Here is a 72089-nt window from a genome sequence, read left to right on the forward strand (position 1 = left end):
TAAATAGTTTAGACAAGAAGAGAATACAAGCTTTCGAAATGTGGTGCTACAGATGAATGCTGAAGATTAGATGGGTAGATCACGTAACTAATGAGGAGGTACTGAACAGAATTGGGGAGAAGAGAAATTTGTGGCACAACTTGACTAAAGAAGGAATCGGTTGGTAGGACCTGTTCTGAGGCATCAAAGGATCACGAATTTAGTATTGGAGGGCAGTGTGGGGGTAAAAAATTGTAGAGGGCGACCAATAGATGAATACACTAAACAGATTCAGAAGGATGTAGGTTGCAGTAGGTAGTGGGAGATGAAGAAGTTTGCACAGGATAGAGTAGCATGAAGAGCTGCATCAAACCTGTCTCTGGATTGAAGACCACAACAAAAACAACGTCAATAACGAAATGGGATGATAATTATTCAGGTCATTTTTGTCACCTTTCTTAAAAAGAAGTTAAACTGCACATTTTAATCTCTCTGGAAAAATTCCTTATGCCAATGATTCATTGTATATATCACTAAGGACATTACTTATTAAATCAGAACAATTATTCAGAACTCTGTTTGAAATTCCTTCAACCTCATAAGAGCTTTTTGTTTCTTAGAATTTTTACAATTCTATTTATTTCAATGAAGGATATTGGTGCTACTGCCAGTTCCTTAATCTGAGATGACATTTTTATATATTCTGTTGCTTCTTCAAGTGAACCATTTACTTCTATTTTTGCTGCTACATTTAGAAAGTGATTGTTAAAAATACTTGCTATTTGTGAATTATCAGTCACAACATTTTCATTTAGTTTCATTGTTGTGGTATCTTGTAATCTGACTGGGTGTCCTATCTCCCACTTCAATATGTCCAATAAAATTTTAATCTTATTATCTGTGTTATTAATTTCCATTAGGCCATGGATATTTCTGGACCTTTGAATAATTTTCTTGAAATATTGCAGTATCTTTTGTAGCATGCAAGTAATGTTGGATCTTAACTTGTTCTGGTCTGTATGTAAGATTCCATTTTTCTCTTATATGAAAACTTAGTCTCTTTAGTCATTTATAGGTTTCTTGTCTTTTTAATGAACTTTTTGGATAATTTTTATGACAGCTACTCTCAAATATTGAGACAGTATTAATACAGAATGTACTGAATTTCACATAAGCATCTCTTTCTATACATATATCGTGCCATAACATCTATTTTAAAGTATTCTTAAAACATTTTACACTGTTCTCGTTATTGATGCCTCAGAACATGTCCTATCAACCGGTCCCTTCTTCATGTCAAGTTGTGCCATAAACTCCTCTTCTCCCCAATTCTATTCAATACCTCCTCATTAGTTATGTGATCTACCCATCTAATTTTCAGCATTCTTCTGTAGCACCACATTTCGAAAGCTTCTATTCTCTTCTTGTCCAAACTATTTATCGTCCATGTTTCACTTCCATACATGGCTACACTCCATACAAATACTGTCAGAAACGACTTCCTGACACTTAAATCTATACTCGATGTTAACAAATTCCTCTTCTTCAGAAACGCTTTCCTTGCCATTGCCAGTCTACATTTTATATCTACTTCGACCATCATCAGTTATTTTGCTCCCCAAATAGAAAAACTCCTTTACTACTTTAAGTGTCTCATTTCCTAATCTAATTCCATCAGCATCACCCGACTTAATTCGATTACATTCCATTATCCTCGTTTTGCTTTTGTTGATGTTCATCTTATATCCTCCTTTCAAGACACTGTCCATTCCGTTCAACTGCTCTTCCATGGCCTTTGCTGTCTCTGACAGAATTACAATGTCATCGGCGAACCTCAAAGTCTTTATTTCTTCTCCGTGGATTTTAATACCTACTCCGAACTTTTCTTTTGTTTCCTTTACTGCTTGCTCAATATACAGATTGAATAACATCGGGGATAGGCTACAACCCTGTCTCACTCCCTTCCCAACCACTGCTTCCCTTTCATGTCCCTCGACTCTTACAATTGCCATCTGGTTTCTGTACAAATTGTAAATAGCCTTTCGCTCCCTGTATTTTACCCCTGCCACCTTTAGAATTTGAAAGAGGGTATTCCAGTCAACATTGTCAAAAGCATTTCTCTAAGTCAACAAATGCTAGAAATGTAGGTTTGCTTAAGATAAGTCGTAAGGTCAGTATTGCCTCACGTGTTCCAATATTTCTACGGAATCCAAGCTTATCTTCCCCAAGGTCGGCTTCTACTAGTTTTTCCATTCATCTGTAAAGTATTCGCGTTAGTATTTTGCAGCTGTGGCTTATTAAACTGATTGTTCGGTAATTTTCACATCTGACAACACCTGCTTTCTTTGGGATTGGAGACCTAGCGAAATTTATCTTCTGATGATTTGCACAGATAACTTACAGAAGAGGGTGGATGGAGTGTAAAAACCACACAGATATACCCTGAATTTAAGTTTTGGTTCACAGAAGACACAAAATGAAGAAAAACTAAAATAGTACGATATTTTTAATAACGGTGCTAAACAGACACTATACGAAAATATTAAAGTTGCTCAGGAAGGTAGAATCAGGCAGTTAGTACCCAACCTTTCAGCCAGATTCTTTTAAATAAACATATTCTCATTTTTTGTGCTCCGATAGGAACACTTTTCTGCTGGTTTCCTTCTTTTCCCTGCTGCAGCAGGGCATGTCACTCATATGAAAAGGACTGTAAAGGACTGTAGAATACTGATAGTTTGCTCATGTGAAATTGAAGCAACGCAAAATTAGTTTTACACCGCAGATCAGATTTTACGTGCAAAAAAATTTTGCGTATGCTTCAGTACTACAGGGGGTTCAAAAATGGTTCAAATGGCTCTGAGCACTATGGGGCTTAACATCTGTGCTCATCAGTCCCCTAGAACTTAAACCACCAATTAAACCTAACTAACCTAAGGACATCACACACATCCATGTCCGAGGCAGGATTCGAACCTGCGACCGTAGCAGTCATGCGGTTCCGGACTGAGCGCCTAGAACCGCTAGACCACCGCGGCCGGCCACAAGGGGTTCGCAGAAACCTTATGATGATGATAACAGAGGCGCTTTACAGCATGTAACTCCGTGCTATGCCACTTTATAAACTCCGTTTTCGCCTCGCAACGGATTTTACTTGCGTATTTTAAGTATACAAGTAGAATAACTTTGAACCTCTGTGTCTCGAAAATGGATGGAGATAGTGTATCAAGAAAATTTTAGAGGTTGTTCGAAATCGGGATCTTAGGAATAAATCGAAAAAATTTCATCCATTTAATGTCCTTAGCCTCCCCCCATGAACAACGGACCTTGGTGTTGGTGGGGAGGCTTGCGTGCCTCAACGATACAGATAGCCGTACCGTAGGTGCAACCACAACGGAGGGGTATCTGTTAAGAGGCCAGACAAACGTGTGGTTCCCGAAGAGGGGCAGCAGCCTTTTCAGTAGTTGCAGGGGCAACAGTCTGGATAATTGACTGATCTGGCTTTGTAACACTAACCAAAATAGCCTTGCTGTTCTGGTACTGCGAACGGCTGAAACCAAGATGAAACTACAGCCGTAATTTTTTCCCGAGGGCATGCAGCTTTACTGTATGATTAAATGATGATGGCGTCCTCTTGGGTAAAATATTCCGGAGGTAAAATAGTCCCCCATTCGGATCTCCGGGCGGGGACTACTCAAGAGGATGTCGTTATCAGGAGAAAGAAAACTGGCATTCTACGGATCGGAGCGTGGAATGTCAGGTCCCTTAATCGGGCAGGTAGGTTAGAAAATTTAAAAAGGGAAATGGATAGGTTGAAGTTAGATATAGTGGGAATTAGTGAAGTTCGATGGCAGGAGGAACAAGACTTTTGGTCAGGTGAATACAGGGTTATAAATACAAAATCAAATAGGGGTAATGCAGGAGTAGGTTTAACAATGAATAAAAAATAGGAGTACGGTTAAGTTACTATAAACAGCATAGTGAACGCATTATTGTGGCCAAGATAGACACGAAGCCCACGCCTACTATAGTAGTTCAAGTTTATATGCCAACTAGCTCTGCAGATGACGAAGAAATTGATGAAATGTATGATGAGATAAAAGAAATTATTCAGATAGTGAAGGGAGACGAAAAATTAATAATCATGGGTGACTGGAATTCAAGCATAGGAAAAGGGAGAGAAGGAAACATAGTAGGTGAATATGGACTGGGGCTAAGAAATGCAAGAGCAAGCCGCCTGGTAGAATTTTGTGCAGCGCATAACTTAATCATAGCTAACACTTGGTTTAAGAATCATGAAAGAAGGTTGTATACATGGAAGAACCCTGGAGATACGAAAAGGTATCAGATAGATTATATAATGGTAAGACAGAGATTTAGGAACCAGGTTTTAAATTTTAAGACATATCCAGGGGCAGATGTGGACTCTGACCACAATCTACTGGTTATGAACTGTAGATTAAAACTGAAGAAACTGCAAAAAGGTGGGAATTTAAGGAGATGGGACCTGGATAAACTGAAAGAACCAGAGGTTGTACAGAGTTTCAGGGAGAGCATAAGGGAACAACTGACAGGAATGGGGGGAAAGAAATAGAGTAGAAGAAGAATGGGTAACTTTGAGGGATGAAATAGTGAAGGCAGCAGAGGATCAAATAGGTAAAAAGACGAGGGCTAGTAGAAACCCTTGGGTAACAGAAGAAATATTGAATTTAATTGATGAAAGGAGAAAATATAAAAATGCAGTAAATGAAGCAGGCAAAAAGGAATACAAACGTCTCAAAAATGATATCGACAGGAATGGCAAAATAGCTAAGCAGGGATGGCTAGAGGGCAAATGTAAGGATGTAGGGGCTTATCCTCACTAGGGGTAAGATAGATACTGCCTACAAGAAAATTAAAGAGACCTTTGGAGAAAGGAGAACCACTTGCATGAATATCAAGAGCTTTGATGGAAACCCAGTTCCAAGCAAAGAAGGGAAAGCAGAGAGGTGGAAGGAGTATATAGTGGGTCTATACAAGGGCGATGTACTTGAGGACAGTATTATGGAAATGGAAGAGGATGTAGATCAAGATGAAATGGGAGATATGATACTGCGTGAAGAGTTTGACAGAGCACTGAAAGACCTGAGTCGAAACAAGACCCCCGGAGTAGACAACACTCCATTAGAACTACTGACAGCCTTGGGAGAGCCAGTCCTGACAAAACTCTACCATCTGGTGAGCAAGATGTATGAGACAGGTGAAATACCCTCAGACTTCAAGAAGAATATAATAATTCCAATCCCAAAGAAAGCAGGTGCTGACAGATGTGAAAATTGCCGAACTATCAGTTTAATAAGTCACAGCTGCAAAATACTAACGCGAATTCATTACAGACGAATGGAAAAACTGATAGAAGCCGACCTTGGGGAAGATCAGTTTGGATTCCGTAGAAATGTTGGAACACGTGAGGCAATACTGACCCTACAACTTATCTTAGAAAATAGATTAAGGAAAGGGAAACCTACGCTTCTAGCTTTTGTAGACTTAGAGAAGGCTTTTGACAATGTTGTTTGGAATACTCCCTTTCAAATTCTGAAAGTGGCAGGGGTAAAATACAGGGAGCGAAAGGCTATTTACAATTTGTACAGAAAGCCGATGGCAGTTATAAGAGTCGAGGGGTATGAAAGGGAAGCAGTGGTTGGGAAGGGAGTGAGACAAGGTTGTAGCCTCTCCCCGATGTTATTTAATCTGTATATTGAGCAAGCAGTAAAGGAAACAAAAGAAAAGTTCGGAGTAGGTATTAAAATCCATGGAGAAGAAATAAAGACTGTGAGGTTCGCTGATGACATTGTAATTCTGTCAGAGACAGCAAAGGCCATGGAAGAGCAGTTGAACGGAATGGATAGGGTCTTGAAAGGAGGATATAAGATGAACATCAACCAAAGCAAAACGAGGATAATGGATTATAGTCGAATTAAGTCGGGTGATGCTGAGGGAATTAGATTAGGAAATGAGACACTTAAAGTAGTAAAGGAGTTTTGCTATTTGGGGAGCAAAATAACTGATGATGGTCGAAGTAGAGAGGATATAAAATGTAGACTGGCAATGGCAAGGAAAGCGTTTCTGAAGAAGAAAAATTTGTTAATATCGAGTGTAGATTTAAGTGTCAGGAAGTGGTTTCTGAAAGTATTTGTATGGAAGTGAAACGTGGACGATAGGTAGTTTAGACAAGAAGACAATAGAAGCTTTCGAAATGTGGTGCTACATAAGAATGCTGAAGATTAGATGGGTAGATCACGTAACTAATGAGGAGGTATTGAATAGAATTGGGGAGAAGAGGAGCTTGTGGCACAACTTGACTAGAAGAAGGGATCGGTTGGTAGGACATGTTCTGAGACATCGAGGGATCACCAATTTAGTATTGGAGGGCAGCGTGGAGGGTAAAAATCGTAGAGGGAGACCAAGAGATGAATACACTAAGCAGACTCAGAAGGATGTAGGTTGCAGTAGATACTGGGAGATGAAGAAGCTTGCACAGGATAGAGTAGCATGGAGAGCTGCATCAAACCAGTCTCAGGACTGAAGACCACAACGACAACAGCCGTCTTGGAACAGCGGCTCGGTTGTAGTACCCAAATACCAAATACCATGTTCTCTATAATGACTGGTAGTAGGCTAACTTTGAATCTCTGTATCTCAGAAACAGATAAAGATATCAAAAAAAAATTTCTAGGTTGTTTGAGATATTGACCTTAGGAATATATAGTCAAAAGCGGAGCCATTTCTGTGCACAGCCGTCTTGGAACTCGCGGCTAGGTTTTGGTACGAAAAACTGTAAAAACATGCTTTTTTCAGGTTCCCCAAGTAATCGCCCATGCACTATTGGCGTCCCCTTAAACCCCCTAATGCATATAGTAGAAAAAGACGATTTGCTTCGTTCGCCTGAGCTGGAGGAAGTGTGTAATATTCATGCATTGACCCTGTACTGCAGGATTCTGACACTAAGACGATCCTTCTATCAGGCACACTTACACTCTCTAGTCCAAAGACTATCCAAAACACTTGACCCAACTACTTCATCACTAGCAGAAGCCTAGGTACGATCCGCGAAATAATCGCAGATATAGGAGCAGCGTTTTGGAACATACTGGTAAGCGTGATATTAAACTACCATTACAGAGCTGGCTAGCGTCGGAAGTGTGAAAAGTGCTCCCAAATACAAAACTCTCCTCATCTCGTTGCACTGCGTACACAAGGATGCGATTTTTCCGCGTTTGCGAGCGCACTTCATTGAACAGTTCACCTTCGCTGTGTGTTTATAAAAAACATCTACATCTACATTTTACATCCATGCTCCGCAAGCCACCTGACGGTGTGTGGCGGAGGGTACTTTGAGTTCCTCTATCGGTTCTCCCTTCTATTCCAGTCTCGTACACTCCTGGAAATTGAAATAAGAACACCGTGAATTCATTGTCCCAGGAAGGGGAAACTTTATTGACACATTCCTGGGGTCAGATACATCACATGATCACACTGACAGAACCACAGGCACATAGACACGGGCAACAGAGCATGCACAATGTCGGCACTAGTACAGTGTATATCCACCTTTCGCAGCAATGCAGGCTGCTATTCTCCCATGGAGACGATCGTAGAGATGCTGGATGTAGTCCTGTGGAACGGCTTGCCATGCCATTTCCACCTGGCGCCTCAGTTGGACCAGCGTTCGTGCTGGACGTGCAGACCGCGTGAGACGACGCTTCATCCAGTCCCAAACATGCTCAATGGGGGACAGATCCGGAGATCTTGCTGGCCAGGGTAGTTGACTTACACCTTCTAGAGCACGTTGGGTGGCACGGGATACATGCGGACGTGCATTATCCTGTTGGAACAGCAAGTTCCCTTGCCGGTCTAGGAATGGTAGAACGATGGGTTCGATGACGGTTTGGATGTACCGTGCACTATTCAGTGTCCCCTCGACGATCACCAGTGGTGTACGGCCAGTGTAGGAGATCGCTCCCCACACCATGATGCCGGGTGTTGGCCCTGTGTGCCTCGGTCGTATGCAGTCCTGATTGTGGCGCTCACCTGCACGGCGCCAAACACGCATACGACCATCATTGGCACCAAGGCAGAAGCGACTCTCATCGCTGAAGACGACACGTCTCCATTCGTCCCTCCATTCACGCCTGTCGCGACACCACTGGAGGCGGGCTGCACGATGTTGGGGCGTGAGCGGAAGACGGCCTAACGGTGTGCGGGACCGTAGCCCAGCTTCATGGAGACGGTTGCGAATGGTCCTCGCCGATACCGCAGGAGCAACAGTGTCCCTAATTTGCTGGGAAGTGGCGGTGCGGTCCCCTACGGCACTGCGTAGGATCCTACGGTCTTGGCGTGCATCCGTGCGTCGCTGCGGTCCGGTCCCAGGTCGACGGGCACGTGCACCTTCCGCCGACCACTAGCGACAACATCGATGTACTGTGGAGACCTCACGCCCCACGTGTTGAGCAATTCGGCGGTACGTCCACCCGGCCTCCCGCATGCCCACTATACGCCCTCGCTCAAAGTCCGTCAACTGCACATACGGTTCACGTCCACGCTGTCGCGGCATGCTACCAGTGTTAAAGACTGCGATGGAGCTCCGTATGCCACGGCAAACTGGCTGACACTGACGGCGGCGGTGCACAAATGCTGCGCAGCTAGCGCCATTCGACGGCCAACACCGCGGTTCCTGGTGTGTCCGCTGTGCCGTGCGTGTGATCATTGCTTGTACAGCCCTCTCGCAGTGTCCGGAGCAAGTATGGTGGGTCTGACACACCGGTGTCAATGTGTTCTTTTTTCCGTTTCCAGGAGTGTATTTTTCGTGGAAAGAAAGAGTGTCGGTATGCCTCTGTGTGGACTCTAATCTCTCTGATTTTATCCTCATGGTCTCTTCGCGAGATATACGTAGGAGGGAGCAATATACTGCTTGGCTCCTCGGTGAAGCTCTGTTCTCGAAACTTCAACCAAAGCCCGTACTGAGCCTCTCTCCTGCAGAGTCTTCCACTGGAGTTTATCTATCATCTCCGTAAAGCTTTCGCGATTACTAAATGATCCTGTAACGAAGCGCGCTGCTCTCCGTTGGATCTTCTCTATCTCTTATATCAACCCTATCTGGTACGGATCCCACACTGGTGAGCAGTATTCAGGCAGTGGGCGAACAAGCGTACTGTAACCTATTTCCTTTGTTTTCGGATTGCATTTCCTTAGGATTCTTCCAAAGAATCTCAGCCCGGAATCTGCTTTACCGACGATCAACTTTATATGATCATTCCACTTTAAATCACTCCTAATGCCTACTCCCAGATAATTTATGGAATTGACTGTTTCTAGTTGCTGACCTGTTATATTGTAGCTAAATGATAAAGGATCTTTCTTTCTATGTATTGGTTCAAATGGCTCTGAGCACTATGCGACTTAACTTCTGAGGCCATCAGTCGCCTAGAACTTAGAACTAATTAAACCTAACCTAAGGACATCACACACATCCATGCCCGAGGCAGGATTCGAACCTGCGACCGTAGCGGTCGCTCGGCTCCAGACTGTAGCGCCTAGAACCGCACGGCCTCTCCGGCCGGCTTCTATGTATTCGCAGCACATTACACTTGTCTACCTTGAGATTCAATTGCCATTCCCTGCACCGTGCGTCTATTCGTTGCAGACCTTCCTGCATTTCAGTACAATTTTCCATTGTTACAACCTCTCGATATACCACAGCTTCATCCGCAAAAAGCCTCAGTGAACTTTCGATGTTATCCACAAGGTCATTTATGTATATTGTGAATAGAAACGGTCCTACGACACTCCCCTGCGGCACACCTTAAATCACTCTTACTTCGGAAGACTTCTCTCCATTGAGACTGACATGCTGCGTTGTGTGATCTAGGAACTCCTCAATCCAATCACACAATTGGTCTGATAGTCCATATGCTCTTACTTTGTTCATTAAACGACTGTGGGGAACTCTATCGAACGCCTTGCGGAAGTCAGGAAACACGGTATCTACCTGGGAACCCGTGTCTATGGCCCTCTGAGTCTCGTGAACGAATAGCGCGAGCTGGGTTTCACACGATCGTCTTTTTCGAAACCCATGCTGATTCCTACAAAGTAGGGAAGTCTTTATACTCGAACATAATACGTGTTCCAAAATTCTACAACTGATCGACGTTAGAGATATAGGTCTATAGTTCTGTACATCTGTTCGACGTCCCTTCTTGAAAACGGGGATGACCTGTGCCCTTTTCCAATCCTTTGGAATGCTACGCTCTTCTAGAGATCTACGTGTATTGGTTGCGAATATTTTTGCTGTTTATGGTGTTATCAACTGTCGATGTGTGTTTTTCGCCGTGTTTTGTTTGCGCTGTGATATCTACAGGGTGTGTCAAAAAAATGTATACACACTTTGAGCTGTCATAGACAATTTATTTCCCGTTCTACAAGGTTAAATATCTGTGAGAAAGTAATGTTATGTTTCTTCAACAGGTGGCAGCAGTGGCAAGGAAGTAACTGCAACATGGCGGACGTGCGTTTGAGCTTTGAAGCGCGGAAGCATATAATTAAGTGGTTCTGGAAGTTTGAGAATGTAGCTGCCGTTCGATGTCAGTGGAGAAGTGAGTATGGTACAGAACCACCTTCAAGGTTAACAATTACACGTCTACGAGACAAATTCGAAATTCATGGAACAGTGTGTGATGTGCATAAAGGTCGATCAGGGCGACCTCGTACAGCTACAAGTGATGATTCCACAACTGCGGTCCTGGAACTGTTTCAGCGTTCGCCTGAAAAATCTTCAAGGCAAGCGGCATGTGAGAGTAATGTAAGTGCTAGTAGTGTGCTACGCATTCTGAAGAAAGGCAAGTTTCGTGTGTACATTCCAAGGCTGGTGCAACAGCTAAGTGACGACGATCCAGATCGAAGGTTAGGATTTTGTGAATGGGTTCAGGAGATGGTGAGACAAGAACCGGGATTTATGGGTAGCATAATTTGGTTGGATGAAGCCCAATTCAAACTCAATGGAACTGTCAATAGGCACAATTGTGTGTACTGGGCTGAAGATAATCCTCACATTACAGTTGAAAAGGCTGTGAATTTGCCTGGTGTAAATGTGTGGTGTGGTTTGTCTGCAAGAGGGCTCATTGGGCCTTTCTGCTTTGAAGGTACTGTTGCTGGAGAAACGTACCTAACAATGCTTGCTGACTCCATATTCCCTGCCATTCGTGCATTATACGGTAATGATGAGTTTTATTTCCAACAAGATGGCACCCCGCCGAACTGAGGCGTAGCGCCTTCGCATCGCTCCTGTCACTTGTTAGGACGATATCGTTATAGGCATGAGTCATCGACAGATGTCACCAGCTGACATGGACCTCAGTTACAGAGCTGCACGTAGTTGTACTAGTAGGCGGCAGAGGTCAGCAGTTGGCGGACAGTGCTAGCAGTCGTAGTCGAAACAATGTTGTAAAGTTATGTTTGACTAATATTAAATGTATTTGCATAATAATAATTGTTTTATATGTGTAGTAATTAGCAGTGTGAGTGTTGTATGAGGGAAGAAAAACAGAAGTAAATGAAAATTGTTTTGTTTATTCACGAACTACCAGTTAAACTATACAGGGGATTTACTATAATTAAAGGCAGTCAGTTTATAGTACCAATAAATCGTGAGTAGAACACAAATTAATCGGTAATTTCAGAAGGAGTAATTTTATATTTGATACTTTTGTAAATTTATTTAGCAATGGCCATAGAAAGAAATGTTTTACTATGATTGGTCATTGAAGTAAAGCGCGGGTTAGCGCGGGGTAATGCTGCAACCTGATTTGCTGTTTGTGATATCAGCCAATCAGAAAAATGCAGGCTCGCGCCAATCTATGCTGGGAACAAGGCCTTTGGTGTGATCCAAGTCAGTAGGGGCTGAGGGTTCGAACTAGTAACGTATCATTGAAAGCAGCTCCGACGAAAGTACTGTAAAATCGCGGAAAAATGCTAATTACGAGCTCGCGAAGTAGTACAAAGCGCATTTAAGTGAACGGTATAGTGGAAGTCGTGTGGAATTTCGGACCGAATATCAAAATTATTGCTTTTGACTGTTAGTTAAAACCGCGTGGCGTGTTGTGCGAGCTAAGACTGGAACAGGTATTACTTGTAGAGCAGAGTGCACAACATTTGAGCGAGCATTTTCATAACTAAACGATCCAGTGAACTCTATTAACTTCGGTAACGGGTGTAAATACCATAAGCTGGCTACGTGTGTGATTGTGGCGTGCGTGGGAACTTTACATTGTGTAGACACTTAGTACGGACTTGGCAGTATTAACTGTGATCTTTATCGTAAAAATACACCTGAAAATTTACATTGCCAAGTTAAAACTTTTATTTCAGTACTAGCCACATCCCATTTATCGGACAATTCTATGTATGTTGCGACCTTCAGTAGACAGTAGTGGCCTAGTATTTTCTACTACAGCTTTTAGCTAGACAAATGAACATTGCTGGACACTGGCAGGGCGGTAAAAAGTAACGTGCCGCGCCGCAGCACTGTCATAGGGACGTATGAGCATACCTGGATCACAATGTGGCAGGCCAGTGGATAGGACGAAGGGGACTAATCGAGTTTCCTGCACGCTCTCCAGACCTCACGCCGCTGGATTTCTTCTTATGGGGCACAGTAAAAGATGAGGTGTACAAACGTAAACCACGTAACCTGGACACACTTTGGAATGAGATTCAGGCAGTGTGCGCAGAAATCTCATTGGACACTTCGTACGACGTATGGAATCAGTGGTGACTCGTACTCAGAAATGTATTGATGCTGAAGGCCACCAGTTTGAACATTAATCACATTTGCAAAGTACATTTATTTTTCCAATTGTACTTTAAGCTTTCCATTTCCAGAAATGTAACATTGTGGAACGGGAAATAAATTTTCTATGACGCTTCAAAGTGTGTATACATTTTTTTGCGCACCCTGTATGTATTCGTTTGTTTGTTGTGTTGGTGAATGTGGATGAGAGACGTGTTTCAGTAAAGCAATTTGCGTTTCCTTTTTGTTTTTGTTTTATTTTTATTTTATTTTATTTTATTTATTTATTTATTTATTTTTTTTTGTTGTATGTTATTCTAGTCAATAGTTCACAAGTTTGAATCAACAGCCTAATAGTCAGATAGTTTCCGCATTTGCACGGCGTGTGCAATGTGTTTTTTGCAGGCGCTGGTGAAGCAGAAGGCGATGCCTGTAACCGCAGTGGGGCCCGCCTGCCGTGTGTAGCTGCCTGGAGGTGGGGGTCTGCAGATATAGGCGGCCGAGCAGCCGGCGCCACGGCAGTCAGCAGTGGGCGAGCCATGGCGCTGGTACGAGTTCTGGCATCTGTGCTGGCGGCCGTCGTGCTGGGGCAGCGCGCCGCACTTGCAGAGGGCGCCTACTCCGTGCCGGAGCCCCACATACAGGCGCTCAGGCCCAAGGGGGTCCGCTTCTCCATACCAGGTACACCACGCTACCTGCCAACATTGCCAGACTCACTGCTATCGTGCTCTAGACCATTTACACTCTGAAATTTCAAGGGTAACAGTGATCAACTGTTTGGAGAAAAAGGTCCTCCAAAACTTGTTCAGAAGAATAGAAGGATGTGAAAGATAGACGTAACTGAGAAGGGACGGAGACAGAATTGTAGGCTATTTGCCACATTGTTCAATTTGTATGCTGACCATGTAGTACAGGAAACTAAAGACAAATGTAGAAAGGAAATTAAAGTTCATGGAAACGGTAGGGCCGTAAGTTTCCGTTAGAAGATCGTACAGTCCAGAATCGGTATACCAATCATGCAAAATCGCCGTGAGCATTGAGGAATTGATCCCACCGATGCACCAGGTTGAAGCTATCCGTTTGGTCCTCTTGCATGAAGAAGTCCGTAACTGCCTGCTGTACATCATCGTCCGATGCCTTTTTTAAGGGCCCGAAGGTATGAGAGATAAGGACTATTGGGCGGATATGGGGACGTGTATTATCAAGTCACGGTTGATTTTCGACAAACATGCTGACCTGTACACATTCTTCGATGGGTGTCTATCGGTGTTTGTCCTTCGGCAGCCAAGAAGAGAACAACAGCACGTTGGTCCTCTTTCGACACATTTGCTAATAACCTCGCCATTGTTCACGTTTCCGCATTTACAGCACCCACTTCGAAAGACACAAATGCCACACTAATCCCTTGAACAGGTGTCAGCGCATTTATACGCGCATCGGAGTCGCGCTACGTTTAGCCAACGTACTCAGATGGAAACTTTTTCATCGCCCCTTATAATTAAAAACTTCGAGTATAATTTCTTAGATTTTCTCGGTGATTCGTTGTTGTCTAGTAGAATGGGGCGTACTCCGGTGGTTCACATCTTCCCAACACGATGTCTCGGCGCCGTAACTCGGCGTCTTCATCAGGTGTTTCCAGAGACTGACGAAGACGCCAGGTCATGACGTCTAAATATCGTTTGGGAAGACGCGGACCACCGGCAGTACACCCGATTCTACGAGATGACAAAAACTTTAAGCTTTGCTGATGACATTATAATCTGTCAGACACGGGGAAGGAGTTGGAACATGGGCTGAACGGAATGGACAGTGTCTTGAAGAGCGTTATAAGATGAGCACCAACAAAAGTTAAATGGAACGAATTAAATGAGGCGATTCCGAGGGAATTGGATGAGAAAATGAGACACTAAAAGTAGTAGATACGTTTTGCTAGTTTGGTAGCTGGGGTTTATGGGCGCTCAACAGCGAGGTCATCAGCGCAGTTTGGTAGCTAAATAACTCACTTTGACAAAAGCAGAGATGATATAAATGCAGACTAGCAACAGCAAGAAAAGTTTTTCTGAAAAAGAGAAATTTGTTAATATCTGAGTTTTTTCTGAAAACACGTGACTTGTGTGTAGCTTTATGTGGGCGTGAAATGACGATGAATAGCACAGACAATAGCTTTCGTAACATAGTGCTAAAGATGAATCCTAAAGATGTGGTGGCTACATCGAAAAGCTAATGAAGAGGTACCGAATCTAATAGGAGAAAGAGAAATTTACGGTAGAACTTGACTATAAGAAGAGGTTAGTGGACAGGAGACATCCTGTGGCAATATCGTAAATGGCAGGATTCCGAGCGTGCGGAACAAGAAGGGTGGGGGAGAGGGGGGTGAGTAAATTTTTGAGGGAGATCAAGGCTTTACGATAGAGTCAACTCAATGTCAGTTGCTATAGTTGTGCAGCGAAGGACACACTTGCACAGCATCGGCTAGCGTGAGCTGTGAGTCAGACCAGTCCTCAGACTGAAGGTCAACTGGTTTATTAGAAAATAAATGCCGGAGAAGAAACTAAAGAGGGAAGAAGGAGGAGTACAGTTTAACGTGCCGCCGACATCGACGTCATTAGAGACGGAGCAGAAGCTCGGAACGTTTCGGGGATGGTTAAGAAAATCGGTCGTGCCCTTTCAGAGGAACCATCCCGGCATTTGCCTGGAGCGATTTAGGGAAATAATTGAAAACGTAAACTCGGATGGCCGGACGCGGATTTGAACCGTCGTCCTCTCGAACGCGAGTCCAGTGTACTGATCACTGGGCCACCCCTCTAGGTGTGGAACTAAAGAGGAGATAAATGTTGACTGGCAATAGCCACAAAAGTTTTTCCTGGAAAAGTGAAATGTGTTATCATCGAATATAAATTTGTTAGGAAGTATTTTCTGAAAGTATTTCTGTTGAGTGTATCATTATAAGAAAGCAGGCAGTGGACGATAACGGAGGCTTTTTAAAGGTGATGCTACAGAAGAATGCTGAGGATTTGATGAATGGATCAGATAACCATTGAAGAGGAACAGAAACGAATCTAGGCGAAAATTGCTTTGTGAAGCAATTTGAAAAAAGCACGAGTAACGTAGTAGAACAGTTACTGAGGAATCAAGAATAGGTAATTTGTAATGGAGGGGAGTAGATAAAGATCAAGAATTGAATGTATATACAGTTTCGAATGGATGAGGAAGCATCAGATAGGGATGATGTTACCTAGCAAAGAGTCTTTGGACGAACACCACAACTACTTTAGTATTGTAAAACTAGTTTGAGGCTTGGTTCCACTATGAGGTATGGTCAGATAAAAACGTAAGTTAATGCTTTCCTGAGCCCAAAAGCAGTTTTAACATTGCAGTGTTTTATTAGGCACGGGGTGCTACGTCTTTTTCTTTCTCCATCCTTTGAAGTCAATTACCAGACCAGTTACAGAGGTACCCAGAGTATAACGTGCACTCAGAACTTGGCATTTCTCACACATGCAAATCAGTGCCAGAGATTGGAGAAGCGGTAAGCAACAGAAAACATCCTAGTGCCAATCCCCACACCACTGGGTATTTAGTCTGACACCCGCGCAGTCACCGTGCCCACATTTAGTAATTTGCGACTTAATACTTCCTTCCACCGAAGGTTTCGCATCTGTAGCAGTGCCGCTTCATTTATTGGTAAACCACAAGATAACAGTTCTTTCATTTAAAGTCTGAGACAAGACAAGTGCCCTGGAAAGAATGCGAAATTCGTTGCGCCATATACTACTTGAAACTGTCCTGTCAGCAGTATCTATTCACACAGCAGAGCACAAATTCAAACTGAAGTCTTACAAGGTAACGATAGTGCTTCATCTGAACAGATAACTTTGTTTGACGTCAGTACTGCAAATGGCTATTGCAGTCTGAGCGCAATGTGAGAGTTGATCTTGAAATGCTCATTTTGTATGAGGTATGGCTGCATTTATCGAGGCGCGTGCAATCACAGGCCAATAGATGTTGCAGTACCGAAAAACTTCAGCAGTTACATCAAGAGCATCTGCATGATCTGGAAACGGGAGTGTGGTGCGCAGTTAGCGCAACACAAACTACTGGACTGATCTTCTTCCACCAAGTCGTAACTTTTGATAGGTTTGTGAAAAATATACTGCAAGCTTTTTTCAGCGAACTAACGGCTAATAAAAAGACTTAAAAGTTATTTCCTGCAGGACAAAGATAGAGGCCACACCTCCAATGTGTCTGTAATAGTATTATGAGGATAGTCCCTATAATCAGAATCAACTTTTAGTATTTTCAAACTCGTATGGCCCCACAAACCTTTCCTTTTTTCTAGTAATGGTCTTCCGTAGAATTCTTTCGTCACCTTTATCTGCCAACTTAAATTTCTATGTTCTTCTCTATACTGTGTTCCAAACGTACACTTTCAGAAACTTCTGAGTTCCGTACCAATATCAGATATCAGCAGAGCTTTCTTTGTCTGCACTTATTTGATTCTGATATATTCCTTACTTCCTCTGTTGTGTATAATCTTTCTTTCTCGTTAGCAGATTGTTTCACTTCTTCCATTACCATGTTGATCCCGCCTTTGATGTTAAGCATGTTACTCTCCTTTCAACGACTCTTCACCATCTTCGTCTTTGTTTAACATTAGCAATATTCTGCGCTAAATATTCTGTCCATGTCTTACAACAGACCATCAAAGTATTCCTTAAATCCAACCAAACTAAAAAGATTCTTTGATAGAGTAATCCAAACTATGTTGAAAATTATGTTTACATATTGATAAGCATTCAGAAAATGTGACACATATTGAAAATAGCTTTTTCGTTGTTAATATATATATGTGTAACATAAAAACGAATGCATGTTTGTATGTATGTTCTACCGCTCCTCCTAAACCACTGGATCGATTTCATCCAAATTAGGAACATATACTACTTATTGTCTGGAAAGAAACGGTAAAAACCACCGAAGTTCCATAGAGGCATGGGTGGGAGTGAAAAGGGATGGTAGCCACTGACATCTAGATTGCTTCGCAGGTAGTAACAGAATGCGTTACAGAGGATATACATGCGGACGGGCACGGCTGAGATGTGAGAATGGGAGGAGGAGATGCACAGAGAAAGAGAGAGAACAAGACGGATTGCTGGAGGGAATAGGGTATGGAATGAGAGGGGGTGTAGAAGATGGACCGACTGATAGGGGAGAGGAGGAGATGGACAGATGGTGGGAGGATGAGATAGAGAGAGGCGAAGGAGGAGATAGAGAGGGGGGAGGGGGGAGGAGGAGGTAGACAGAGAGAGGCGAGGAGAGATGGACAGAGAGAGGGGAAGAAGGTGGACGGAGAGAAAGAAAGAGAAGATGGATAGAGAGAAGGGGGAATGGACAGACGGAGAGGGGCGAACAATGAGAGGATTATTAGAAGATGGAAGAGGAACAGGTTGTGAGGATGCAGATGGAAAAGGGGCAGATGTGAAGAGGCAGATGGAAGACGGACAGATGTGAGGAAGCAGATGGAAGAGGATCATATTGTGAGAAAGCAGAGAGAAGATGTACAAGGTGCGATGAAGCAGGTGGAAGAGGGGAAGAGAAATGGCAGGGGTAAGCTAGGGTAGGCGAGACATTTAAATTTTTCCCGATTATTTTTATGGAACAACAGCTAAGATCTACCATCATGTAGGCAGCCGGCGTGGCTCCTGTCCTCTGTAAGTCTGTGTGTTGAGAGGCAGTTGGGTTACAAAGACAGTGACATATCAGTCAGACCATCTCTGCAATGCCTGAAGCAGTTTTTCCCAAACTTGGTACACATATCACTTGCAACCTGGAAAAAATTACTCTTACAGTTAGATATCATGGCACCCCTGCGACTGAGGTAACGGTGAAAAGAAGTGACGTAAAGGCATAACTCAGGGGCGCCTGAAGCAATTTCAACAAACTTTAGTATATAAATGACTCATTTATTTGTATATAAACAGTGTGGTAAAGATACCCCTATAGCCCCTAGGGGTGGGGATGGGAAGGGAGTGAAAATTGTTCTAAAACAACCGGTTTTGGTATTTCTCTCCTCTATTTAGCTGACATAGAAAACTTTAGAAGTATGAAGTGCAATTTGTCTCTTACTTTTGCTGTTCAGTGTGTCAACCAGGTTGCGAGAATGAGGCGAGCCAATACTTTTGTCAATGTGTTTTTGGACCAAAGATTATGCCACACAGCTGAATACCACAGATAAATTCAACATCCTCTCTGAGGTCGTATGTTGTAAAACAGCAGAGATTGAGACATATATGTGTGAATTATATATATGACACACACTTAGTAGGTGAAGCAGCGGGTAAAAAGATAATTGTCAATATAAACTGCACGATACCGGTACTGTTTGATCTGATGTACTTATGACGTCAATTATTTCATATTCCTTTCACCGCTGATCATTCCATACCATACGCCAAGGAAAGCAAGTTCACGTTTTAACCTTAGCAATACCAACGCAGCACCCCCAGAAAAAATTAAAGAGAAACAAAATTCGTTAATTGTTGTTACCTTTGAACAACATACTTTTTAAAGAGGTACTGATGTCTTAGTAGGAGCCAGTACATGAAAATATCTTTTAGCGCACCCTTAGCAACATCAACGCACTTTCCAAAATCAACGCTCTTTCAGTAACGTGTACTAGCAGGGGGGGGGGGGGGGGCGAGGCGAGTACCTTATCCCCACCCTAAAATCAAGTTTAAAATATGCAGATTTCGTTAACTTGTTGAATTTTGCTCACAACATACTTTTTAGAGAGACATTGATGTGTAAGTAAGATCTGAGCCGAATATATTTCATACGACATTCATTGTGGAAAGTGATCGCTACTACTAGGACTTAAATTTGAGGTTAAGTTTAATTCAAAATTTAAAACATACATGGAATCAAAAGAATTCACCAAAAATAATGATTTTTAAAATACAAACTAACTCGATTACAATATTTCCAAATGGTGGGCGTGAAGAACACTCCCCTCCCCCTTGGCACTGCGAGCGTTAATGCTGTTGCTTTATTCTTAACTCTTGGAAATGAAGTATCGGAGTGCTTATAAACCTTCCGCAGTCTTGCCTTGAGAATGACAGGGTGTGCGCCTGTCGAAATATTGGCGTTTGTCGACGACGTGCCCGGCTTCATTTCCGTAAATTGTATCAACAGATGTAAAGTTTGTTTCTGAAATACCACAGAGGGTGTTATAACGCCGTTAGTGTTTACAACGCAAGGCTTTCATAAATTACTTGTGTAGTAATCATTAATTGTGAAAAGATTAAATAATTCATATCAGTGTAAGGCCAGGAGGCGGCCACACGGGTAGGGGGAGCTGTGTGGCGTGGACTGGGCGGTTTTTTAGGTTAGAGGGTCTCAGAGAAACACAAAAAGGGCTTCAGTCTCAAAGGGTGCAGGTTGACTAAGAACAATCGGGGTAACAGTTGTAAACTGTCGTAGCTGTGTTGGAAAAGTATCATAGCTCCAAGCGCTAATACAAAGTACTGATGCTCAAATCGTTATAGGCACTGAAAATTTGCTTAAGCCGGAGATAAGTTCAACCGAAATTTTTGCGAAGGACCTAACAGTGTTCAGAAAGGATAGGCTACATACAGTTGGCGGTAGGGCGTTTGTTGCTGTTAGAAGTAGTTGATATTGTAGCGAATTTGTAGTAGATAGTTCCTGTGAGTTAGTATGATTAGAAGTTATTCTTGGCAACTGGAATAAAATAATAGCTTGAGCCTTTTACCGACTTTCCAGTTCAGATGATTCAATTGCTGAAAGGCAATTCACACATCTACCGACTTAAAAAAAAAAAAAGGTTCAAATGGCTCTCAGCAGTATGGGACTTAACATCTGAGGTCATCAGTCCCCTAGAACTTAGAACTACTTAAACCTAACTAACCTAAGGACATCATACACATCCATGTCCGAGGCAGGATTCGAACCTGCGACCGTAGCGGTCGCGCGATTCCAGACTGAAGCGCCTAGAACCGCTCGGCCACTCTGACCGGCGCCGACTTCAATTTACCAAATTTTCAAATGTATGTGAATTCCTAAGGGACCAAACTGCTGAGGTCATCGGTCCCTAGACTTATACACTACTTAAACTAACTAATGCTAAGAATAGCACACACACACACACACACATATGCCCGAGGGAGGACTCGAACCTTCGGTGGGAGGGACAGGTTTTGAGCCCGGAGGCAGACTTTCATCCGAAATTGTGCTAAACGCATTCTCTGAAAATTATTTCAAGCAGTTAGTTCATGAGCCCACTCCAATAGTAAACTGTTGTGAAAACGCACGTGACCTCTGAGCAACCAATAATCGTGAGCTAATAACGAGCATCAAAACGAATACACGGATTAGTGAACACAAGGTTTTCATAGCGAGACTGCATATTGTAACTTCCAAATCCTCCAAACATAAATGAAAAATATATCTATTCAAAAAAGCAGATAAAAATTTGCTTAACACCTTCCTGAGAGACAATCTCTCCACTCAGTCCAAACTAACAATGTGAGTGTACACCAGATGCAGCTTGAGTTCAAAGAAATAGTATAGACAGCTATTGAGAGATTACACCAAATAAATTAACAAACGACGAAGCTTATCCCCCACGACAGAGAAAATAGGTCAGAACACTGTTGCAGAAACAAAGAAAAAAGCTTCTCAAATTTAAGCGAATGCAAGAGCCCCAAGATAGGCAATCCTTCATATAAGCTCGAAATTTAGCACGAACTTCAATGCGAGATGCTTATAATAGTTTTCACAATGAAACTTTGTCTCAAAACCTGGCAGAAAATCCAACGAGGTCCTGGTCGTATGTAAAATATGCTAGCTGCAAGGGGCAGTCAATGCCTTCTCTGCGCAACAGCAATGGAAAATCTATCGATCCCAATGCTGCTAAAGCAGAGTTACTAAATACAGCCTTCCGAAGTTCCTTCACCAAAGAAGACGAAGTAAATATTCCAGAATTCTAATCAAGAACAGCTGCCAACATGAGTAACTTAGAAGTAGGTATCCTTGGTGTACTGAGGCAGCTTAAATCACTTAAGGAAGGTAGGTCTCCGGTATGGACTGTATACCAATTTTGTTCTTTTCAGAGTATGCTCATGCACTACCTCCATGCTTTACAATCACATACAATCGCTCGCTCGACGAAAGAAAGGTTCAAATGGCTTTAAACACTATGGGACTTAACATCTGAGATCATCAGTTCCCTAGACTTAGAACTACTTAAACCTAAGTAACCTAAGAACATCACACACATCCATGCCCGAGGCAGGACTCGAACCTGCAACCGTAGCAGCCGCGTGGTTCCTGACTGAAGCGTCTAGAACCGCTCGGTCACAGCGGCCGGCTCGACGAAAGATCCGTACCCAAACACTGGAAAGTTGCACAGGTCACACCGATATTCAAGAAAGGCCATAGGAGAAATCCACTAAATTACAGGACCATATCATTAACGTTGCTATGCAACACGATTCTGGAACATACAGTATACTGTGACCGCACATTACGAATTACCTCGACGAGAACTGTCTATTGACACACACTCAACACGGATTTAAAAAACATCGTTCTTGTGAAACACAACTAGCTCTTTACTCTCACGAAGTGTTGAGTGCTATTGACAAGGGACTTCAAATTGATTCCGTATTTCTCGATTACCAGAAGGCTTTTGACACCGTATTTCCAAGCGGCTTGTAATCAGATTGCGTGCTTATGGAATAGCGTCTCAGTTATACGACCGGATTCGTGATTTCCTGTCAGAGAGTTCATAGAGTTGGCAGAAAGTCATCGAGTAAAACAGAAGTGATATCTGGAGTTCCCCAGGGTAGTGTTATAGGCCTTCTGCTGTTCCTTATCTAGTCGTATACAAACTATTTAGAGAAGCAGTCTTAGGTTGTTTGCAGATGACACTGTCGTTTACCGCGAAGTAAAGCATCAGAAGATTAAAACAAATTGCAAAAGATTTCGAAAATGTATCTACGGTGGCAGTTGACCCTAAATAATGAAAAGCGAGAGGTCATCCATATGAGTGCTTGAAGGAATCCGTTAAACTTCGGTTACACGTTAAATCAGTCATATCCAAACGACATAAATTCAGCTAAATACTTAGGAACTACAACTGCGAACAACTTAAAATTGTAAAGAACACATAGAAAATGTTGTGGGGAGGGTGAACCAAACACTGCCTTTTATTGGCAGAACATTTAGAAGGTGCAACAGATGGTGGTGGTGGTTGTTAGTGTTTAACGTCCCGTCGACAACGAGGTCATTAGAGACGGAGCGCAAGCTCGGGTTAGGCAAGGATTGGGAAGGAAATCGGCCGTGCCCTTTCAAAGGAACCATCCCGGCATTTGCCTGAAACGATTGAGGGAAATCACGGAAAACCTAAATCAGGATGGCTGGAGACGGGATTGAACCGTCGTCCTCCCGAATGCGAGTCCAGTGTGCTAACCACTGCGCCACCTCGCTCGGTCAATGCAACAGATCTACTAAAGATACTGCCTACACTACTTCAACGGCAACACGTTTTTTTACTATCGGGAAATAGGGTTGAGAGTGTCACGGACTTGACATAGGATTGGGGTGGACATCATTAAAACAAAGGCGTTTCTTGCTGCGGCGGGATCTTCTCACGAAATTTCAACCACCAGCTTTCTCCTCCGAATGCGAAAACATTGTTTTAACGCTGATCTGTGTGACTTGTAGAGTATCCATGTCGATCAGATTGTAGATGTAGATACAGCACTGAATGCAATGTTTCTTTACGTTCTATTCCCGCCTAACACTGTTAGTTCCCGATGTTCCCACTAGGTGGCATGCGCGAAAGAGTTGTTCCAACAGACACCATGGAGTCGTGTAACGGTACAGAGCTTGGCGAGTGTTGTTTATGGTTTCATAAAGACAAATCCGCTTCAATTCAGGACAAAATGTCGCAAGCCACCAACTCAAAGGCAAACTGTTATTACTTGGTACAATCGTTTCACAAAAACGGGCTGTGTATCACGTAGGATGCGAGGTCAGGGTCGGCTAGCAGTCTCTGATGAAGCAGTTGATCCAATTCAGCAGTCCTACATTCGTAGTCCGGATAAATCAACGAGACATGCCGGATAATAATTGAATATCTCTAGTGTTGCAGTGGGGAAGATATTACAGAAACGCCTGTCACTCAATCCCTACAAAGTGGAGCTGTTGCAAGCTATAAGTGAAAGTGACAAAAACGAGCTGAGTTTCCGTAGAAATTATTAACAAAACGCAGACTGCAGATAATTTTCTTTGTGAAATTGTGTTCAGTAATGAACTACCTTCCATATCTGTGGTAAAGTGAATCTGCATAATATTTGGATATGGGGTGAGCAGGAACCACATTACGCAATCGAACATGGAGAGGACTCGCCTAAGTAAATTGTTTTTTTTTTCTTTTTTTGTATGTTGTAAGCTGGTATAATAAGATTTACGGTCATTTCTTTTTTGCTGAGTCAACCGTAACTGACATAACGTACCTGGATATGCCAGAACATCACCTAATGTCTCAATTACAACAGGATACGGGCACAGAATTTATTTTTCATCTAGATAGTGTGCCACCACGTTATCATCGTGATGTTGTCGCGTATCTCCGTAGGAATGTCCCGACTTGGATTGGACGTGGCGGAACAATATCCTGGCCTCCACGATCACCTGAGTTACTCCCAATGGACTTCTGTGTATGGGGTCACATTAAAGACAGAATGTTCGTTCCTCCGCTTCCTGGAAACATCGACGACCTGCGACAAGGAATATTACGAGGGTGGTTTGAAAAGTTCTCGGGCTCGCCACGAGAGGTCAGCGCTAGCGCAACGAATTGTTCAAATGATATTCATTGGAGTGTTTCCAGTAAACATGTGCCACGTCAGTGCTCTTGGAAGAGAGCTGTGGCGGTGTGTGGCTCTGTTGTTGTTCCCGCGCAGTGATTTCCGAAGACGAAAAAAATCGAGATTCGAGCAGTGATTAAGTACTTCGTAAAGGAAGGTATGAAAGCAAAGGACATTCAAGCCGATTTCCTGAATACACTGGGGAACTCTGCTCCTTCATATTCAACTATTGGCAAGTGGACAAATGAATTTAAATTTTGTGCGGTAGCATTCTCACTTCCCTCGCCCGGGTTCGATTCCCGGCGGGATCAGGGATTTTCTCTGCCTCGTGATGACTGGGTGTTGTGTGATGTCCTTAGGTTAGTTAGGTTTAAGTAGTTCTAAGTTCTAGGGGACTGATGACCATAGATGTTAAGTCCCATAGTACCCAGAGCCATTTGAACCATTTTTTTTTAATTTAAATTTGGTTGGGAAAGCTTAGGTGATGATCCGAGGAATGGTAGGCCAAGATATGTCACTACTCTAGAAGTCATTGCAAAGGTGCACAAAATGGTCATTGAGGATCGCCGATTGGAAGTGCGTGAATTTGCTCACGCTTGCCAGATGTCATCTGAAAGGGTATATCACATTTTAACTGAAGAATTAGAAATGAAGAAACTATGTGCAAGATGGATGGCGCGACTCTTGATAGTGCATCAAAAGCGCATGAGAATGGAGAATCGGAACAATGTTTGGCCCGTTTTAGGAGAAACGAACAAGACTTTTTGCGCCAGTTTGTAACCACAAATGAAACTTGGATGCACTACTATACCCCAGAGACAAACAACAGTCAAAGCAGTGGAAACATGCTGATTCTCCGCCACCAAAGAAAGCAAAGATAATTCCTTCTGTGGGGAAGGTCATGGCATCAGTGTTCTGAGATGCGAAGGGGATTCTGTTTGTAGATTATCTTTTCATAATGGTTCACATGGCTCTGAGCACTATGGGACTTAACATCTGAGGTCATCAGTCCCCTAGAACTTAGATCTACTTAAACCTAACTAACCTAAGAACATCACACACATCCATGCACGAGGCAGGATTCGAACCTGCCACCGTAGCGGTCGCGCGGTTCCAGACTGAAGCGCCTAGAACCGCTCGGCCACACCGGCCGGCAGATTATCTCCCCACTGGGCAAACAGTTACTGGTGAATGCTATGCTAACCTCCTGAACAAATTGCAACAAAAGACACGTGAAAAAGGCCAAATTTAGCAAACAAGAAAGTCATCTTCCATCAAGACAATGCGCACCCGCACACATGTGCCGTCGCCACGGAAAAATTACACGAACTAAGGTATGAATTGTTGCCACACCCGCCTTATTCATCTGATATGGGAGATGGGATCAAGGCACTGGAACATCGTTGGAGCAAGTGCATTAATCTACAAGGAGACTACGTTGAAAAATAAAAAAAGTTTCAGTGATGTAAGTACTTTTTTTCTATGCCTTTCCGAGAACTTTCCAAACCGCGCTAGTACAAGCAGCTGCCACCATAAATCAAGACCTGCTCCATAGAATTCGGCAGCTGACAACAGTATTTTGGTATTACAAAAAGTAGCTGCATTGAACATTTGTAAATAAAACTTAAAGATATACTGCATTCAATGTTGTGTCAAACATTTCTGACTATTATTTACCTTTTCCACAATTAAAGGTTACTATTGTATAACTACGAGGGTTGGAACTTTAGTAGTGGCAACTATTTATTTACAACTCGTACAAAATAGATACGTGTCTCAAAGTTTTACTAACCTTCAAAGTAGTTACCAGCATTGTGTATAACCCGTTGCCAGCGATGTGGAAGTTATAGGACACTCTTAGCAGTGCCAGTTGTGTTGACAGTTCGAGCGGCGCGGTCTATTGCTCGACGAATTTGTAGCAGTTCTGAAGCGAATGCCGTGAAGTGTTTCCTTTAGTTTAGTAGTCGAGTTGAACTCACGAGGGCTTAAGTCAGGGGAGTGCATAGGTGGTATAGCACTTAGCAGCCCCATCAGTCAAACAAACCAGCGTTGTCCTGCAAAATGATGGTCCGGTCGTGCAGAAAGTGTCATCGCTTCAGCCTCTATGCTGTTCATTTTTGGAATACAGCCTACAACCAGCTTAGAGACAGAAATGATGACACTTTCTGCAAGACCTGACCATCATTTTGCAGGACAATGCTCAAGCACGTACAGTGCAAGCTTTTACTGATTTGTTTGGCTGATGGGGCTGCTAAGTGCTATACTACCTACTGCACTCCCCTGACTTAAGGCCTCGTAAGTTCAACTCGATTTCTAAACTGAAGGAAACACTTCATAGAATTCGCTTCAGAACTGCTACAAATTCGTCGGGCAATAGACCTCGCCGCTCAAACTGTCAACACAACTGGCACTGCTAGAAGTATCCTATGACTTCGACATCACTGGCAACGGGTTATACACAATGCTGGTGACTACTTTGAAGATCAGTAAAAATTTGAATCACGTATCTATTTTGTATGAGCTGTAAATAAATAGTTGCCACAATTAAAGTTCCAACCCTCGTAATTTATAAACACCCTGTATATATATGAAGTTGGTTTGATAAGTCTGGCAAAGAATAGTAAGAAAAAATGTTCGTTTCATAAGCAACTCACCTTACTTCTCAATATTGTCGCCTCTGAGGGATATAAGCTTGGTACAGCGATCGTCCAGCTTTTTCGTTCCGTCGAAAAAATAGGTTCTGCAAAACTCTGTAAAATACTCGTTGACTGCAGCTATCACTTCCTCATTTGATGATAATTTCTTCCCAGCAAGCCAAATTTTCAATTTGGGCAAGAGAAAGAAGTCACTGGGGGCTAAGTTTAATGAATAGGGTAGATAAGCAATTAGTTCAAAGCCCAGTTCATGCTCTTTCGCCATTGTTATCCCTACTGTGTGGGATTGTGCATTATCCTAGTGAAGGAACAATTTTTTGCGTGCCAATTTTGGACTCGTTTCAGCCAACGCAAGTAGGATCCAGTTACAGTTCTGCTTTTTCCAAGTATCTATGAGAATTATTCCATAGGAATCCCAAAAAACAGTGACCATCCCCTTATCAACTGAGGAAATGATCTTCGCCTTCTTTGGTGCTCTTTCACCGCATTTTGTCCATTGTTCTGAACATGGTTTTGTCTCTGGTGTGTAATGATTGATTCAAGTTTCATCAACAGTCACAAATCGGAGCAAAAAGTCTTGCGGACAACGATTAAAGATCGTCAGACATTGATTTGAAATGTGCTGGATGCGCTTTTGGTCGACTGTGAGCAATCACGGCATCCACCTCGCACGCAGCTACTTCATGGACAATTCTCCATGCAAGATATTATGCACTCGCTCAGTTGAAATGTCTACAGTCTCAGCACTCACGAAATTTTATTCGGCGGTCTTGCATTACCATACTATGGATTTTGTCAATGGTTTCCTTTGTGGTCGTCGGCTGGAGCGTGATCGTCTTCGGCACCTGACCAACCGCATTTATATTCATTAATCCAAATGTAAATCACCTTCAAAGATGGTGTAGAGTCCGCATGAACTGCATCCAGTTATTTTTTGATTTGTCTAGTAATCCAACCCTTCGATTGAAAATGTTTAATAACTGCACAAAACTCCATTTTCAATCACAGTCGACACACTGGCAATTCCGACGGCTGCCAATAATGAACTGTGCAGTGTACATTGTTGAAAGTCCTTGGAATAATCAAGCTTACCCAACCATGAAAGTGCAACAATAAAGTTCCATTCTTCTATGGAAATTTACCAGACTTATCAAAACACCTCCGTAAGTGATCTGGCAGATAACGTCGGGAAGTTGCAACTCCAGAAGACAGCAGCGAAAAGACGATTGATGCAGGGACAGGCAGCTGGTTCTCAACGTAAATAAATGTGACGCATTGTGCATAAATAGGCGAAGAGCTCCACTATTGTTCCGTTACACTTTCGTGATAAAACACTGGAATCAGCAACTACCATAAAATAGCTACGAGTAAGCTTCTGGAGCGAGTGAAACGACCACACAAAGCTAGCAGCAAGAAAAGTAGGTGCCAAGCTGAGACTCAGTAGAAGAGTCTTAAGGAACTGTGATTCATCCACGGAAAAAAGTCTTATAAAACTCTTGTTCGACCGACTGTTGAGTATTGCTCGTCTGTATGGGACCCTTACCACGTCGGATTAATGGAATATATGGAGAAGGTCTAGTGAAAAGCAGCGCGGTTGGTCACGAGATCGTTTAGTCGAGGCAGAAGCATTACGGAGATGCTGAACAATCGTCACTAACAGACGCCACAAAAGAGGCGTTGTGCATTAGAAAAGGAAACATACACTCGGCTTCTTAATCTCCTGCCTGTCGGGTTCCGTTATTGAGAAGGCTACCATATCTCCGACAGGAAACACCTGTGTCAGTACGAAAGAGATGTTAGTTAAGCTAATAGGCACCATCCAACTGATAATTAACAACATGTGGCGTCTCACGAGGTTTCATCTAAGGACTTTTACTTTTTATAGTGTACGTGAATGTCCTTTCATCAGTAACATAGCCAGATGCCAAGTTTGTTTTGTTTACAGATGAGACAAACATTTGCAAAAAAATATCAAATCGAGTGTAGCCTTAGAAAGATCGATTAATGCAACTGTCATGGACATTAATAAATGGCTCGCAGCCATTTCTTTGTCACTAAACTTTGAAAAAAAAAAACACTATATGCAGTGCTGACTCGTAACAAGTTTCCCGTCAGTACTTATATATGGCTAACATATGACGCGAGCAGATACAAAAAGATGACAGTGTTAGATTCTTGGGATTACAGCTTGATAATAAATTCAAATGAGAGGAGCATACCACAGAACTTCTGAAACCCGTAAACAGATCACTATTTGCAGTGCGAATGTTGTCAGACAAGGTGATAAAAAAATTAAAAAGGTAGCATGCTTTGGTTAATTTCATTCCATGATGTCATACAGGATTTTTTTGGGGGGCGGGGGGGTAATTCATGAAGCCAAGCCAACGTTTTCCGAGTCCAGGAACGTGGCATGTAAAAAGGATTATTTGCGGTGTGAAAACAAGGACGTCCTACAGAGGCCTGTTTGTGGAACGAGGGATACTAAGGTAGCGTTCTCGCTTCCCACGCCCGGGTTCCCGGGTTCGATTCCCGGCGGGGTCAGGGATTTTCTCTGCCTCGTGATGGCTGGGTGTTGTGTGATGTCCTTAGGTTAGTTAGGTTTAAGTAGTTCTAGGTTCTAGGGGACTGATGACCATGGATGTTGGGTCCCATAGTGGTAAAAAAAAAAAATACTAAGGTAGCGGTCGGGGTTCAGGGATACTAGATATTGAGCGTCAGTGACAGAGGGGAGCAAAGGTCATTATTTTGTCAGGAATGGTGGGAAGGAAGCGACACTTTGTGGGCGGTGCAGTGGACTCGTTCCTCGTCTCAGTAGGGGAGGTGTGAGTGACACATGGTGGTTTCACTAACAGTCATGTACTGAAACATAAGACTCTTTAAACAAACAGATTAATACATTGTGTTTTAACGCGCTCAATTCCTCGCGGCGGCAGACCGGCGGAGTCGCAGCGTGCAGACTCCGGTGACAGCTGATGCAGCGATGGCTCGTGTTGCAGCGGCGCGCTGTTGGCTTATTCTTCCATTCAGTACTGTGCCCGTGACTCACTGCGGCAGCGGCGTGGTCTTTGCTCGTTGCGTTATTAACAAGCGGCTACGGCGTGACGAGGAGTGATCCGTCCCGGAATCGAACCAGCGGCCCTCAGGTTGGGCGTCTTCTGGCGAAGTTCATCAACCTCTGGGGTCACCCATATGGTGAGGCCGCAGCCCCTTCGTCGTCATCAGCCACCTGGGTAAGTACCACTCGAACTTCTTTCTGGTAACATCTGGGATGGCATCTTTTGCGTTGTCCTATTGGCGCGGTATCTGACTTCTGCTTCTGTCGAGCAGCGTAGCGGCTAAGTCGTCGTAGCGAAGTATGACGTCCGCTGACTAACCATCGGTCTGTCCATCCGGACGACGTTTCTTCGTGTCTTCTAGCACCCCTTGAAGGACCTCCTCAAAGGACCACCTTACACCAGTTTGTCGGAGGTATTTATTCGGTGTTTTTGCCAATATCGCAAAGTGTCTAGGGCGGCGACTGACTCTTCTGTCGTTGATCTATGCTTCTCACGTTGGGCGCAAACGTGACTCATGTGTCGGCTTTCCATTGTTTTACCTCTATGCTGGTGTGGTCGGGCATTGCCCTGTCGTCTCCTCCGCATCGCCAGATACGTCACGTACGTGAGTTCAGCATTCTGACAGTTCCTGGAGCATTGACCACTGATGTGCGAACAGCGCTGGTCTTTGTTTTCCTTCGAAGCGTTGCCCGTCTGCTCGGTCGTCGCTCTGTCGAAGTACTGCTGCTGCGCAAACTCCGCTAATCATCGGCCTTCTCACGTTGAGCAGAAACGTGACCAATGTCACACACGTCGCGATTTTCCTTGTTCGACTGCTGCCGCTTCCGAATATTGTGGCTTAAGTCTCTAAAATGTTCACTTAACCTATAATAAGTCTTTCTGATTCGAACAAACATAAACAACACATAATTATTATATATAATTATTATACACTCTATAGTAACTACTGCTTCCCAATGTATTTATTCCTTAATGAAATTGTCATTAAAATATATCTCTTTTTCTAAACCAATATTAGAAATAAGAATAAATTTGACAAAGATTAAAAGTCACATACTTTGTTCCTGAAAGGCGTCCATTATCGACGAACACAAATTTTTAATGATTTGGCAAATCCATAAAAGCTTTAACTACTTACAAAGTTCAGTTTAAGAGAAGTCTAAAGGCTTTTGTTTTGGTCAACGCCTTCTACTCTGTTGATGTATTTCTTAGCAAAAGCGTTTGATGTGTACATGTTACGAATATTTTCAGTTAATGCGAGTAGTGCGTACAATCTGAATTCGGTACAAATTCAGTGCCGTAATGTGATCATCGTAATGTGTAAAAGGTGCTGGGTAGGAATCACTAACTCAGATCTGCATATTTAATAATGGTAATATAAAAAGGATAAAAACTTATAAACGATCAGCACGTAGCCATGTGGACAAATTAATTTGTGATGTGAATACAAAACGACTCTTTCCATGTCATTACGATTTATCGTGCAAATGATCCATGAAACATGAAGCAAACTAACCAACTAAGCGTTGTAGAGTGATTCTTCTATTCGGTGACGCATAGTTGTAACAGCCTAAGATTTTTCATATGAATATATTTTGTGATAAGTTTATTATTACTTCGAAATGAAATATAACATTTATTTGTCTATATCTCGAGTTTAGAAAATATGACCAGTTTAGATCGTGCTAGAAATCATCTTCACATCGTAAGACGTCATTGCAGAATGTGTGTTACATGTTGTGCAATCAAGTACAGTGTCATTAAGACTTTTTAAATGAAAAAAAATGGTTGAAATGGCTCTGAGCACTATGGGACTTAACTGCTGAGGTCATCAGTCCCCTAGAACTTAGAACTACTTAAACCTAACTAACCGAAGGACATCACACACATCCATGCCTGAGGCAGGATTCGAACCTGCGACCGTAGCATAAATGAAAACATGTTGAAAATTTCTTAACATTGCACATACAGGAGGATAATTACACTTAGGATCTGTGGAAGAGACGGCCGCTGTGGTCGAGCGGTTCTAGGCGCTTCAGTCGGGAACCACGCGGCTGCTAAGGTCGCAGGTTCGAATCCTGCCTCGGTCATGGCTGTGTGTGATGTCCTTAGGTTAGTTAGGTTTAAGTAGTTCTAAGTCTAGGGGACTGACGACCTTAGATGTTAAGTCCCATAGTGCTTAGAGCCATCTGTGCAAGGTACATTAGAATATGTTTCTTCTTTGGAAAAATGTACTGTGTATTCTCTGACATATTCTACTGCCTGGTGGATCTCCTCAATATGGATCTTTGGGAACGAAAAGCACATTTGATTTAATCATCACAAAGAAGTTTACTGTTGAAATTCTGAGAGGGTACTTTCAAAGGATAGTTGAGCAACATTCCATTTCTTCCTATATACATCTCACAAAACGAAATGATGAGAAAATTTGAGTAGTTACAAGCCATACGGTGGCTTACCGTCTGTAATTATTCCCAGCTCACAACTGTCAAATGGACTGATAGGTTTACGAAAGTGTTCTCCGCTACACACCGTACGTTGGTTTGTGGAGAATAGATAGCGATGAACTACCTGTCGTAACAGAAGAGGGACGCGTTGTATTTTAAGAGTAAGTCATTTCTCAAAGCCGACTCCCGATGCTACCGGTCATTATCTTGATGGATACTTTGAGAAAGATGCTGAAGTGGGAGAGAAAATGAAGAGTGCCAGGGGGACGCACAGGTACACAGAGTGGGCGCCAGCTGCGGCCCTGACCTTTGGCGCGATGGGCGGAATTCCCCGCGGCTGGCGGGAGACGCGTCCATCTCGCCTAGCCTGCGTCTTCTGCCCCGGGCTGGCTGCAGGGTCGGCGTTAGGTAACGCCGCTAAGAGGCACCCACAACCCGCAGGCTGGGCTCCCTGCGGTTTCGCCGCTTCCTCTCTGTGTGAAACCGTGCCGGAAGCTTGTGCTTACGAAAGGGTCCACTGCTTTTCTGATAGCTCGGATCTGGTGCGATATGGAAGTTGGGAAATACCATGCGGTGTAGAATATCTTCACAACGCTGCCGTGGAAACAAAACAGTTTGTTATCACAACGTAACACCAGAGCAGTTGGAGAGGACAACAACGTTTATCTTACAACTGAGGCACAACGCTACCGATCATTGATGAAATTTCCCTGGATAGCATCGTACCAGTCTCCGACAAAATGGGTATACGGACGTCCCTGAATAGAGAGGAATGCACAACAGGCACGGAGTTACCCCGGTTTCAATACAAGCCATACATACCTAAACTTAAGGCGAGTACGTATAAAATATGGATGGATGATTAGACTTTAGCGTCCTGTCGACGGGGTCGTTAACTCGGACTGTGGAAATTATAGAAGGCAACCCATCGTCCTCTTTCGTCCCAGTATTCGCCTTAAGAGATCTAGGTAAACCACAGGAAAGATGGCTGGACGGGAATTTCATTCGTCATCCTCCCAGATACGAGTCTAGTGTCTCATATCGCTGATTTATGCTTATAGATGGCGGCAGAGGGAGCGAGCGCTCCGCCTCCCAAAAAGAACAAAGCAATTTTGTGGTTTATGGATTGGGCATGGGGTGGACACCACAGAGAGGTGCCACTGTCACGGCAACTTCCTACTCGGCCTCCACGGAATAGGCGTCAGAGGCTCTTCACTTGTTTGCGAGACTCAAGTTCAGGTGTTGTAAGTCACGATTTCAAAAAAATGGTTCAAATGGCTCTGAGCACTATGGGACTTAACTTCTGAGGTCATCAGTCCCCTAGAACTTAGAACTACTTAAACCTAACTAACCTAAGGACATCACACACATCCATGCCCGAGGCAGGATTCGAACATGCGACCGTAGCAGTCGCGTCACGTTTTCCTTGCGGCCAAGTGGCATGCCTGTCAGCAAGTGACTTCTGCAAAAGACTGTGCAAATTGAAACACTAATTTCCCACCTGTATCATCACATTAGGGAAAGAAACAACTTACGTAATCATCCGTGTATTGCTTAATTCTCACGTAATGCAAGCCATCGTATAACCAGAACAAATTACTATATTTGAATGGTTCTTTATCTTTTTTCCCTCAGTAATCTGAAAGATATTTATTGTTTTGTTCGCCTGTTACCATAACAGAAAATGGCAGCTGTGTTGAGAAAGTAAGACGTAGAATATCTATGCGTAAAACAGCTTTCAAAAAGTTGAAAGGTTTGTTGCCGGCAAAGATAATTCCAACAGACTAAGAAACAGAGTCACCAAGTGTTTCGTCTCGACAATAGTAGTATATGGCTGTGGGTCATGGACAGTCAAGAAAGGGAGGAAAAATACTTGGATGATTTTGAAACGCGTTTGTGTGGCCTACAGTTTAACGTATACTCGGAACCACGGGGCGGCTGATGATTATTATTTCTATTATTATGTATGTATACCCTGGCTGATGAAAAATAGCAGAAGATTAATATTGCCTGTTCTGACTATCTTATTCCTCTCAGGAGCCCAGCTGGTAATGGGTTGGTACATGACTGATGATGCCGGGGTTTCTGAGCTGAAAGCTCTTCAGGACCATAAGTCTTCTGTTAACATAAACTCCGGGCAAGCTAGAGCGACAATCCTGGGGCGTGAAGGTGGAACGTTACGTGTCTCAAAGAACAGATGGACTTGACTTCACTGCCCGGATAGCGAGAATGGTAAAGCTCCGCCGTTCTGGCCTCAGAAGGACCAATTAGGACAGACCGACTCCCTTATCAACATCAGCCAATGCGTCATCTGGATGCGGTATGGAGAAGTGTGGGCTCAGCATACCGCTCTCTAAGCCGTTATGGGATTTGCAGACCTTGGAGCCGCATTTTCTCATTGAAGTAGCTCTTCAGTTGGCATCGTGAGGCTCAGTGAACCCCGTTCCAGTCCTTCCATCAAGGAAAAATATCTGGCAATATCGGGAACTGAAACCGGTACCTACACACGGCAAACCACCATGGAGACCACTCAGCTAAGAGGGTGGACGAGAATGGTAAAGATCTCTATAAGAACCTATCAGTCTCCAGGAACGAGACTTCTTGACAGATTGAAACTGATTTCCGGGCAGGGATGCGAACCGGGAACTGCCCTGAAAACTTTACTTCTACTTCAGAAACTTCACATAAGCTCCCCTACATACCTTGCTGGACTAACACTCCTGGAAGAAAGGATGCTATGGAGATATGTCTTAGCAACAATGTAGGGGATTGTTTTCACAATGAGAACTTTCAAAGCAGTGCACACAACTTTGCAGAGTGAATACTTTGATTCTTTGAGGATCCAACACATTGCTCTGTAAAAGATTGCAGAGATTGCCGTTTTTGTACAGTGTTATCGTTGAGTCAATATTGCAATTGTGCCGCTTAAACTGTAGTTGTTATTGTGGTCTTCAGTCCAGAGACTGGTTTGGTGCAGCTCTTCGTACTACTCTATCCTGTGCAAGCTTCTTCATTTCCAAGTAACTACTGCACCTTCTGAATCTGCTTTGTGTACTTATCTCTTGGTCTCTCTCTACGATTTTTACCCTCCACGCTTCCCTCCAATACTAAACTGGTGATCCCTTGATGCCTCAGAACGTGTCCTACAGCTTAAACTAGAGAACGATTTAATTTTGGAGTCAATGTCATGGGAAGTGTCTAAAGTCAAGGAATTTTAAAAAAACTCACATCTTCGCTATGTTCTTCCTATTAAGTATTTTCTCCTGTCATCTGCTTCCCTGTAGTTTTATGTATCCACACAGGGCGATTCTTATTAACGTTTAAAAACACCGAAGCGATGTAGATGACGCTGAGACATGTAATTTAATATAAGACACAAATGGTCACAAATATCGGAAAAAACCCAAAAATGGATGAGAAATGTTGAACATGTGACGTCACCAGATGAGGTACCTCGCCGCACGTGCAGCGGTTGGGCATGGAAGTGAAGGTATGACTGAGCGATGCAGTACTTGCATTCGATCAAACGGTGCAAATTTCGAACACCTTCTGTAAAAGGTGCAATGTGATCCGTTGTAAACGTAGACGTTACAAAATTATTGTCCTCACTATAACCAAGTAAAAGCTTTTCTTACATTGCATTTCTTTGAAAGTAAAGAAAACATTGGTCATTTACTGGTAACGACGCAATGCGGAAGCTTACGCTCATTTATTTGTGACTCAGTGTGGTTGGTTTTTGTTGTACTGTACTTTGCAATAACCCGGAGGAGACCGCGAGACCGGCAAATAAAATAAGATATGTCAATGTAAATATAGAATTGTCTAAGGCAATGAAGAAAATATTGCCTGCTAGACGTAAGACTCGAACCTGAGCTCCACGCTCTAAAATAGCGCACCTGAGCCGAGCGCCACACCGACATGAATACTTCATTGGCATTGGAAAGATCAGGTGCGACAGACGATAGGCTCAACAGCCGCACGTTTGGCGGGGTATGTCATTTGGTGGTGTCACGTTTTCAACATTTATCATCCACTTTTGGGATATTTCCCCACATTTCCAACCCCATGTGCCTTGTATTAAACGACGTGTCTCAGCGTTATTTATATCGGTTCGGAGGTTTTTAAACGTTAATAAGAATCAGCCCCAATAATTGAAAATTTTATGCTTCTCTTATTAAATGCAGTTCTCGGACTCGGTTTTGTAAATCATTTTCCGATTCTGTTTTACTCCGATTGTCATAAAAGTTGAATGACAAATTAAAAAAAATTAAAAAAACAACAGGAAATTGCACCTACCAAGTAATGATACTAGCTCCTATCGAAGTAGTTTCCTTGACTATTTACACACAGTTGCCAACGTTTCTGGAGGTCATGGAAGCAAGGAGGGAAATTTTCAACTGCGATGCTGGGAAACTACCTTGTCTCAGCCCATTGGATTCTCCGATATCTTTATGAAGCTTTCCTTTCAGTAGCCTTTTCACTCGCGGATACAGGAAAAATTCGCAAGGCGAGAGGTCGGGTAAAATGGCGGATGTGGGATGGCAACAACAGAATGTCTAGCCAGATATTCGGTAACAGATAAAGCAGGATGGGGTCTTGCATCGTCGAGCAGTAAGAAGTAGTCCTGAGAATGCCACAAATCAGGGCGGCGACGTCGCGTTGCTTGTCGCAAACGTTTCAGTACTTCGGTGTAAAGATTTTGGTTCGCTGTTTGACCTGGAGGAAAATACTCATGGTGAACTAAGCCTTTACTTTCAAAGAATGCGGTCAACATTCTTTGTTCTCGAAAGTTGTTGTCTGACTTTTTTCAACTCTGGTGAGGGTCATACTACTGACTCCAACTTTCATTCCCAGCAATAATCTTTGGCAGAAATGAGGGATCACGTCTGGATACACAGAGTTGTTCAACAGAAATTCTTCACATTTTCTCATTCGGGGCGGCCGAGCGGTTCTAGGCGCTACAGTCTGGAACCGCGCGACCACTACGGTCGCAGGTTCGAATCCTGCCTCGGGCATGGATGTGTGTGATGTCCTTAGGTTAGTTAGGTTTAAGTAGTTGTAAGTTCTAGGGGACTGGTGACCTCAGAAGTTAAGTCCCATAGTGCTCAGAGTCATTTTCCTCATTCTGTTCGTCTATTACTGCGGGAGGGACGAGTTTTGCATGAAGTTTCCGCTTCCCTAAATCTTCACGTAAAATCTTATGACACACATCACGATTCAAATTGAGTTCTTCTGATATCGCACGCCCAGTTACATGACGGTCTTCTTCCAATAGCTGCCTTACACACTCCACGTTTGGATCAGTATGTGCTGTAGACGAATGATCAGCTCTAGGATCGTCCTGCACTGAATCTCTGCCTTCACGAAACCTTTTGCGCCACTAGAAAACACGAATTCTTGAAAGTTCCTCGCCTGCGTATGCTTGCTTAATCATTTTCCATGTTTCACTAAGGGTTTTCCCGAGGTTAACGCAGAACTCAATGTTCACTCTTTGCTTGCAATCAGACTCTACTGTGTCGCCGCAACTAATGCGCCAAGTACCCAAACAGCCCTGCCACCTGGTGAGTTTGTGCAGAAATGCGGCGAAGGCCATTTCAAGGACGCCCACTTACTAGTTAACATAAAAATAGCATTTGTTCCTTTTTAGTATTGCAAAGTCAGAAATAAAAAACCTGTCTTGGAATTTTTCTGACAACTTGTCCACCTCTGTAACCGAGTGGTAAGTACATCTGACGGCCGTGTGGAGGACCTAGGTTCAGTCTCGGTACTGTTGAAGAGGTGTCCGTGGTAGGAGGACTGTAACGGGGTGAATTCAGCACTGTGATGCCAGGTGAGTAGCTACTTGAAAGAGAAGAAGCTGTTCTCAGGTCTGGAAAGCCGACGGCGACTAGGAGAGCGGTTTGCTAACTCTATGCTCCTCTGTGCCACAGCCGAATTATGCCACTTGGCAGAGGATAACAGCAGGTCGGCATTTCATGGTCCTCTTGGTTTGAGTGTACAGTTCAGTTTCTTTCTCTGGTTGTAATTACTTCGCCATTTTCAAACAGTTGCAAGTTGATGTTTGGTACCACGTTATTAACTTGGGTTGGTGCATAAGTTCGTAGCGTTTTACCATAAGTTTAATAAACAGAACAGACACTCACAACATAACTTTAGTTATCAATAATAGGAAAGGTAAAGGCACGAGAGAGGCAATTCTGATGTTGCGGTTAATAATGCAAGCAAGACTAAAGAAAAATCAAGACATGTTCATAGGATTTGTCGACCTGGAAAAAGCGTTCGACAATGTAAAATGGTGCAAGATGTTCGAAATTCTGAGAAAAGTAGGGGTAAGCTATAGGGAGAGACGGGTCATATACAATATGTACAACAGCCAAGAGGGAATAATAAGAGTGGATGACTAAGTGCTCGTATTAAAAAGGGTGTAAGACAAGGATGTAGCCTTTCGCCCCCGCTGTTCAGTCCGTATATCGAGGAAGCAATGATGGAAATAAAAGAAGGGTTCAGGAGTGGAATTAAAATTCAAAGTGAAAGGATATCAATGAAACGATTTGCTGATGACATTGCTATCCTGAGTGAAAGTCAAGAAGAATTACATGATCTGAACGGAATGAACAGTCTAATGAGTACAGAGTATGGGTTGAGAGTAAATCGAAGAAAGACGAAGGAAATGAGAAGTAGTAGAAATGAGAACAGCGAGGAACTGAACATCAGGATTGATGGTCACGAAGTAGATGAAGTTAAGGAATTCTGCTACCAAGGCAGTAAAATAACCAATGACGGGCGGAGCAAGGAGGACATCACAAGCAGGCTAGCAATGGCAAAAAGGGCGTTCCTGGCCAAGAGAGGTCTACTAATATCAAATATCGGTCTTAATTTGAGGAAGAAATTTCTGAGAGTGTAAGTCTTGAGTAAAGCATTGTATGGTAATGAAACACGGACTGTGGGGAAACCGGAACAGAAGAGAATCGAAGCATTAGCGATATGGTGCTACAGACGAATGTTGAAAATTAGGTGGACTGATAAGGTAAGGAATGAGGAGGTTCTCCGCAGAATCGGAGAGGAAAGGAATATGTGGAAAACACTGACAAGGAGAAGGGATAGGACATCTGCTAAGACATGAGGGAATGATTTTCATGGTACTAGAGGGAGCTGTAAAGGGAAAAAACTGTAGAGGAAGACAGAGATTGGACTACATCCAGCAAATAATTGAGGCGTAGGTTGCAAGTGCTACTTTGAGATGAAGAGGTTGGCACAGGAGAGGAATTCGTGGCGGGCCGCATCAAACCAGTCAGAAGACTGATGCCCAGAAAAAAAAAAAAATCTCACCTTCACTGTTTGTCTGTCAATGCTGGGGTAACTTTTCGACTCTGCGACTGCAGAAGTCACATGGTTTTCAGGCGAAGAACTCGTCGAGCTAGGTTCAGAGAACGTTTTCATCCGACAAGGAAGTTCCTAGTAGAGTGTTCACCACCAGTAACGATAGAGGATAGGAATGGTTGGTGTTGTTCACGAGCCCGTTGATAACGTGCAAGCAGAGACAGACATATGTCCACCCGCTAATTTTTGTGAGTTTGACTTAGAGCACGCGGTACCCACACACCCGATTTTTGAACCTTTCCCATTGCATACACATGTCAGACGATGGTGGAATGATCACAGTTTATCATATTCGCCAGTTCTCGGATAAACTGCCGTGGATTAATGCGTTTTAACGATCTTCATCAAATCTGGAAGGGCTTCCTGAACGTGGAGAGTTACTAATGTCAAAACGATTTTCCTCAAAACCAGAAAACCATTTTCTTGCTGTGCTCTGTACACTGACATTGTCCCCATACATGGCCGCCTATCCTGCCGTCACCCCGCTATTGAACTCAAACAGAAGAATATGTCGGGAATGTTACGATTTCTCCATTTGGCACTCCATTTTCCAGCGTCCACAGCTCCATTCACTATCTCCAAATGACAAAATGACAATGTGTAAACTCAAACAGCAACAGTGAACTACAAATAATAAAATGACGTGACGAAATGACGGAATGTAATATTAGACAGCAACAGTGAACCACAAATAAAAAAAATGACAATCGATAAGTAAACATAGCAGCCGGAATACCAACATGCAAAACTAAAACACTACGAACGTATGCACCAAGCTAATATTTCACAGTAAAGTACGAGTTAGTAGCATCTTTGGAAAGAACGCACACCAGGTTTCAGCCCTACTGGTCTATTTCTTTGTGTTTGGTATTCTTGTGAATCAAGGAAGTCGAGTGATTGTCAAAAAATGGACGAAGAAGAATTTCGTGTGGTGATTAAACAATACTTTATGGAAGGCAAACCGTATCAGGAGACCAAAGAGAAGCTTGATAAACATTACGGTGAGTCTGCATCTTCGATTAGAACAGTTTATAAGTGGTTTCAAAATTTTCGGAGTGGCCATATGGGCACAAGTGATGCTGAACGTTCTGGACGCCCTGTGGAGGTTACGACTGCAGAGATCATTGATCAAATCCATGATATGGTGATGGATGACAGAAGAGTTAAGCTACGTGAGATTGCTAGTGCTGTGGGCATCTCGAATGAACGGGTACATAATATTTTGCATAAACATTTGGACATGAGAATGCTATCCGCAAGATGAGTTCCGCGATTGCTCACACTTGACCAGAAACGGAATCGTTTGAAGTGTTGCAAGGATGGTTTGCAGCTGTTCAGGAAGAATCCGCAGGACTTTAAGCATCGTTTCGTCACTGTGGATGAAACATGGATACATTACTATACTCCTGGGACCAAACAACAACCTAAACATTGGGTTACGAGGGGAGAATCTGCACCAAAAAAGGCGAAGACCAGTCCTTCGGCCGGAAAGGTTATGACGACTGTCTTTTGGGATTCACAAGGGATAATCCTCATCGACTATCTGGAAAAGGGCTGAAAATATTACAAGTGCATATTATTCATCGTTATTGGACCGCTTGAAAACCGAGCTGCAAGAAAAACGCCGGCGATTGGACCGCAGAAAAGTCCTTTTCCATCATGACAGTGCACCACCACACACCTCAGCAGTTGTGGTCGCAAAATGAATGGAAATAGGATTCCAACTCGTTTCACATCCCCCCTGTTCTCCAGAATTGGCTCCCTCGGACTACTATTTGTTCCCCAATTTGAAGAAATGGCTGGCGGGGCAAAGATTTTACTCAAACGAGGAGGTGATTGCAGCAACTAATAGCTATTTTGCAGACAGTTCCTATTATTCCGAAGGGATCAACACATTAGAACAGCGTTGGACGAAGCGTATAAGTTTAAAAGGAGACTATGTCGAAAAATAAAAAAGGTTTACTCCAAACATGTAGTAGTTTTTATTTTTGCACGGACTTTTCAAACGCCCTTGTACATCTTTTAAATCACTAGAAGCGCATTGTTTTTAAATATTCAGTACTAATTGTAAAAATAAATTGTGCGCGATGCAGTTTGTTTGTTTGGCATATTAGAATTCATCAGACGAGAAAGCCACAAGAAGAAGCCATTATCGTCGACGAAAGTGTTTAACCGTCGGTGTATGCTGTCGGCCGTGTAGCTTAGTGCTGACTGACGCGGGGCCCTCTCTCTTGCAGACGAGCCGGGCGTGGAGCTGTTCGCGGTGCACGCCAACATCAACAAGGAGATGCGCGACCTGGAAGCTGGACAGCTCTCCGCCGACGTGTTGCGACCGCGCGACGGCCGCTGGGTCTTCGAGGACCACAAGACGGCGCTCCGACCCGGCGACCGCATCAACTACTGGCTCTACGTTAAGCGCGACGGTCTGGGGTTCCGCAGGGACGGCGGCACCTTCACCGTCACAGGTTGGTACCACTGCTACTTCCACCTGCCCTTCGGGTGGTCGAGTACGTTTCGCACTGCTTTTCACAGGAACTGACGTAATCGTGTCGTAGCGGCGCTGTGAGGGCGACCAGAAACGAAGTTTTAGAATTCTCGATCGCTATAGCACCGAGCTGACGTTCTTGGACGTGTTAGTGACAGGAGAACCCCAGAGTTGTAGCGAGAACTTTTTCAGGAGTGTGTGTGTGGTTGCGCAACATGCGAAAAATTCGTGACAAGGAAGATTATGATTTTTACTGCTCATCGTTTCAATCGCAGCAATTAAAACTGCCTTCTTAGGTTCCTGTCTAACAGTATACACTATACTACAGCTTACTGGCGCGAACCATATGTCATGTTTTTGTTATCATAACATTTCTTCAATTCTATTATCGTTACTGTGAGTTTGTGATACATTTTTATTGCGCCGTTGATTTGAAATGACGCACTGTGGCACACACATTACAGAGGAAATGAGGAATCAAAATGCTCACACAGAAGTCGTCCACACGCGCTCTCAAAATTCGATACTCGAAAACCTATTAGTGACGTCACGACAGCGAAGAGTAGTGTGAATTCTACTCGCCCCCCACCCCTCACCTCTATACCCCCCTCCCGCTCCCCTTCGGAAGGGGCTTGTGTTCTCTTCTGCCTGTGGATCTAATTAGCTAACGTTGATGGTCTCATAAGAAGGCAGGCTAGTCGTTAAGCACAGACCGATTCCTTACAGTTCGCTCACAGTACTGCGGCCTTACGTAGCGGTAATATTCAAAATCTTGAAAGAGTTTAACAAGTTTTCGAACATGTGTCTTGAAAATTAAGTATTATTCACGAAACTTCTCGCTGCGACCACTTGCGGAAGCGTTTAAGCAGTTGTTCTTTTCGCAAAACGAGCTCCCAAAGAAAATAAAAAGCATAGTGTAGTCAGGTGGTTTTCTTTCGAGAAAATGATTTAAAAATCGTTATTACGCAGATTTTCAACAGGGTTGCAACAGTAACTTTTTTGTTGGTGCTTATAAGTCGTCTTCCAAAATATAAGAAATACTCCATATCACCAGGTCTTCCCCCCCCCCCCCCCCCTCTCGTTAACAGTCGTATCGGAGCCGTTGTACGTCATACAATAGGAAGTAGCGTGTGCATACAGTTCACAGTAGTTAAGACACTTTGTCAATAGAACTCCTAGGCGCAACACGCAATTTAGTACCTCTGCACTCTTTGCCACAGTGCAGGTTTGCAGCGGGAATGGTTTGTCGCTCTGAAGCAGTTAATCCATATAGTAAGTATCGAACTTATGTCAGCACAGCTTCTACGCAACTTCCTTGGTTGAACTTTTATTCTTTTTTATTTTTTTTTAATAACACGTGGGAGTGAGACATGTGCTTCACTCAGTTATTACACGTGTCAGATAATCCACTTTCCATCATTGTTACCGCCACTCGCTGTTTTTTATTGCAAATTTAATATTATGATACGTCAGCGTACCTTTACTGATTGTGTAAGTAAGTATGGCGGGGCTGGGAATCTCGGGCTTCACCCACATATTGTAGTTACGTTTGTCACAAACCCATACCTGTGTAGTTACCAGTTAACCAATATGCCGCGCGGATTGAGGCGCCAGGTAACGGACTGCGCGGCCTCTCCTGCCGGAGGTTCGAGTGCTCCCTCGGGCATGGGTGTTTGTGCTGTTTTTAGCTTAAGTTAGTTTAAGTAGTGTGTAAGTCTAGGGACCGATGACCTCAGCAGTTTGGTCCTAGGAACTCACACATAATTGAACAATCTGAGGAAACACATCCTATGGTGGATATCGTCCAGAGGATAGTCTTTTGCGTTTTACAGCAGAATCATTATTCTATCAGCAACTTCAGTGTTTCGGAGCCTTATGGCATTATTGCGAGATTTGTATGATAAGTGCTGGTAGTTTCCCTAATGTGGCAGCTCCCGTACGCAGGTTATTTATGCCATGTAAAAAATAACAAGACCTACTAATTACCGATTATACGTGTCAGTGTAGTGCCAGAGCTGTCAATACAAGCCAGTGATATTGGTTACAAAATCATGTATTACTTTTAATAGGTGTTCACTTTTGTATATTATAAATAAAAATGTTTATATGCATGAAGTGCATTTTTACATTAGTTACTTTAATTTTCTTAAAAATATATGTGTTAAACTTGTCAGAGAATGCTAGGTTTAACTTAGACCTATATTTTTGTACCAGTATGTATGAATATGGCAGAAAAGTGCACGTCGTTACTACAACACAAGATTTTTGATTAAATTTTCAAAATGTTTTGCCACAATTTAATGGTGCCCTGTCAGATTTCGTATCTTAGCGGTTTAAATTTCGGAACTCAAAATCCGTCAAATATTCAAGCGTACATCTTTGAGGACAGTACGTCAAATTACACATTGCTGGGACTCAGATACATGGGCAGTATGTCATATGTTTTTAACATTTGACTAACACTACGTACGATGTGTTAAAGCAGCATGACAATGGCAGCCGGGAACCTTCGGGTGGAATACAACAGTATTGGCATGCGTTAGCAATCTTAGTTACGGAGGCGTGCATAGCAGAGGGCTAAATAAAAGGAAGCAATTTCGCAATCACTCTACAGAAAATGTACGGTGCCAACAAATTGCTTATCCGCACTCTGCCTGGGACGTCAATGGACTGTATGAGGTCGACGCACCTCAAATAACGCTAAAAAACATTTTCTTGTTACTAAATGTCAGGCTAATTTTGGAAAGCCCTCAGCCTACATAGCCTGATGTAAAAGTCTGATCAGTCGACGCACTGACTACGTTTTATTGTCAGGACACTTAGAAAATGTAAACAGACCTACTGAGGAGACTGCCTACACTACTCTTGTCCGTCCTCTTTTAGAATACTGCTGCGCGGTGTGGGATCCTTACCAGATAGGACTGACGGAGTGCATCGAAAAAGTTCAAAGAAAGGCAGCACGTTTTGTATTATCGGAAAGTATGAGAGAGAGTGTCACAGAAATGATAAAGGATTTGGTCTGGACATCATTAAAAGAAAGGCGGTTTCGATGCGACGGAATCTTCTCACAAAATTCCAATCACCAACTTTCTCCTCCGAATGCGAAAATATTTTGTTGACACCGACCTACATAGGGAGGAACGATCACCACGACAAAATAAGGGAAATCAGAGCTCGTACGGAAAGATATAGGTGTTCATTCTTTCCGCGCGTTATACGAGATTGGAATAATAGAGAATTGTGAAGGTGGTTCGATGAACCCTCTGCCACGCACTTAAATGTGATTTGCAAAGTATCCATGTAGATTTAGATGGATTGCAGTTTCTCCTAAGCCGCCATCAGCTTCAAAAGAATAACTCAAAAGACTCCGTTTGCAATAACCAGAGATTTTGACTGACTTGCTTCCGCAAAATGCTCCCCGCTTGAGACTATCAATAACGTTTCAACACAATGTGGTTTGCCCGGTTACCAAATCGCAACGACTCTCTCTAAATAGAGCTTCCATTCTGCAGCGAAGTGTGTGTTCGATGAGGCTTACAGTAATTATAACCCGACTATTTGGCCTTTTACTTTAAAGAAAGTCATACAATAGTGCCAGGATTTTACTGAAAACATTAAACTCTTTTAGGCATTAACATACAGATAAAATTTGGGATTTAAACCTTACCATTTATTGTTTTGTGGCGGACAGGTTGTGAAACGTAGTAACATAATAGAACGAGTAAGTTATTTGTATTTATTGCTTGGATAACTTGCAATGCGCCTGAGTCTGCAACGCCGTAATAGGTACATCTTTTGTACACAGAGCTGGTGGACAAAAACGCGCCAGCACCTCCTCCGTTGGGCTCATCCCAGCACTGCCCCCAGGTATGTACCCTGTCTGCTGAGCAACTACACTACACTATGCTATACACTACACTATATTCTACACACTCTATGAGGTTTGGACAAAAATATGGAAGCTTCTTGAGATATGAATGCTCAAACATGAATGCCAACTAAGTCTGCAGGTTGCAGTGTTGTATCTCACCACGAACGGCACCTCTGCCAGTGACAGTCGTGTTCAGAACAGTATTTTGTGTAGTTGTGAGTGCTCTGGCTCGGAGCTGAGGGAATGCGAACATTGGAAAATTCTTGATGCTCGTGTGGTGGGTGCGTCCGTAACCAAGGGAGCCGCAGTGTTTCGAGTTTCAAGAGGCACCACATCAAACACTTATACCGCATACAGGAAAAGCGGAAAAACGTTATCCGCTAACTCAGAACGCGGAGTGAAGTGTGTGTTGACTAATCGTGACAGACGATCATTGACGAGCACTGTGACGAGAAATAAGAGAACGACAGCTACAAAAGTCTCTCCACAACTGAATGTCACACACGCGAACCCGTCAGCTATAAAACAACACAAGAGGCACTCCATAAGCAGGGAATTTCAGGGCTGGTTGGAATGCCAAAACCGCTCATCAGAGATGCAAAGGCCCATAACAGGAAAACTTAGTGCCAACGCCATAAAACCTGGACTATGGATCAACGGAAGGAAGTCATTTGGCAGGCTGAGTCTTGTTTCACACTGTTTCCAACTTCTGGCCAAGTTTATGTCCAAAAGTGAAGCATGGCAGGGGTTCAGTGATGATTTGGGGAGCCACTTCGAGGGCGTTACATGAGCTTCTTTGCCACTCTACAAGGTCGCATTACTGCCAACAATTATGTGACCATTTTGGCTGATGAGGTCCATCCCGTGGTACTACGTTTCTTTCCAGTGGTGGCGCTGTGCTACAAGAGGACAGGGCCCCTGTTGAAACAGCTGGTATCGCCCGGGACCGCCTTTGCGAGCGCGAGGATGAACTGTTGCACCTGCCCTGACTACCACAGTCACCAGATCTTAACGCTATTGAGCTTTCGGTTCTACTTTTGAGAGAAGGGTGCTTGATCGCTATCCACTTTCGCCGTCGTTAACTTCTATTATTTTGGAGCAACAATGGAATAAGATTCCTTCGAAAACCATTAAGGGCCCGTGTTTATCCATTCCGACATGACTGGAATCTATTTTAAATGTCAACTGCTCTCCTACACCATATTACGCATGGTAATATGTTGGTTTTTGGTGTTTCCATATTGTTGTCTAGCCTCTGTGTATGCAACACACTGAATGCACTGTAGAGCGCTTGCTTGCTCTATAAAGGTCCTTGAGTGGCACCGAGGATGTTAATGAACTGAAAGGTCTTAGAGGGACCCGTTGCTGTTTTATTCATGCATGTGTTAATATCGCAACTCTCCACGATCAAGCCACAAGAGATCGCGGAATAGGTCAGCTGAAAACGTATAAACACCCTTTGCTGCTTCTTATCGCGTGCAAATTTCTTTCTCTACTGCGCGAAGCCTGGGAGTCATCGCCCCAAGGGAAAGGGTGGATTCAATGACTACATTTATGCCACCCCTCCAAGCCTTTCCGTGTCGATACTGAGCGACGGTGGCGGTGGGCAGAATTGTGGTGAATCTTGGTGCGCCCGTGGCACCTTACACCTCACAAGAACTTCTGGCCGATTTTTCGCATTTGTCGAAGCCCAGCAGCCAAACGCATCACGAGCTAGATTTCCGGAAAGCTTTTGACACCGTTCCTCACGAGCGACTTCTAATCAAGTTTTCTTTTCGCGCTTATACGACAATTTTGTTTCAATAAATACATTCACATAAAAACTTAGGTAATATTTTATATACATTCAATAACAAATAGTCGACAGCAGTAGCTAGTTGTTGGTTACATTTTACCAAATGGGTCAATAATTCTCTTCGATGACTGTCGTAGTGCCTGCAAGAGAGAAGCACGTGATTCAAATATCCAAGTGACGTTCCATCGCACGCACAGGATAGGGTCTCAATAATTTTAATTCGATACGACTAACTAGAAATTGCAGGATGTTTATAAATGAATATCGGGTTTTTAACGCTTCATTATATTTATTATATTAAACTTACAGTTATAAATGATATGTCAAATGAAAGAGCAACTCAAACAGTTTTACCAGGAACCTTATAAATGTTCAGTGTGAGCACCTTTGTCACGCGGCACACATCAAGTCTATAGCCGAGTTCCTTCCAAACGTTGATTGTGTGTCTTCAGTGATTGTAGCAACAGCTGCTTCAATCCGGTTTCTTAATTCAGGGAGGTCTGCTGGTAGCGGAGGCACGTACACTCGATCATTGATGAAGCCCCAAAGGAAAAAATCGCATGTGTTAGGTCGGTTGAACGTGGAGGCCATGCAAACAAGCCCTGTCATTGGGCCCCTTGCGGTCTGTCAAGCGATTGGGTACAGTGAAGCTCAACCACCGTGTGACAAATGGTGGTCACATTAAACATTTATAAGGTTCTTGGTAAAACTGAGTTTCTCTTTCATTTGACACATCATTTATAACTGTAAGTTTAATGTAATAACTATTATAAAGCTTTAAAACCCGGATATTCATTTATAAACATCCTGTATATTGATGAGATGTGTTTGACTCTCATGCTTATTGGCGATGTTATTTGTCTTCTGTTTTCTTTGAACGAAAGAAACCAAAGTTTAAGGAGAATATCTGCCTGTACTACTACATAAGTTTTGCCTCTCATAATTGTAGATGGATTCCTCCTGCTTTCCTATCCTTCAAAGCTCGATTTTAACGATATTATTAATTTCAGTCTTGATAATCTGAAATCGTGTGTTCGTAGCATGTTCGGTGAAATGAAATGATCGTATCGCACGGGCTGGAAGATCCCGTCTAAGGGTTGTTTGGCCGACTGGTGCAAGTCTTTCTGTATGATCCCACTTCAACAAATTGTGCCTCATTGTGATAAATATGAGACGAAACGGTGACAACACAAACATTGAGCCTCGAGTGAAGAAAATCGTCGACCCAACCGGGAATCAAACGCGCGACTTCACGATCTAGATGCAGCGACGGTAATCATGAGACCACGAGGCAGATTAAAACTGTGTACCGGACCGAGACTCGAACTCGGGACTTATGCCTTTCGCGGGCAAGTACTCTACCATCTGAGCTACCCAAGCACGACTCACGCCCCGTCCTCACAGCTTTACCTCTGCCAGTATCTCGTCTCCTACCTTCCAAACTTTACAGAAGCTCAGATGCCCGCGAAAGGCAAAGGTCCCGAGTTCGAGTCTCGGTCCGGCACACAGTTTTAATCTGCCAGGAAGTTTCATATAAGCGCAAACTCCCCCGCAGAGTGAAAATCTCATTCTGGATGAGACCATGAGTTGCAGATAGCATGTTCAGCGCCTGTTTTGCTAGTTGATCCACATGCTCATCGAATATTACTTCTCACAAATTGTACCTGCTGGCAAATTAACTTTTTTTCGGTTTTTTCTTGATAGCCAGAATAAGTTTATGTGGGATTTACATCCCACTGCCTCTCGAGTGGTATATGAAGCCACTGATAAGTGTTGTGTACATAGTTCCGCGTAGTCAGCGCGTACACAACGTTCCCACTAGAGCGCGCCCCGCTAAGCGCAACAGCGCAGGTGCAGCGCTCGTCCGTCTCCGCACTACGAGATGGCGCTGTCTTAGAGACGGACCAAATTCTGCTTCCGCCGATCCGCGTATTAACATGTAACGCAGCCAATGAGATTGCTGCTAACGTAGAACCTTTTCTCCTCGCAGATCACACTCGCGCAGTGATACCTGAACGCTCGAGATATTATAACGAGTGTACAGACCTCCGATTAGTCAGTCTGCATTAGTCTGTAGTCACGTTTCAGTCTGCGCCTAATAAGATTATCATATTCCTGTACATAGCCATGAAGAGAAATGTATAGACACTTTGTCAAGTATCAGAGATGTGAGAATAAGATAAATGTACCAAGACCAAAGGAACTTCAGATTGTCAATTGTAAACAGCATCCTGAATCAAGTTACGTAATATCTATGATTTTTATTATTTTAATAAATGTGTGTGAAAATTAATAAAGTTCTGTTTAAAGTTGGTCACCGTCAATCTACTACTCTAAGCGTGCACGTGGCATTTCTATCGTCTGCCACGATAAGACCACGAGACATATTGCTGACACTCGCCTACTTCGTTAGAGCGACGAGTCAAATAATCTGATGGTGTGTGTACCGAAGGTATTACAGTACGCACACCACATTAAGACAGACATTTCTTTGAACTGATGAATTTTCTACATGAGTAAAATTTTCGTAAAAGTCTTGGTCTTTTTGTACGCAATTTGTCGTCAGCACTGCCTTGTGTTGCACAGGGTTGCCCCCATGAAGGAGTCAGCGGCGGCGCGGTCGACCCGCTGACGGAACAGCGGCTGCGCCACGCAGAGGAGCTGCACCAGCAGCGCATGCGGCACGCTGAGGAGCTGCACAGAGAGCGGCTGCACCAGCTGCAGATACAGCAGCAGCGCGCCGGGCACGGCCCTGACGGTGTCGACCCGGGCGCAGACGCGCAGGACGTGTCGGCCTTCAAGCGCATCGGCAGCAGGCGCTGATCCCTGCCCGCTGTCCGCCAACTGTCCCAACACAGCCGATTCACATTACTGATCCAAAATGGGCAAGGACTGGTGGTTTTTATTTCTCTCAAAAAGAGCTTGAAATACCTTACAATAACATTTTAATAAAACATGAGGATAAAACTTGAACTTCGATACAGTAATTGATTTTTACACTATATACGGCACAGAAATGAGCTCCTGGGGTAACCAGTCCTACTACTCTTCTGTCAGGGAGGCTCTGATTTAATTTTATTATTTTAATAACTGATATTCAGAAAGCAGGGTATGAGTTTGATGTAGTTCACAGAAGCAGTCATTTCAGTTACTTGTACACTATTTAGTTTACCTTATTTTAAACTGCAGAACATACATAACAAAATATTTACTGAAACTTCCTGGCAGATTAAAAATGTGTGCCGGACTGAGATCCGAACTCGGGACCTTTGCCTTTCGCGGGCAAGTGCTCTACCAACCCTCTTTTTTTTTCGATATAGTTCGTTGCGTATGGTCTAGGCGGACGTCACAAGACATCCGTTCAAGTTGATCGTTGATTCCTTGATTTTGTATTATTACAGAGAGCAAGCAGCCCTCTGACCGAACACGCTGAGCTACCGTGGCGGCATAATTCTAATTTATTTGTCACGGAGGGTGACATCCAACGACACCTCAATCGATCCGCCACCCCACCTTCTGCGTGGATGGAGGGGGGTGGGGAGGAGAACTTTCAACTGAATTACCCAAGCACGACTCACGTCTCCTACCTTCCAAACTTCACAGAAGCTTTCCTGCATACCTTGCAGAACTAGCACTCCTGGAAGAAAGGTAAGCAGGAGAGCTTCTGTGAAGTTTGGAAGGTAGGAGACGAGGTACTGGCGGAATTAAAGCTGTGAAGACGGATCGTGAGTCGTGTTTGGGTAGCTCAGTCGGTAGAGCACTTGCCCGCGAAAGGCATAGGTCCCGAGTTCGAGTCTCGGTCCGGCACACAGTTTTAATCTGCCAGGAAGTTTCACATCAGCGCACACTCCGCTGCAGAGTGAAAATCTCTTTCTAGAAAATATCCACTCGTACATACCGTGTGTCACCACACTTCATTAACAACTGTACTCATAAAATACATGGGTCACACTGATTTTATGTATACACAAGTAACTAAATTTTAACATTTTCAGTACAAGATTCTATATAACTGCAATATGCAGGACCACAGGATGATGAAACCTCTGTTAATAGTCAACTGATATTAGATTACCAGTATTTGCTGTTCATATCGTTGACATTCTGCACTGCCAGTTCAAGTTGTTTGGGGCTGCAACCCACCCTCTCCCCTCTAATTTCCCTCCCCACCTCAGATATAACTGCTCTAACTTGAAATATTGTATTGTTTAACTGGAAAATACAGGAATTCTCACCATATCCTGCCAGATGTTAGTTTAGTACAATTTTTTGGGGTTAGAAAAGTAAGAGAAAAGTGATTCCTAATTAAGAATAGCAAAGTTCCTCATTTTGGCCCTGATGAGCCATCAAGACCAACCGAATGCCATATCATCCTCTGCCAGTGGCATCAGTGAATGTTGAAAGAGTTTCTTACGGCAGGAGTCAGATACTTAGGGGCAACATGAAAGGCACACTGCTACAGTATTAGAGGAAAGGCCATAGGACCTTGTAAGTGTGCCACATCCACTATGATCAAGTTCTTCGGTAACCTGGCAGACAGCCGTTGGACACTGTGATGTTGACCCCACGGTAGGGCCAGCACATTGCTTTGGGCCTTCTTCATCTTGGAGCCGTTACCTCTCACTCAAGGACTCACAGATTCTCAGTTATCATCAGGAAGCTGAGTGTGCCCTGTTCCAGTCCCCTAGCCAAATAAAAATCCCTGACAGTACCGAGAATCAAACCCAGGTCTACGCATGGCAGCCAAGCTCACGAGCGACTGCGCTATATAGGGAGTCAGTTCAAAATTAAGGAAATGCCAGATTTGAGGAAAGCCAGGAAAGCCATTGTAATAATATTGACTTGCGCCTGGCTAACGTTTAAAACTATAGGTGTCGCACTGTCATCACTTTTGATATTGCCAGAAAAACAAATTATGTTAGAAATCCCTGGTGAATTTTGCTGAGGCTAAATAAGAGGGACACCAAGGCTTGTTTTAGAAGCTGTCTGTTCATATCATGATGTGATGCGGCAGCCTACTAATCCAAAAGTTTAGTGTTAGAACCTCTTTCATCTTTGGCTACGATATGTTTTAGTGACAAATACCAAGTCGTGGGAGTCCACATTGAACTGCAGGTTCCTCTACAACTGGCTGTGTGGGTCCCTTCAGTGGTCAGAGGAACGCTGTAGCACACAGCCTCCAATAAGACCATGCCTATAGTCCGTACAGCGAAAGAAGAGGCGTGGCAGTTACAGTGGCTTGGCGCGACTGATTCGTGCTCCTACTGCAACCAATCACGTAACACGATTTTGTATATGTCTCTATGACAAATCCCACCGTTGACACAGCTTTATAGATGATTATTGTTTTCAGTACCTTTCACACTTCGCAGCTGAAAGCTAGCAGTAGTGCTGCTATGTCTTAGGGCTCCTCTTTCGCCGTATAAGGTAGACGAAAGCACTACGGTGTTCAACATTTGGGTAGGTAACATGTTCACTTTTCAACAGTCAACAACAGGTTCACTTCTAACACCCAGTTATGCAACCTCCACAAGTACTGATCAAACAGCAACCAGTCGCGAGGTCTATGGCTGATGCAACTCTACTCAAGGTCGCATTGGACAGAGAATCGCGTGCGGCAGTGGGCATTCCCCACGTCGTCATAGGAGAAAATCTTACTGAAGAAAGAGTTACAAGGGATGCACTGTAGACTGTGCACTTAGAAGAGTACATTCCATGCATCCTCTAAGAGTGTCTTACGGCAGGAGTCAGATACTTAGAGACAACATGAAAGCTACACCGCTACAGTATTAGAGGAAAGGCCATAGGACCTTGTAAGCGTGCCACATTCGCTAGGATCACGTTCTGTGGTAACCTAGCAGACAGCCGTTGGACACTGTGATGTTGACCCCACGTGTTGTCTCATGGGACCACTGAGTCGTTAGGATAGGGTGTCAGACAGAATTTTGGGTTGATCAGAATGACGTTACATCAAACAGTGATGAACATGAAACAGAAGATTAAGGAACCAGGTTAACAAAGCAGGAGAAACGATATGTAAGGAGGAATATCAATTAGTAATACAAATGAGAAGATGGCGATAAGGAATTGTTTAAGAAGTAATGTCCTGATTGAGAGTGACTCAAATGATGAAAATTAACAATTCTGTACAAGCGATTATTAACGTAATAAGAAATGATAATTGTCATACGCAAAGTTTCAACTAAGTTTTCATGGTTCACATAGGGAATAGGGAACAGTTTAGAATGACACTAATAATAGAGAGAATAGAACTGCAGCAACATTGAGGAGTGGGAATGCGAATTGGAAGTAACAAGGTTGCAATGCTAGTAGTATAGCTGTGATGAGTCTGGTGCTCTTTCACCTTTGCCCTTCTGGTTGCCTATACACTGCGTGTCAGTCATACCTTCTTTTTATCCTTAGTTTCCTTGTATAGAATAAAATATTGCGGCCAGTCGAAGTAGGCACGATCTCTGAGCGCCACGGTGGTGCAGAATATAGCAAACAGTTATTAAATTAGTCAGTAGAGGGCACCACAGTAGCCATAGACAATAGATACGAACTACATAAAGAAGAATTCAGTGGAGTAGCAAAGAGTGGACTCCCTGAATTAACGACACAGAGGAAATGATTTTTTTAAAGAAGATAACTATATGAAAAGATATAGACAATTGTTCTTTCGAGATCAGAGAGAAACAGATTTTGTAATTATTTAAGCATAGTATTCTAAAAAAGTGGCACAGAAAGTGAGAAGAACTTTCATAGGTATAAGTGAAAAATATGATAATGGTAAGGGGAGCAGTGTCAACAGAAGTAATTACCAAAAATTAAGCAACAAAATTTGTATCTTATGTTTAGTTATGAGAATAATATTTCAGTTTATGTGTTCAATTAACTAAATGTTTAATTTTCTGCTTCAGTGTTAAGCAAACTGAATTTTCCTCATACAGTGTCATCTACAAGACTTTGTGTTCAAGGAACTGGTTTCAAAACACAGATATATTAGTCCACAGCAAGTGTGATACGATGATTTGGGCTGCCACAGGAAGAATAACGAAAGTATTGGTGTGGCTTTTGCAGGTCCACAATAAACAGTTTCACAGTTGCCTGTCTAAAGAATATGTAACTGTGAGAAGCAAATTACATAGCAGCAACACAAGGTGGTTAACAGCTGATAAAGCTACCATATGTGGCAGGCCCACAAATAAATAACATTAAAGAAAAGTCTGCAGTCACTTGTCACGCCAGTGATAAGCTGGGACAGAGGTTTGCCTACACACACAGCGGCAATGGCGTCATTAAAATGGTGTGAAATTCACAAATTCAAGGTAGCTCCAACAGGAAATATAGAAATGGAGAGAGACTTGTTAAGGGTAACTCTCTTGGAAGGGAAGGAGGGAGAATATGATTTGCATCAGATTAATAAAACTAGATGGAGTGGAGTAAAAGACAGGAGGGAGGCAAAGTCTTTGGCAACTAAAAGAATACATTTACAAGGAATAGTGGGAAGTCAAAGCAAAAAGGTGGACAAAATGGTTATAATGTTTCCATAGGTGGTACAGAGTTTCTGCCTCCTGTCTATAGTGGTGTCAGACCTAAGGGTTCCTGTTTTATTGGGACTAGACTGGTTAAAGAAGAGCGAAACCAATATATAACATAAGACGTGAACTTAACAGAGATAAATTTAACAGCATAGATACTAATGTCGCTGTTGAAGAGGTGGTTAACGCATGGGGAGCTGTGCTGCCAATAGGTTATAGTTCGAAACAGTAGGTTATAGGGCAACTAGAGGGAAGAGAAAAAATTAAGAGATGATTTCTGGGAAATATGTAAAATGGCAAAGAAAGAAATATAGATATGTGTTTTGAAACCCAGCATCATTAGTGGATACAGTTGTAAACTAAAGATGAAAGTAGGAACTCAGTTTTATAAAATACCTTATCTGATCCCTCTGAGCTTGAAGGAAAAGTTTTGGGTTGAGACTAATCGAAAGATAGCATAGGGTATTACTGAAAGATCACAGAACCCTGTTCAAAATCCTAATGAAAATGGTAATATCAGATTCTTTCTGGATGTGGAAACACTCAATCAGTGTGTAGAAGTTAAAAGAGATCGAACTATAAGCATAGGAGAAGTGTTAACCAAATTTTCAGGAATAAAGTGTTGTAGTTCACCAGATTTGATGGATGGGTACTGACAGGCATCTATGGCCTAATATTCCAGAAAATACACATCATTCTTGTTTGATGGTAAGAGTTAACAGTTCAGGGTCTCGTCCTTTGGGCTGGACGTCAGTGTGTCGGAAGATATAAGAGTGATGGACCAAGTTTTAGAGGAGAAGATACTAGAGATAATAATAATTATGTGGAAATCATTTTAATTGCCACTAAAACATGGGAAGCGGACTTACAAACAATTCAAAAAGTGTTGGAACGACTTGACAGAACTAACATTATGGTCAAACTGGAGAAAGTTAATATTGATTGTGCTGAAATAAAATTTTTAGGACACATGATTAGTAGTAGGTGTATTAAGCTGGATTCAAACAAGATGGAGGATCTCATGAAATGCCCCACAACCAATACACAGAAACAGTTGAAATTGTTCCTTGGATTGATTGGATCAGATATTAAACTGAATCAATTTGACTAATTTATTGAAAAAAGGAGTTGCATGGAGATGGATGGCAGAGTGTCAAAAGGAGTTTGAGGAGATAAAAGGGGTTTTACAAAGCAAGATAGTGCTAAGCCATCCTGACCTCACTGGGAGTTTTCATGCAACAACTTATGTATCAGGATACAGAATATCGTAAGAGTAAAAGAAGTAGAAGGGCAAAAGTGTGTGAAGGACTACCATGGAAAGGGGGACACTGTCAGTACTTTGGACTTCCAAAACGTTTTATTATTTGTTTGCAGGAATAAGGTTACTATTCACTGAGGTCATGGAGCTAATGTTTTCCTGATGCACAGTAAATTATTGCAACAGTAGGTGGACTATTCTTACAAAAATTTGATTTTCAGGTAATGTATATAAAAGGGGAAATGAACCAGGTGGCAGATGCTCTATCAAAGAGCATATTGATGACTATGAATTCAAATATGATATCTGAGTTTATTTTCTTTCAGAACATGCAACAAGGAGATGAAGAAATTAATAACTAAGATTAGTCTAAAACAGAGGAAAGATTCATGGATTAGTAAAATATCGGAGAAGCAGAAGATGTTTACCATAGATTAAGAGCGAGGTTTATTGTGAAAGCTGAAGCACTTTACATAAAGAGGAGGTTTGGATCCCCTATTGGAGACTTGTATTCCACAAAGTTGTCCAGTACCACTGGTCAAATACACGTGTACTGAATACAGTCATTTTGTGCCAAAGAATGTTTTAATCAGATGAATAGCAAAGTCAGGAATATTATAAAAATGTACAATATATGTCAAATGGTGAAGTGGAAGGCAAAAGGAATTGATTATCCTTGGTATGCAGTTGTTCCAAGAAAGTTACGGGGACTAGTAGTGGTAGATATTTATAGGCCACTACCAGCAAGTAAGGGAGGAGTGCAATATATTTCTGTGATCTTGGAAGTTTGGTCGAAATTGGTGAAACTTTACCCAATAGTAAAGATGATGAGTAAAAGACTTCTAAAGATTCTCAGAGATGAGTATTTCAGCAAATTGCATAGACTGAAAATACATCTGACAGATAACGAACCTCAGTTTACTGCCCAGAATTCCAGCAACTTTCTAAGAGAACAAGGCAAGAAAAATATACTTGACTCAAAGTTTCATCCACAGGGAAAACCGGCAGGGAATGTGATGAAGGAAATTGGAGAATTCTTTAGGACATATTGTGAAAAAAGACATACTCAGTGGGCACAATATATGTGATATTTGGAAATTATTTTAAATGATTCATCCCATGCTGTTACAAAGGTGTCACCTATAGATGCTACTGGGAAATGTAAGCAAGGGGAACCAATATTGAAACTAGTTGAGTAGCCATGTAGATAAGGAAAGAAGAGAAGATACTACAACCTTAACATATAAATATCTTAAGCAGAAAGTTATGGATTATTAAGAAAAAGTTAAGCTATTGGTTCAAGAATCAAATTACCAGATAGGAGAGAATGTCTTAGCGAAAGTACATAGAAGCTTGGGAACAATGTAGAAATGTTCTTTCACGTGTAGCAGAGACCCTTAGAATTTATTGAGGTTAGGCATGCTAAAGTATATTTGCCTAAAGATCCAGCATGGGACAAACCATGGGCTTATACAGAGTGTTCCCACCTAACTCTACCACCTCATACATTTCTGGAAAGAAATGAAATGTGGAAAATGCGATTGGCCAGGGATGCTCCAATGTCAAGGGCTCACACAATGGGTAGGAAAGCATAAACCATAAAGGTCAACTAAGATTAGATTAGATTAGATTAGATTTACTTTCATTCCAATTGATCTGTGGTGAGGAGGTCCTCCAGGATGTGGAACATGTCAGAAAAACAACAATACATGGCAAATATTTACAACTAAAACAAATAAGCTAATGTACCATTCCACAGGTCCCAAGTGGAATGATCGTCATTTTTTAATGAACACTATATAAAAAACATTTTACAAATACTAATGCACTGAATTTAAAATAAAAAAGTTTTTTATTTATTTATAAGGTAATAAACATGTAATACAACTACTATAATACTTATTTACAATGAACAAATTACTGCACTGAAATTGCGCAGAAGTTATATTGTACTTATATATATATATATATATATATATATATATATATATATATATATATATACACTCAAATCAGTTGGTTTTACTGAGAAATTCATCAATGGAGTAGAAGGAGTTGGCCACCAATAAATCCTTTAGGCTTCTCTTAAACTGAATTTCATTGGTTGTTAAGCTTTTTATGGCTGCTGTTAAGTTAGTGAAAATGGGTGTTCCTGAATAATGCACACCTTTTTGTACAAGACTAAGCGACTTTAAATCCTTGTGAAGATTATTCTTATTTCTCGTATTGATTCCATGAATTGAGCTGTTGGTTTGAAAAAGTGATATATTTTTAATGACAAATTTCATTAAGGAATAAATATATTGGGAAGCAGTAGTTAGCATCCCTAGTTCCCTAAACAGGCATGTTCTTGAGTTCACACCACATATAACTCTTACTGCACGTTTTTGTGCCCGGAAAACTTTAGCTTGGCTTGATGAATTACCCCAAAAAATAATCCCATATGACATTATGGAATGAAAGTAAGCATAGTATGCCAGCTTTTTCATTTTTATATCCGCTATGTCTGACAAAATTCGCATTGCAAACAGAGATTTACTAGACATTTCAGCAGTTCTGTGGTGTGCTCCTCCCAGTTGAATTTATTATCAAACTGTAATCCCAAGAATTTAACACTGTCCACTTCTTCTATCTTCTTGTCATCATATGTTAGACATATACTCGTGGGACACCCCTTACAAGTTCTGAACTGCATGCAGTGTGTTTTTTCAAAGTTTAGTGACAAAGTATTGGCTAGGAACCAGTGATTAATGTCTACAAATATTATATTAGCTGATCTTTCTAAGATTACACTTGATTTACTATTTATTGCAAAGTTTGTATCATCGGCAAACAAAACGAACTTGGCATCTGGTAATGTTACTGATGAAAGGTCATTGATATGCACAAGAAAAAGTAAGGGCCCCAAAATGGAACCTTGTGGGACCCCACATGTAATTAGTTCCCAGTTGGATGATGCCTGATAGCTTGATACATGTCTCTTTCCTAATAACACCCTTTGTTTCCTGCCAGAGATATAAGATTTGAACCATTTTGCAGCATTTCCTGTTACACTATAATACTCTAATTTACTTAAAAGGATATTGTGATTTGCAAAGTCAAATGCCTTTGACAGATCACAAAATATACCAGTTGCCTGCAATTTTTTGTCTAATGAATTAAGCACATTTTCACTGTAAGTGTAGATAGCCTTCTCAATATCAGAACCTTTTAGAAATCCAAACTGTGACTTTGACAGTATGTTATTTGAGGTAAGATGGTTATAAAGCCGACTGTACATCACTTTTTCGAAAATTTTTGAGAACGATGGCAACAGTGAAATTGGCCGGAAATTTGATGCTATTTCTTTATCTCCCTTATTAAACAGTGGCTTAACTTCAGCAAATTTCAGCCATTCAGGAAATATTCCACTGATAAATGACTGGTTACACAGATAGCTTAATGTGTTACTTAGCTCAGAATCACATTCTTTAATTAACTTTGTTGATATTTCATCATAGCCACTAGACGTTTTTGATTTTAAAGATTTTATGATGGACATTATTTCTGTTGGGGTAGTGAGGGTCAAATTCATATTATGGAAGTTGCTTCAAAATTTCTGGTCTGAGGTATTCCATAGCAGCATCTACCGAACCTGACAACCCCATCTTTTCGGTAACAATTATAAAATGTTTATTAAAAATTTCTGCAACACTATACACATCTGTCACCAATGTATCATTTACTCTTAATGCTATTTGTTCCTCTTCATGTCTGGTTCTACCGGTCTCCTCCTTCACTGTATCCCATATTGTCTTTATTTTGTTATCTGGTATGACTATCTTTTCCTTGTAATATATTTGCTTTGACATCCGTATTACAGCCTTTAATATTTTGCAGTATTTCTTGTAATGTGCTATAGCATCAACATCGGAACTGTTTCGGATTGACAGATAGAGTTTTCTTTTTGTTTTACAAGATATCCCTATTCCTCGAGTAATCCATGGCTTTTTTGTAGACTTTGCTCTAACCTTGGTAAGTTTTGAGGCAAAACAGTGTTCGAATAAGGTAAGCACTTTATTAGCAAGTGTTATATTTTTTATTCATGCCATGAGCACTGTAAACATCAGTCCAGTGAATGTCTCTGAGGAGTGTCCTAAAATAATCAATTTTTGGCTTATTGATTACCCTCTTGAGCTCAGATTTAACAGATTTTATATCCTGTTCAGTATTAACATTTAACAGAAGGAACTGCATGTCATGGTCTGAGAGGCCATTGACTATTGGTTTTGTAATATAATTTTGTTCGCTGGACTTTTCTATAAAGATATTATCAATGGCTGTTTGTGAGCAAGTGGCTACCCTAGTGGGGAACTTTACAGTGGGAGTTAAGTTGAATGATAGTGTTACTAACTCAAATAAGTTCTTATTGGGAGAGTCTTTAAGGAAATCTACATTGAAATCACCAGCAACCACTATTTCTTTGTTTTTGGTTGTTAAATGGGCCAGTACAGCCTCAAGGTGGTTTACAAACAGATTAAAGTTACCTGCAGGTGCTTGATATACACTTAATATTATGAAGGATTTTTTGTGAAATTCTAATTCTGTTGCACATGCTTCCATATGCTGTTCTAGGCAAAATTTATGAATGTCTATGTTCTTAAATTTATGACAGTTCCTAATGAATGTGACAACTCCTCCTTTCTCCATTTCTAATCTACAAAAGTGAGATGCTAATCTAAACCCTGTAACACTTAAAAGTTCAATACCAGTGGTCACATGATGTTCAGAGAGGCAGATTATGTCAGCTGGGTTTGAAGACTCTAATTTATTTATGCAGATAGTTAATTCATTAATTTTATTTCTCAGTCCTCGAATATTTTGATGCAATAAAGATAGCTGAATTTTCACATTCACTGAGTTAAAATTTGGTAGAGTTATGATATCTGCTGACCGTTGAAAATTCTTAACCAATAGCTGTTTATGCTGAAGTAATAAGCTGGAATTATGTTTTTTCATTTCTTTCTCAAACTTAAGGTTTGTCTCAGTTCTAACCTCTCTTAAAATTTGCTTTCTTTCTGTCCTCAGTACCCTAAAAAAGGGTCTTTTCTGAACCCTATAACCACTGGTATTTTATCACTCATGACAGTTCCTCCCCCCCCTTTAACTTTCCTGCTATTTTCCCAGCCAGTTTACCCTTCCCCTTCCTCTTGAGGTGAAGGCCATGGCTAGTATAATACCACCTATTGAGAGACTCAACAGGAACCACACCAATGTGTGACCCTGCACCCAACATAAGCAGCCGTTCCAACTCCAAATTAACTCTCTTGACAGAAGAGTTCAAATGAGGTCGGTCATGGCACCCAAGAACAGATACAAACTCAACACTAGTATGCTTCGATGCTGATGCAATCTTCGCCAGGTCACACTGTATACTGTACCCAGGATCTCTGTCAATACTGTTACCTGCCCCACCCACTATAACCACGGTGTCTTCCTTAGTGAAATCTTTGCAAAGTGATCCTAAATCCTCTGTCACCTGCTCCAGACCAGCACTAGGTTTAAAAAAATTGGTGACCTGAACACCACTTTCAACATAAAGTAAGGTTTTTTAAATTGCATGTGTTTTCTTCTATGGAAATGATAACTGGAGGTACAATTAGTGATGGCACGCTATGTTTCACTGTTCTAAAGGTCATACATTCTGAAACATCAGACTTTCAAGGATCAGAATGGCACCACAGTTTCTGCCGTAATGCACAGGGCAAGGGTTACCGGCACTGTGCTGCAGCCTGCTGTCAGGGGCTCACACACTGGGCAGAAATCCGCAGTTCATAAAAATAAATAAACATCACTTTCAACACAAAGTTATGTTTATTTAAATGACACATATATATTTTTTTCTACAGAAATGGAAAGTTGAGGTACTGTTTAGTGATAAGATGTGGTTCTAGTCACATAAACACAATTATTAGTAGCATATAGCTTCACGTTTGTGCATGAAATCCAGCACGAAAAACACACTCACAAATAACTGGTAACAGCCCATCCAATGACCTTTGTCACTTCAATAGAAGTATGAAGTAATGCACCATTTGCATCAACACACTTCTCAAGACGAAAAACAAGTGAGCATTGCACAGATTGTAGTGTTTCCACAGATATTGCTGTAACCACAGCGGCAATACATTGTTGCATATCCCCTGATGTCATGAGGGTGTCGTAGTACACACACTCTTTCATTGTACCCTAGAGAAAGAAGTCTAACGACGTCACGTCGTAGGACGAGGCTGGCTTGCTCACAGTCTCCCTTTTTGATCCACCTATTTGGAAACATTGCCTCCACAACTGCTCTGGAAACATGTGTGTAGCGTGCGGCGCGTCCATCATGTTTTAACCACAATGAGAGCTGCTTTTTCAATGCCACATCATCCACGAGAAGGCGTAGATTATCTTGAAGAACTGATGCATATCACAATCTCGTTAATGTTCCCTGATAAAAATATGGACCGACTATATGATAGCAATGATGCTTCCCCAGACATTGACACCCCACTGTCACTGATGAGAAGCTGTGTGAAGCTAGTGGGAATTTTACATAGATCAGTAGTGCATGTTTCTCAGATTCATATGAACATGCTTTGTGAACGAAGCTTCATCCGTAAACAATGTACAAGGGTCACTCCGAAAGAAATGCACACTATTTTTGTAAAAGTACAGTTTTCATTCTGCATGAGTGAAAGTTTTACTGTGTGTAGATATATCCTTCCCACTTGTTTTCAAACTTAGTTAAGCCTGTTCCCGTGAGTGGCGCCGTCACAGCATGTCTTCAAGATGGCTGCTACACTTGACGTTCGTCAGAAGCAACGTGCTGTCATAGAATTTCTGTGCTGTGAAAACAAGACAGTGGGAAATATCCACAAGAGGTTGAAAAAGGTGTATTGAGACGCTGCTGTCGATCGCAGTACAGTTAGTCGGTGGGCAAGCAGGTTATGTGATGAAAGCAGGCACGGAAATATTGAGGATTGTCCTCGCAGCGGCAGGCCTCATACTGCACACACTCCAGACAATGTGCAGAGAATTAACGAATTGGTGACTGCTGACAGACGCATCACAGTGAACGAATTGTCATGCTACATCGGGATAGGGGAAGGAAGTGTTTGCAGAATACTGAAATGGTTGGTGTTAAAAAAGGTTTGTGCCAGGTGGGTTCCTAGGATGTTGACAGTGGCTCACAAAGAAACAAGAAAAACGGTATGCAGCGAACTTTTGGAACAGTGCGAGAATGGTGGAGATGAATTTCTTGGAACAAATGTGACAGGTGATGAAACAGACTCCATCATTTTTCACCAGAGACGAAGAGGCAATCAATGAAGTGGCCTGATGCAAATTCGCCCAAGAAAAAAAAATCAAAACCACACCTTCTGCTGGAAAAGTTATGGCTACGGTGTTTTTCGATTCCGAAGTACTCTTGCTTGTGGACATCGTGCCAAGTGGAACCACCATAAATTCTGATGCATATGTGACGAAACTGAAGAAACTTCAAGCTCGACTGAGTCGTGTTCGATCACATCGGCAAAAGCAGGATGTTTTGCTGTCAAAAAACCATGGAAGCGATTACAAATCTCGGATGGACAACACTGAAACACCCACCTTACAGTCCTGACCTGGCTCCATGTGACTATCATCTCTTTGCGAAACTGAAAGACTCTCTTCGTGGAACAAGGTTTGAAGATGATGACTCCCTTGTGCACGCTGCCAAACAGTGGCTCCAACCGGTTGGTCCAGAATTTTACCGTGCGGGTATACAGGCGCTGGTTCCAAGATGGCGTAAGGCAGTTGACGGGGATGGGAATTACGTGGAGAAATGAAAATATTGTTCCTAAAGGATGTATCTACACACTGTAAAACTTTCAAACATGTAGAATAAAAGATGGATTTAAAAAAATGGTTTGCATTCCTTTTGGAGTGACCCTCGTAATATATAGGAAATTAGGACGACCTTGAAACCACTGAAGCCCAAAAGGACAGAATTCAATGCAGGATTCAAAGTCATTCCCATACAGTCCTTGGTGGAGTGAGACATGATATGGATGAAATGTATACCTGCGAAAAATTCTCCACACATTACTATGCCTTATTCCACAGCTGCGTGCAGTCTCATACACTCACCTCAGGATTGTATGCTACAGCAGCCAGAATTGCTGAACCGTGATTTATTTTCAGAGAATATTCTTAAGAATTTATTTTATTTACTAGCGATTCATCAAGAACATTACCACATTTAATCACACTACGTAAGCATGGAAGTAGTTGACAGGGAGTAACTGATGAAATCATAACCAAATTCCTTTTAATAATCTTATGTGCGGCGGCTTTCAAATCGTCCAGCTGGCGAACTATGTGCTCTAAAGGTAACGTTACATGTATTTCTGATATTTTCCGATTTTCATCTTTTGTAATGCAACAGTCTATTTCTGTATTTAAGACAGGTATTATATCTACATAACTTACATTGGTATGTATTTTATGTTCTGATTGTAGCACGATCTGAGCTCCTTAGCCCTTGCATTTTCCTAGAAATGTTAACTTGCCGGTACCGCTACTCTGACGTTGGATGGCTGTAATTCGACATGTAGACCTGTCAGTCCTTCACATTTGGCTGCTACGAATAAGTATTTATGGTCCCGTATGTGCGTTCAGGCACTTTGGCTCAAAATTATATACTTAAGATTGTAATCTTTAGATACCTCTCGGACTGGCTGCACCATTCGTGCTTCGTATCTCTCGTGATCGTAAGTAGACATGAGAACAAAACTTTGTTTACAGATCTGGTGCATATTATTAATATGTTTAGATTTTAATTGTTCAAGAGACAGCAGGGCATATTTCCTCCTAGCTTCATCGATTATTAACAATTGGGTTGTGGTGATAATATAGGTAAACGGTCTCTTAGCTGTATCAACTTCTGCAGGTAATGGCAATATCTTACGGATCGTATAATCATTGCTGTCCACTAGTGGTACATTCAGAACTTTGCTTAAAGTACTGCCAGCTAAAAATACATATAAATCTATAAGACACACCAATTTGTAACCTCAGTTAGTGCAACTGGAAAAGTTTTGTCTTTCATGTCATCTTTAATTAACTCTAAATACCGCACCACTTGTGCTGGAGTTATTAAGTAAGTCTCTAACAACCCTTCCTGTGGCCGAAATTAGCAAATCATATTCCCTTTCTCATTCATTAAACATTGCTGTTAATTGTACCAGCCCTTTCAGTTACCGTTATCAGAATTAATGCCTGCTGTACCTTCTTCCTCACACTATTTTCATAATCTTCCGAATTTTGTCAGCTATTATCTTTTCATTCTTCGTAACCACATTGTCTGTCTGATTAAAACTCGCGAGGGAGGCCTTCACCTGTGTCACTTGGTCCTTGGATAACCTTAGTAATTCTCGCTGCTATTCCTTCAGAGCATTTATCATAGACCTGCAAAACGATGTGTCCTCCTCATCTAACGTCTCAAACAAAATCTTACTTGCTTCTCCTATAAAATTCAAAATTCCTCTTTTCCGTTAGGCGGCGTCAAGTCTAGCTAAACTATCAGGTCTTTCGCTTTGCTTACTTTTTTTCTACATGCCATTTTGCGGCTTGCTGTGCATGTTCACTTTTGACTGTGGCCAACTACGCGGTATGTAAGCTCGTTGTGCAGTTCGACACCGCTTGGTTCGTGGCTTGACGAGTTTTGTTAAACTTATCGTGCGATTGCTCCAAATTAAAATATGCTATTATACGCCAAGTAGTATTATATAAACTAACCGTTTCTCGGTTGTCGTGATAAATCCGTAGATTGGAAACGTTGTGACCGTACGTCCCTCGCCGTCTGTGTTCCGCTATCGTAGTCACCACACTGTTGATGATTATGTTGTGACTGACACTTCGCAATTTTTCACAAACACAACTTTTATTGAGGTAAGTTCACAAGTTTGATGACTGAACAAAAAATGAAAAGGTAACAATAACGATGCCAGTAAAAGTCTCCTAATTGAGGCAAACAAAAGTTCACTTCTAATTTTCCACAAAGGTTCGTGGTAAAACACGCACACACACACACACACACACACACACACACACACACACACGCACACACACACGCACGCTAGTAAGAGTCCAATTCAGAGACGAAGACGTAATCTTCAGCGGTCGAAGTACACAAAGTCGGCATCTGAGTGAACTGAACTTCGGGGCTGGTTCTAGCCTCTAAACAGCTGTCTCCAGCCAATCAGGTTCTGGCGAAGTGATACTTCCTGCAGGCCGTGGCTCGAGCTCCCCCTGCAGGAAGCAGTGCTCGGGATGTCTGTTTGCATTATCTTGTATGTAAATAACCAGTGTTTAGCATGGTGCTTTTGGTACGCCTTGGACATAGACAACCTCGTCCTCTGTGATGTAATATGGGTTGCCGGCCCTCAGGGGCTACGTTGGCTCCAGCATAACAGATTGGCCATCCCAGAAAGTCTCCTAATCATTGTAGTTGCCGACTTCGTTTGTAGAAGTCCCGGTAGATTGCATTTTCCGCCGAAGAAATAATTCAAATGGCGTTTACCCTGTAGCACTAACGGTGGTTGTGTTGAAAACGGAATTTGTGAGTGGTACGCACCCATATGTCCCAGTCTGTATGGTGTCTCTTTACGTAATGTCTGAGCATCTCAGTTAACGTCCTGTGCTTTTGCTCCGGTGCACCGTTTGTTTGCGGGTGGTGGCTCGTAGTTTGCAGCTTCTCAGTCGTTAACAATTTGCATACATGTTTCATCGTGTCGCCCACGAAATTACTACCCACATCACTCAGCAGGGCGGTTGATATCCCGAAATTTAACATAATGTTCTCTACCAAGTTCCTCGCAACGGTATCTATATCCTGTCTGTCCAGCGGCTCTGCTACAACGAATTTTGTAACTGAAATTTGAAAGGTTAAAAGGCCTGCAACTATGGTAATGGTCCGACTATGTCCGCATTACATATTTCGAATATAAATTCAGGAGTAGGCGTTATCTCTAATGGCTGCTTAGTTTTAGCCTGGGTAATTTTAGTTTCTGGCACTTACGAACTCACGAATATAGGCCTCTATGTCTGTCTTCATTCCTGGCCAGCTACAATGTTGCTTTACTCTCTCGTACGTTCTACCCATATTCTGATGACCTCCAATAGGAGACGTATGCATTAGCTTCATTATCGCTAACTTCCCCTCATTACTGAATTTCATTTGCTTTAGCGGCTCTCCTGCCGGTGTTTCTGACTCTCGGAGCATACTGTTGTCACCTCCCGCTATCTGTAGGTAGTCACTGGTGGCCCTGGCCACAGCCTCGGCTACGCTGACTGCATCTACAGCGTTATATTCTCCACTCACTGCGCTTTCCACTGTACTAGTCGCTGGGTCACTTCCTCTATCGTGTGCTTTCCGAATGCGAGACAACTCATCTGCCACCTTATTTTGTTTGCCCTCTTCGTACAAAAGCTGATAATCGTATTCCTCTAATTTCAGTGAACTTCATGAGGCGGGATGACGGATCGGAAATACTACCTATCCACGTGAGTGGTTTGTGATCTGTCATTATCTTGAAATGTCTTCCGAACAGGTAAGGTTTAAAGTACTTCATGGCTCACACTACTCCGAGTAGCTTTCTCTCTGTGGTGCTATAATTTTGTGCAACCTTGTTGAGTACCTGAGCTACAAAGGCTACTGGTAGATCTTTGTCAACTAATTCTTGACCCAGAACCGAACCAATGGCATGCTGGCTAGAGTCCGTCGTCACTACAAACTCTTGTTCAAAGTCTGAGCGGACTAATTACTTTCTCTTTTAACTACTGGAAAGCTTCTCCCGGTTGTGTCCCCTAGCTATACGGAATTCCCTTTTTCAATAAGCCATACAGTGGTTTGGCTGTCTTACTGAAGTTGCTTAAAAACGCCTGTAGTATCCCAAGAGGCCTAAACACGTTTCTGCTGTGTGTTCGTTTGTAATTGCGGGTATTTCCTGATGACTTCCACTTTGGACGGATCTGGCTGAAGTCCCTTGGCCGTCAACATATGACCCCAAAAACTGACTTCTTTTCTCAAGAATTCGCACTTATCTATCTGAACTTTAAAGTGTTTTGTCTTATACATATACGAAAACTTGGTTACGCTGTATTCCTGCCAACAACGCATTCACCAATCTTTGGAATGTGGTTGGCACTGTCTTCAACCTCATGGTCATCTTATTGTATTCAAAGTGACTGCGGGCGTGCTAAACACAGTTTTCTCGTGATGTCTTTCATCTGTAATCACTTGGTACCATCCCTTTGTCAGGGCCAACGCTGAAATGTGTTTTACTTTTCCTAAGCTGCCTGTTATCTCGTCCATACGGGGAAAAGGATACACCATGTTGAGAGATATCTCATTTAACTTTCTGAAGTCGGCTACCACTCTTCACCTCTGTCGTCCGCTTGCATCTACTTTCTTAGGTAACATAATAATGGGAATTCAGTGCCTCTTCCTGGGCATGCAGTGTTCTGTAAGGCCATTGACTGATAATCGTACCAGCTGCTTCTGGTGGTCGCGGTATCTGGTGCATCACGACTATTGTATGAGTTAATCGATCGCCCAGTAAATGGAACACGTTTTTGTAGGCGACGCACAATTCTGAAATTAATTCTTTCTCTTCGTTGTTGAAATGGTCTTCTCGTATGTTCTCTAGCAGAAGACTCTTTCTAGACTTAACAATTACGGGTGGATCTCTTCGTACTTTTCTGAGTTTGCAGGGGTTTGATGGAGGAACAGAATCTGCAAATACCTCGGGTACTTGTATTTGGCCGGCCTCTGTGGCCGAGCGGTTCTAGGTGCTTCAGTCCGGAACCGCGCTGCTGCTGCGGTCTCAGGTTCGAATCCTGTCTCGGACATGGATGTATGTGATGTCCTGAGGTTAGTTAGGTTTAAGTAGTTGTAAGTCTAGGGGACTGATGACCTCAGATGCTAAGTCCCATAGTGCTTAGAGTCATTTGAACCATTTGAACTTGTATTTGGACGTCTTCCTCGCCTAATGTTTATCGTGCTAGTAATACATGTTCGATCTTTCACGATCACGAGTTTCTCTGAGACGAACACACGTGGTCGTATCTCTTGTTTCATAATGAGAGCTTCAGCCCCTTCATCTCGTGTTAGTCTTACTTGCAGAAAACGCTCTTCTCACGCTCCTATCCGCGTTTCCGTTTTAACCTCTTGCTGCCGTTGCTGCTAGATTCTTGCAGGTTGATTACTGTTTATCCTTTGCAGCCTGTCACCGCGTCGTTCTGGCGGAATTCTCACCCGTGACTCATTTGGAAATTTGTGGTAAGGTTTTATGGGACCAAACTGCTGAGGTCATCGGTCCCTAGACTTACACACTAATTAATCTAACTTAAACTAACTTACGCTAAGGACAAAACACACACCTATGCCCGACGGGGGACTCGAACCTCCGACGGGGGGAGCCGTGTGCGGACCGTGACAAGACACCATTGACCGTGTGGAGCGACACCCGTGTGGAGCGACTCTCCTTTCTTCTGTGATGCTGACAGCCTCAGGCTGGTTAAGTACAGCTTGTTCCAAGGTCCTGTTCGGCTGCCTCTGTCTAGGATCCTTATCTCTAGTCCCGCTTGTGTTTACTTGCCTGGGTAAACTTCTTATCTTTGAATGGGCGGCTGCTGCTTTCTGCGCTATCGCTTCCCTGTTTGCGCACCTCTGGTGCCTTTGTGCTAGATCTCGCTCCCTCGGTTCTCTTCTAGTGTCTTGCGTGTCCTGTGCCAGCACTTATGTTCGGCGCCATTCCCAGTTTGGCTACTGCTGCATATTCGTTTGCCTCATGCAACTCAACCTACTCGTTCCATATCTTAAGTCGCTGACCTGCATAGAAAATAACTAAGCCGTGCTGGTCCATGAAGTCCCTTCCCACTAAACCATCAAAAGGTAAATCAATACTTGCTCCATTGACCTGGAAATTCTGTACACATCTTGTCCCCTGTGGAATGTATAAGACCAATTTTGCTCTCCCTTCCGTTCAGATCTCCTTATTTGTAATACTTCGTATGGTGACAGCTTTCTTTCCACCCCAGGATCTCCCGGGCTTCAATCTTTCCTCCTTTATTAAACTTACATGTGACGCATTCTCTGTTAACTTTGCCAGAAGGTTACATGAATTAAGCATTTCCATTGAATAAAATCATTCTTGCTGGTGGAGTCCGTGGCACGTATAAATGCCGTATGCAATATGATGTCACTGCTCTATTATGCTCTGTGTTCGTTTCCATGTTCATTCTTCTTACGCATATTCATGCATCAGCTCTCTGTACAATCCCTGGTGTAGTGTCCCGAGCAGTGACAGGTAAAACATGTTCCTGATTTTCCTCGTGTACACGCGGAGTGTGTCCTGTCAGGTTGCACTGACTGCACCTCTCTGGAAATGCGCGTTGCAGTCAGGATCCATTTCCTCTGAAGTGAAGAACGTCGACCTATGTGATCGTTGGTCTGTTCGGAGCTTGTCTGACTTGATACTGTTGTTCACAATTGCTCGCCAGGTGTCTCCCCGAACATAACGTAAAACACTTTGTACTCATAGAGGCCCTGAATATACATAAATTGCCCGTCCGAGTTTTCCGATCAATGCGTTACTTCCGGAAACATCTTCTGCATTCACTACCTTCTTCATTGCTTCCCTGAAATGATATTGCATCGCATCGATTCTCACACCCCACTGAGCTACACTTTCATCCCATGCTTGCCTGCTGCCAAATAATCTCTAAGCGTAATAGTCTAACGTTCGCTTCTTCTCATAATTTTCAATTAAAATCCCACACACTGCAGACCAGGATTCCATATGATCACAGGCTAATAATTTGGTACGAGCTGGTCCAGCGATTTGTCC

General features: G+C 42.6%; 1 protein-coding gene across 1 annotated transcript; it reads left to right on the forward strand.

Annotated features, from left to right (window-relative positions):
• Positions 1-13301: 13301 nt before the first annotated feature.
• On the forward strand, positions 13302-51348 carry LOC126253468 (beta-1,3-glucan-binding protein 2-like). Its single transcript, XM_049954825.1, has 4 exons — positions 13302-13480; positions 42462-42689; positions 46515-46576; positions 50962-51348. Exons 1-4 carry the CDS (start codon positions 13339-13341, stop codon positions 51196-51198), a joined length of 669 nt encoding a protein of 222 aa, XP_049810782.1. The 5' UTR covers positions 13302-13338; the 3' UTR covers positions 51199-51348.
• Positions 51349-72089: the final 20741 nt, after the last annotated feature.

This window comes from Schistocerca nitens, chromosome 4 (assembly GCF_023898315.1).
Source record: "Schistocerca nitens isolate TAMUIC-IGC-003100 chromosome 4, iqSchNite1.1, whole genome shotgun sequence".
Lineage (NCBI taxonomy): Eukaryota > Metazoa > Arthropoda > Insecta > Orthoptera > Acrididae > Schistocerca > Schistocerca nitens.

Coding starts and splice junctions, on each gene's coding strand:
- LOC126253468 (XM_049954825.1), top strand. CDS start 13,339: ATGGCGCTGGTACGAGTTCTGGCATCTGTGCTGGCGGCCGTCGTGCTG. Junction 42,690..46,514: donor CGGCACCTTCACCGTCACAG/GTTGGTACCACT, acceptor TTTTGTACACAG/AGCTGGTGGACAAAAACGCG. Junction 46,577..50,961: donor CATCCCAGCACTGCCCCCAG/GTATGTACCCTG, acceptor TGTGTTGCACAG/GGTTGCCCCCATGAAGGAGT.